The 72,089-nt window shown below is 42.2% G+C and overlaps 1 protein-coding gene across 2 annotated transcripts; it reads right to left on the minus strand.

Moving 5' to 3' along the window:
- Positions 1 to 18,789: 18,789 nt before the first annotated feature.
- Positions 18,790 to 50,449, minus strand: EPYC (epiphycan). Of its 2 annotated transcripts, none has more exons than XM_006131076.4 (7): positions 50,283 to 50,449; positions 47,981 to 48,161; positions 33,023 to 33,176; positions 26,130 to 26,288; positions 23,681 to 23,883; positions 21,947 to 22,042; positions 18,790 to 19,359 (listed from the first exon to the last, which is right to left on the minus strand). In XM_006131076.4, exons 2-7 carry the CDS (start codon positions 48,146 to 48,148, stop codon positions 19,189 to 19,191), a joined length of 951 nt encoding a protein of 316 aa, XP_006131138.1. In that variant the 5' UTR covers positions 48,149 to 48,161; positions 50,283 to 50,449; the 3' UTR covers positions 18,790 to 19,188. The 2 variants fall into 2 exon arrangements, with proteins under 2 accessions (XP_006131138.1, XP_075789130.1); XM_075933015.1 differs by lacking the exon at positions 50,283 to 50,449 and adding an exon at positions 48,279 to 48,383.
- Positions 50,450 to 72,089: the final 21,640 nt, after the last annotated feature.

Raw genomic sequence — 72,089 nt, forward strand, 5'->3', positions numbered from 1 at the left:
GTTTCTAGGAGCATTACTAGGAAATGGTCTTTATTTCAATCCCATTTTACCTGTATTCTGCCCCCTTTTGGTGTCCCCTCACTTATTGAAAACTACTGACATCAGAAATAATAATAATTAAAATAAAGAAACATAAGGTTATTTACACTAAAGGAATACATTTCACATCATATTAATGTTCCTGCATGAATAATTGTTTTTTGTTCCTATTTTGGGTCTATGGCACTAACGGTGGCTAACATTTAGGTCTTGGCAAGTTGAAAAATAAGTCTAGAGAAAATCATGGAGATTTCAGATCCAATGAGATATAAGATTTAATTTTCCCACTTGCTGTATCATACTCAATCATTATGGGTATGTCTACACTACATGGCTCCATCGACGGAGCCATGTGGATGAGTTTTGTAGACATAGCAAAATGAAGCGGCGATTTAAATAATTGCCACTTCGTTTACATCAAAATGGCTGTTGCACTGTGCTGATCAGCTGTTTGGCGGCACAGCGCGGTAGTCTGGACACTCGGCGGTCAACATCAAAAGACTTTGTCGACCGCCCCATTATGCTTCATGGGATGAGGTTTACCAGTGCGGTCGATAAACTTTTGATGTCGACCGCCGAGCATCCAGACTACTGCATTGTGCCACCAAACAGCTGATCGGCTCAGCGCGGCAGCCATTTTGATGTAAATGAAGCAGCGATGATTTAAATCACCGCTTCATTTTGCTATGTCTACAAAGCTCATCTACATGGTTCTGTTGATGGAGCCATGTAGTGTAGACATACCCTATATATGAGTATAACCTTCACAAGTTCCTTAGTGTACAGTAGGAACTCTGACAGAATTGTAATGATACGAGTATCACTTATAACACCACCCAATAGTGCTCATTTTATACAACTGACTTAGTTTATTTAAATGTTAACAATACACTGTCAAAATACTTCTGGATTAGACTTTTAAAAAGTTTTTTTCCCTTTTTCAAATTGCATGTGAATTTATGTCAAGTTCAGACTGACATTGATGTCAGAACACTTCAGATATCTGGTAGACATTTCAATTTATGATATAGTGTTTATCCATATTCAGACAGTGTATGTCTGAATTTATTCATCCCCTAAGAAAAGTTATCTTTATAATTAAATAGAACACATGTCTGTGTAGTTGAAATACCACATTTAAAAAAAATCCACATCTTACCTAAAGATGAATTAGATGCTACTTGTCTAGACCACTAGACACAAGGTAGTTTGTTAAAAAGGAATATTTTATATCAATTCCATAACATCATGAATTGATTTGAAATCCAACATCATACTGACATACTACCAGACCAAATGCCATGTTCAAGTAAAATATTTTGATCTTGATCAAATTTGTAATCAATTTTAATAACATTTTAAATTTTCTTTTGGTTATATTTTATGATTACCTTCCTATCTTCCTATTCTAATGTCCGTGGATAGGCACTCTATAAAAGATCTTCATCACAATTTTTTAAATGCTGTATCACTGTTAAAACAGTTTTAGGGATTTCATGCTTCTTTGAACCCTGGTCACTTCCTTTCCTCTGGTACAATAGTACCACACCAGGACATTCTAAATGCTACTCCCATGAGATAAAATGACATACAGTGCTATTCTTTTCTAAAATTAATCAACTCTTATCACAAGGGACAAACTATGGAAGATGCAATGAACTTTGATTTTGCAGTCTTAAAACGCTTCTCAGAAACAATGCTTAACCCACGTCCCTTTGGATTATGTTTTAGTAATACAGCAGAATGCTTCCCCTCAACTATATCTAGAGGAAAAAAATAGAATAAGCCACATCATTATAATCCAGAATCTTGGGTTTAACATCTGTTTCACTGTAACATTACAAGAACTTCAGGAAGATTAAAGTGTACACTTAAACCCAAACAAATAAGTAAACAAAAATTGCTCTGAAGAAAAAAGATAAATATTGTAAATATCTTCATATTTAGCATTTTATACTAGATATCTCCTGCTTGGCAAGAACTGAACAATATACTACACTGATTTTCCATCTTTGTTACTCTGCTGAAGATAACACAAAACTTGCAGATAAATTGTGAATAGTGTCCCAGGGGAAATATCCCATGATTTATTCAAGCCAATTAAAAAGTATAGACATATAAAAGGAATTTGAATCAACTGTACTGCATCCCATTCTCAGCAATTCGTCTCATAGCAGAACAAACAAAATTAATAGGCAATTCCATTCAGACTGGTCATTAAAATATCGAAGGCCTAAAAACATATTCATAAACAAGCAAAAATTGATTCTTCAGATCTTAAACTCATTATGAATACACATATTGTTGTAGGAATGCTTCACTTCCATGAATGTCACAGTTCCATTGCTATACTATTGACTCCTTTTGTTGAATTGTACTCCAGTTGTGCATTAGTATGCTTGGCCTTGATTTAAAAATGGCAATAAGAAGAAGAAGCACATTTCTGCTATCACTCTTATGATTAGGAAGACAAATTTGTGAATGGTACTTGAATGTAAATTGAACCTGGAGACTGCCAACACTTGTAGCTTTGAGAGAAGTGTGAACTGCCTCATTTATTTCAATGGACTGTCAATACCGAAACCTAGGAATGGTAAATTAAAAAATTGACACTGCTGGCTCACTGCAGGTATTATTTACAGAAATATCTGTTAATATGCTTCTGAATAGGCTCCCACATGACAAACAAAGGTTATCAATTCCCCAACACCACCACTAGAACTTCAGTTTTACTCCCCTGACAATTCCTGGTACAAATATCTTCAGCACATTAGAGCAGAGAAAGTTGAATGTCTATCACATCAAAATGAGCAACACCAACACACTGATTGTATTATTTATTTTCATGTTTAATTCAACAAAAGGCTCAGTTTTTCCAATATAACTAGAACTGTTACAGAATTTCCAAGACTGACACAGAGAATTACTTGGAACTGGATTTAGCTGCCTAAATCTAAAACTTAAATTTTCAAAACCTCAACTTAGTTGTTGCCTAATCTTGTAGATGCCTAATTTCCTTAGCTGTCTAAATCTCCATCAGTGGCTATGTGCAAAGCTGCCTTCTAAGTCCTCACTGTGCTGAGGTACTCCAGACCTAATCCCTATGGGATCCTAAAATTTAGTGCTCCTCTGCCTGTCTCATTTCCAGGGTGCAATTTGATAGGTGTTCTCAGATGCTCCCTACTGGATTGGGATCCAAAAAAATAACAGATGAGAAAAAATACCTACCAGACCAGTGATTACAGTACTCACATAGGATGAATGAGATTGAGATTCATTTTCCTTCTCTGCTTGATCTGAAGCAGGAAGTTTAATCTAGGTCATCTAGCTGCATGCCATAACCACTAGACTGTAGGATTTTCCAGGCAAGGTGCTCTCAGTTCCTTCTGTTGAATCTGTTCTGTTGAGGGTCATTAATTAATCAGGCATTAAAGCAGGGACTAGACTTTAAGGCCACATCTATACTTACCATACCAGAGAGTTAACTTCTGGCATTTGATTTAGTGGGTCTAGTAAAGACCCGCTAAATCAAAAGCTGAGAGTGCTCCCAGTTGATGCTGCTACTCCTTGATTTGTGAGGAGTAAGGGAAGTTGATAGGACCATTTGCTCATATCTACTTTCCACTGTTGAAATGGCGCCAAGTTCGGGTTAAGGTATTTTGACTCCAGATATGTTATGTACATAGTTGCTGGGGGTACGTCTTCACTTGCTCCCTATCTCAAGATAGGGATGCAAATGTAGCCAACCAAAATTGCAAATGAAGTGAGTATTTAAATATCCTGTGCTTCATTAGTATAATCTCACCCATGCACTATTCCAATTGCCAGCTGATTTGAACCAGGAAGTGCGCTCTGGGCCATGTTAGTTCGAATCAAACCCCTTGGAGTAACGCTAGTTCGAACCAAGGGGTTTGATTTGAACTAATGCAGCCTGGAGCGCACTTCCTGGTTCGAATCAGCTGGTGATTGGAATAGCGTGCGGGCAATATTATGCTAATGAAGTGCGGGATATTTAAATCCCCGCTTCATTAGCAATTTCGATCGGCTACATTTGCATCCCTATCTCGAGATAGGGAGCAAGTGTAGACATACCCTGGTTATGTAAATATGTAAATAGTCAGTTACATATTTCAAACTGACCTTCAGGGTGTGGTATAGAGCTGGCCTAAGTCCCCCAGCTGAGTGCCTTAGCCAGAGAGTGACAGAACCATTCTCATTCTCTCTGACTGATACAGAGATAGGATTTGAAATTGAGACTCCCACTTTGAAGATAAATGTTCTAACTATCAAGCTATTGAATATAAGGATAGCATGGCCACCATGTCCTTGTTTTTTGTGAAAAAGAGCTGATCTGATGTAAGCGCCTAACTCCGGGACTGGATTTGTAAATCCAAAACAGAGAAAGCTGCTTCCATCTGGCTCAGTTATCCACCTAATTTCCTTTAAGAAGTGGGACTTAAGCCTTTCCCCTCTCCCCAGCATTTCCTATTAGTGAGTTTAGGTGGCTAACCACCCCCAGATTTCTGGTTTCTATGAATTACATTCTTAGACGCCTTTTTCTCCCCATACATCATTCTATAGAGACCCTGGATCCTAGCTCAGGACTATCGATTCCATAAGGCATCGGGACACCTAAACTTTATGCATTGCAACAGTAAATCTAAGTTCCCTTTCTAGCTCTAACCCTTCATCTCTCGTGCCCTAAAACTTATGGAATTCACTTCTGCAAGGGATCAAAATGATAACTAAGCTAATTTAGAACTGAAAGCTAAGCTCTTTTTTCAGCCTAGCCTTTTCCATGACAAGCTACTTCTCACACACAGAACTACAAACAAATAAAGATATTTCTCCTAGGGACTGGGAAGGGGAAAAAAACTACAGAGAAATTGCTACTATTACTTGAAATTGCTACTGTTACTTCTTCTACTAAATACTTAGAAGTTACTCAGAAACTGTGTTGATGTGTGCCATATAAGTTTGATTGTCTTTTTTCCAAGCTGCCACATTGCTCATACATAAAACAAAATTTTTAAGTATCAAACTGAGAAGTGCAAGCAAAGAAAATGGTTATATAGTAAAATGTTCTGGCTCAGTCTTTTAAGATCAGAATTTAAGTGTTTGAGTCAGTATTGCATAATTCCACTGAAGTTCACCTTTTAATATTCTTTGACTCTACTGGTTCTATTAACATAGAAATCCCTTCAAAGTCAGGGATATACAGAAGAGAGGTGGGAATAATAAAGCTACAAATCTTTCATTTGTTTAAATTATTTTATAACAAATAGAGATTTTAAAGTTATTTTAGCAGCATAGAAAGAATTGAAAATTAAACATATTTGTATGGGTATGTCTACACTAGCCCCCTAGTTCGAACTAGGGAGGCTAATGTAGGCATTCGAAATTGCAAATGAAGCCCGGGATTTAAATATCCCGGGCTTTATTTGCATGTTCCTGTCCAGGAGGAGTAACAGTAAATTCGAACTAAGGACTTAGTTCGAATTACCATTTCACTGCCGCCTCTAGCCACAGGCAGTTACTCTGGGCTAGTGGAATTTCAAAATGGCGACCGGACGGGAACATGCAAATAAAGCCTGGGATATTTAAATGTAGGAATCAAGTGAGCCAAACCCATGCAATTAACTCCACTCCCCATCCTCCAGCAGTGTTGATGCATCATCATTCACCAACGACTGGCCTTTGAGGGGAAACAACTGCCACAGTGAAATATCCACACAAAGACCCCACAAGTAGGTAGCAAATTCCAATTTACCTGCAAAAGCATCCTCTCAACTTCACAAACCATCTGAACGCTACAGAAGAAACAAGTCCCAACCCAAGTATGTAAAAAGAACCCAATTCCTTATTTTGTCCTAGTCCAATAAGACACTCACTTGAACAGGAAAATACCAAGAGGAATATGGACTATCAAGCAGAAGCCCTGCCTGCTTCAAACTCAACAACACAAATGACAGTTCCTTGCTTCTCAGTCCCAACCCACAATTCAGTTTTAAACAATGAAGCTCCTGGACCAGCCTGAAGGTCAATGAAGACAAGACAGAAAGGATTCTGCCTGGGAGGTGGGAACAAAGAACTGGGAGATGTGGCTAGGATTATATGTGCCCTTTCAACTGATAGTATATGGCTATCACTTGTGACTCCAATTCTTAATCTGGGATCCTGTTGGCTCCCCAGATGGGGTTAGATAATTATATAGGAGCAGTGACCAAGAAGAGTTGTTGTTTTCTTCTGTTGCTGTCTGTCCTAGAGATAGCAATGATTTCTCTCTGTAGGGGACTATGCATTTATTGTCCTTGTCTCTCACCTAGAGATCAAATTACTGAACCTTACACTGAGGTATCTGGAGCAACACTTTCATCAGCTAACAGACTGAAGCTAAGCCACATTTCAAAGCCTGTCTCTTTTCATAGGCCTTTTATGAGTAGAAGGTGAGCTGAGGGTCAGGATATATCCATTGACAGTCGTGTTCTATGGCTGGAGTGTGATGATTTTTTTTTTTTGCTGATTTAGGGAATCAGCTGTATTTATTTTTATCATATGAATGGCTTTTTAGTATATGACCCTGAAGTCACTCAAGGCCCTGAGTAAGCACATTTTAATGTTTGTATAGAACTAAGAAACTAAATAGTATCCTCCCAGTTAATGTCCTAACTCAGGCTCCAGTTCAGGAAAGTTCTTACACACATAAGCAGGTCCATCTGTATTCAGGAAAATGCATATGCTTATGCTTAACTTTAATCATGTCCATAAATCCTATTGACTACACACATGCTTAAGTGCTTTTCTAAATAGGGATGCTTTCCTGAATAGGCTGTATGTGCCAAAGAGGGACTTGTATAGTCCTTTGAGAAACCTATCAGAGCTAAAGACTATAACCTTTGGGACTCCGGTGTGACTACCTGAGAATATGCAAAATTAGCCCACCCACTTCTCTAGCTTTTATTATCCTGGTCCTCTCTATGAGGGTGTGAATCATTAGGCAGAAGTCAGCATTGTTAGGAGTGCAGATATATATTTATTTAGGGACCTGAATGTCAAGAGCAGGACTGCTCTTAATAGCTGATGATTCTACAAGTCAGACACTTTCCTTCCGCTGCCCATCACTCTATTTTATATCTCACAATAGATAAAAAGATAGGACCCCAGGTCCTGACAGCAGGGGTCAAGTTGGCTTTGTTGTCATTTCTTCTCCTTCCCCTCCCCATCAGAGATGCACCTCTCTGGGCTCATGGCAGAGAAGGTGACCATGTGGGAGAGATTTTCTGCCACCAGATTGCAGATATTATTTCCTTTGTGGTGCTGCATAACTGGCTTCTCCCCAAGTATAGTGGGCACTGCTACTCCCTTGTTTGCTGCTGCTTCCTTCTCCTGTCGCCGCATGTCCTGATATACCTGGTGCATGATGAACTGGGTTGTGTTCCTTGGTGCACGCATCCCTGGTGCACGCCAGCCACACAGGTTCATAGGTCGTAGCAGTGCAGCTACTGCTGCACGCATGCTTGCTGGCACACGGCACTTGGGGACCCAGCGGCGCTGTGCTATGCTCCAATGCTTTGCTTGCTTCTTCTTCCAGGATCCCTTCCTATTGCCTCCCTCCATCCACCAACACTGCCTCCTTCTGGGGAGTCTGCAGTGGTGCCATCTAGAAAAGGTGTGGGCAGCCCTTGGCTGCCTATGCACAGTGCCATAGGGCCAGAGAGAAAACTCTCCCAGGCTCCTTCTCTCCCACATCAGGGTCCTGCCTGCTGTTGCAGGCCACTGATGTTGTTGACCCTTCATAGAAAGCTGCTGCCACCCATGTTGGCTCCTCCACTGGCTAGTCAGGTATATATAAGGATTCTGTTCCACCAAATACTTCTTGTTTTGCACCACCAGCTGCTTCCTTGGCTCCATCTCCTCCTGTAGCTGCCAGTTCCCTCTGTACTGTTGATTCCTTCTGCTACTGCCAGCTCCTCCTGGCCTCAACCAGCTGGTCTCCTGCAGCTGCTGTCCCTGTCTGCTGCTGTTCCTTCCAGCTCCTCCTGCCTTGGGGCCATTCCCAACTCCAATTGCGGCTCGTAACATGATGAGCCCCCGGTGCGAGATGCCGCTTGGTCCCTTGTCCCTGCACAGACTCAACAGGCCGCGGGGTGTAGTGCCACCGGGGATGGCGGCCTCCTTTCACCTCAGGAGTCCTGTCCACACTGAACATAGCATCCCAGTTACCGGGGGCAACAGGCAGCCAATCACAAAGCAATGGGAGGGGCTGTGACTGAACATTCCACAGGTGCTTTTGCCCAGAGAGTGGGGGTGGGGACTCAGATTGTTTTTCTTACCTACGGGGCTTAAGGAAAGTCAAATTTCATGCCTGCTGCCTGAAGTTTGGGGACAACTGCACCATATTCAGCCCCTTCCCTCCCCCCCACCCCACACACACACACACACACACACACACACACACACACACACACACACACACACACACACACACCTGCCATGCTTTGTGCATGGGTTTTAACTAGAAATAGGTTTGAGACAAGATGCCAGATATAAACACCCCAAACTCTGGAATAGGTAAGACCTAGTGTAGCAATTACCCCCGAAGTCAGAGGATGCTGGCCCCTGTCATGAGACAAGGGTATAAATCTTTGTGACTTTGATCCAGGTCAAGTGGCTGGGGTGAAGAAATACATTTGTGTGTCACCCCTTTATTATATCCAGGCCCTGCCCCTATTCCTAACATTAATTCCAGTCTACATTTTACTACCAATACTGAGATTTCAATCTGAGGCTCTCAAAGCACCTCACGCAGGCAAGTGATTGTTATTGTTTCATTATACAGGTAAGATGTTTGAGACACTGAGGGTATGTCTACACTACAGCGCTAATTCGAACTAACTTAGTTCGAATTAGTTAATTCGAACTAAGCTAATTCGAACTAGTGCAGCTAGACCTAAAAACTAGTTCGAATTAGCGTTTTGCTAATTCGAACGAGCGCGTCCACACTGATTGGACGCAGGAGTGCATTTAAGGGCACCTGAAACCAGTTCTGGCAGGGCATCAGGTCAGTAGCTGCGTTGTGTGGCTGCTGTCTGAGGCTATCTGAGGCTCGTGCTTAAAGGGACCCCCCTGGACAGCCGGTTCTCAGCTTTTCCGCTTGCTTGCCAACCTCACCGAGGGACAGCAAAGCGTTGGTCTCTGTGCCCGTCTGTGTCGGTGCTTCCCTTCAGGGACGCCGCCGCAGGTGGCAACATGGAGCCAGAGCTCGCCCTGCACCTTCTGGTGCACTTTCTGGACTTGCTGCTGCAAGCCTGCCAGCAATGGCTCGAGACTGCTTGGCACCACCTGGTGCATGTCAGCCCCCTGCCTCTCCACCTGGCCGCCCTGGGGGCCGTGGAGGAGCTGCGGCGGTGCCCGGATGCCGGCGTGCCCCGCCGCATCTGGCGTCTGGACACCAGCAGCGACTGGTGGGACCGCATCGTCCTGGACAGCTGGGAAGACCGACAGTGGACCCAGAATTTCAGGATGAGGAGGGACACCTTCCTGGAGCTCTGCGAGTGGCTCGCCCCTGCCCTGCGCAGAAGGGACACTCGCATGAGGCCCGCCATCCCCCTCCAGAAGCGGTACTTCTCCGTGATCCCGCAGGCCGTGTGTGACCACCGGAGACAGTTCACGGACATTAATGTGGGTTGGTCCGGCAAGGCACACGACGCACAGGTGTACCGCAACTCCTCCATGTGCCAGCAGCTGCAGGATGGGACCTTCTTCCCCGACCACCACATCAGGGTCGGGGACGTGGACATGCCCGTCTGCCTGGTGGAGGATGCCGCCTACCCCCTACAGCCATGGCTGATGAAGCCCTACACGGGGCACCTAAATCCCTCCTGCCAGGCCTTCAATGCCAGGCTCAGCAGGGCCCGCATCGTGGTGGAGGGGGGTCTTCAGGCAACTGAAAGCCCGCTTTCGATGCCTCCTCACCCGTCTGGACCTCGCCGAGCACAATATACCTCCTGTAGTGGCAGCATGTTCTGTGCTTCACAATTTGTGCGAGAGAAAGGGGGAGGCTTTCCTGCCAGCCTGGATGGCTGAGGCTGACTGCATGGCTGGCCACTATGCTCAGCCCCACACCGCCGCTGTCCGGGAAGCCCACCGGGGGGCTGTCCGGATCCGGGAAGCCCTGTGGGAGAGCTTTCTGGTGGAGGAGAAGGAGGACTGAACTCTCCCTGCATGCCCCACTGGGGCCTTCTTCCACCCTCCCCACCTTCCCCTTTCCCCTTCCTAACCACCCTTCCTAATGTCAAATAAAGACACCTGTTTTGGCAAACAACATCTCTTTTTATTTAACATAAGTGGGGTAGGGGGACGGAGAAGTGAAGGTGGGAGAGGGGAGGGGGAAACATGGGACAAGGGAGCTGGAAGGGGGTGGAAGGGAGGAAGGGAAAGGAAAGCTCAGGGGTGGGGGGTCTGGCTGCCTCTCCCATCTTGCAACACTGTGGGTGAGGGGGCGTCGGGGGGGAATGGGTGTGGGGGTGTGGAGGACGGGGGCTGTGGAGGAAGCAGGAGCAGGGGAAGCAGGGGGAGCAGGAGCAGGAGCAGGAGGAAGCGGGAACCGGTCGAGGAGGCTCTGGAGGTGGCCTCTGAGGGCACGACCCTGCTCCTCCAGCTCCTCCAAGCTCCGCTGGCGCAGCCGAAGGTCCTCCTGGACCCAATGGTCCTGGATGTGGAGCTGGTGATCCAGGAAGCGGAAGTACCGCCGCTGGTATTCCTCCTGGTTCCTAGCTCTCCTGCTGGCCCGGGCGCGGGCAGCTGCTGCAGGCAGGTTGGTGCGCCCTGCAGGCCCAGGTGCTGCGGCTGTGGTGAAACAAGAGCAGCGGTCAATTCTCCCTGGGGCCCAGGTGGGTGAAACCCAGCCCCCCCCGCAAGGCCAGGGTCCCTGCATGACACCCAGCTGCTGCTCCATGCTGGGCAAGGGCCAGGCGCACGGTCCCTGGTCTCCCTCTCCCTCCAGCCCCCCGTACACCTAAGGGGAGCATGATGGTACTCACATGTGGAGGCCTCCCCGGCCTCTGACAACACAGGCGATCGGCTCTGTGGGGTTCCGCGGGGGTCCTGGGTCCTGGGCAGGCTGCCGGTAGGCTCCTGGCTCTTGGTGTCCTCCGGCTCCTCCTCCTCGGTGTCACTGAGTGGTCCCTCCGCCCCAGGGTCGATGACCACCCTGAGGGCAGGGATGGCGTGAGCCCCCAGGATGCGGTCTAGAGCCAGAAAGTGGGGGCAGGCCTCCGGGTCGGCCCCTGGCAGGCAGGCCCGGGAGTAGGACTGCCGCAGGTCCTTTATTTTGCAGCGGACCTGCTCCCTGCTGTGGTGGTGGCCTCTGGCGGCCAGGCTGGCAGCCATGAGGCCATAGACGGCCGCGTTCCTGTGGCTAGTGTGGAGATCGTGGACATTGGTGGCTTCCCCCCAAACCTGGATGAGGTCCACGATCTCCATACTAGACCACGCGGGCGCCCTCCTCTTGTGGCCCTGGGCAGGCTCCTGGGAGCCGCCAGGCTGGTCCCGGGAAGAGAGGGAGGGGTGGGGGGCATCGGGTGGCTGGTTCATGGAGTGTCAGGTGCAGGGTGTGCTGGCACGGGTGCTGGCAGCCTTGCAACTGGCACAAACAGTGTAGCCAGCCCGTGGTCCTTTAAGGGCTCCGGGGTCGGGAGGGGGGCAGTAGAGTTTGCCTGGTGTTGGCCAGAGTGGCCAGCAGGGCAAGCTGGGAAGGGCTAGCCTCCCACTAGTTCGAACTAAAGGGCTACACAGCCCTTAGTTCGAACTAGTAAGTTCGAACTAGGCATTAGTCCTTGTGAAATGAGGTTACCTAGTTCAAACTGAGCGCTCCGCTAGTTCGAATTAAGTTCGAACTAGTGGAGCGCTAGTGTAGCACCTATCAAAGTTAATTCGAACTAACGTCCATTAGTTTGAATTAACTTTGTAGTGTAGACATACCCTGAGAGATTAAATGTCTTCTCCGTAGTCACATGGAGCATGTATTTGGGACAGGAATTCATCCCAGCTCTCCTGCCTCTATATCCCAAACCCACTTGCTGGAGCATGCTGCCTTACATACTCTGCCTTACAGGACTTGAGAAAATAAAACCTAATGTAATGTAGTTCTGCAGTCTGTCTCCTTTTCAAAGTGGAGGCTTTTGGAGACCACAAGTTAGAGAATATCCTTTCCTTCTAGCTATCTAATATCTCTCTGTGGCCCTCATCACTGTAGCAACTTTCAAGTATTTAAAAATAGCAAACAATTACAACCTCCTTCTTTCTTCTTTCAGAATAGCTTGATTAGTTTGGGTGCATGTAAAAAAGAAAGAGGAGACTTCTGTCTTGCTCCATCTACTCAGAAAATTCTGTTTCTTTTGACCATGAGTGTCTTCCTGTCCGTCACTAGTTCCTTGGTACTGCAGGATGAAGCTCTTTAATCCAGCACTCTGATTCAGCAACATCCATGGTCTGGAATGATTTTAGTTTGCCAGATGTCCACTTATCATGGGTGTGGTCAAGTTTCCTGCAGTCCCATAAAGTTTGTTTCCAGCCATCAGTCTTGGCTCTCAGTGTTCTGTGCTGTAGTTTAGCTTTAATTTACCCCCTACATGTCTGCTAAGAGCCTAGTAAGCAGTGGAAGTGTTGGTAATTCTTCTAGAAAATATTGACTTCCCATGGTTTGGCATCAGTCAGGTCCCAAGGGTGCCTATAGTGTAATTGTAGTTGTCATATATGGTTATTATCACAGAGGGAGCTGTAATCTGTGTGAAAACTAGGACAATACTCATTGAGGGTATGTCTACACTACCCCGCTAGTTCGAACTAGCGGGGTAATGTATGCATACCGCACTTGCTAATGAAGCCCGGGATTTGAATTTCCCGGGCTTCATTAGCATAAGCGGGGAGCCGCCATTTTTAAATCCCCGCTGCTTCGAACCCCGTGTAGCGCGGCTACACGGGGCTCGAACTAGGTAGTTCGGACTAGGGTGCCTATTCCGAACTACCGGTACACCTCGTTTCACGAGGAGTACCGGTAGTTCGGAATAGGACCCTAGTCCGAACTACCTAGTTCGAGCCCCGTGTAGCCGCGCTACACGGGGTTCGAAGCAGCGGGGATTTAAAAATGGCGGCTCCCCGCTTATGCTAATGAAGCCCGGGAAATTCAAATCCCGGGCTTCATTAGCAAGTGCGGTATGCATACATTACCCCGCTAGTTCGAACTAGCGGGGTAGTGTAGACATACCCTGAGAGCTTTTGAATGCCAGGCCTCAGTATTATCTTAACTTGAGAAAGATGTCATTGCTATAGAGTTGAAATCACTTTCCAAACTAGAATAGTTCTGGCAGGTTTTTTTCATTATTTAAATACTAATCAGGAAAAAAACAATTAAGAATGGAAAATGTTTAAAATGCAATACTTTTGAAGGCTGTGTCTAGACTGGTCAGTTTTTCTGGAAAATCAGCCGCTTTTCCAGAAAAACTTGCCATCTGTCTACACTGGCCACTTGAATTTCCGCAAAAGCACTGACTTCCTACTGTAAGAAATCAGTGCTTCTTGCGGAAATACTATTCTGCTCCCGTTCAGGCAAAAGTCCCTTTTGCGCAAAGCTTTTGTGCAAAAGGGCCAGTGTAGACAGCTCAGATCTGTTTTCCGCAAAAAAGCCCCGATCGCAAAAATGGCAATCGGGGCTTTTTTGTGGAAAAGTGCTTCTAGATTGGCACGGACGCTTTTCCACAAAAAGTGCTTTTGCGGAAAAGCGTCCATGCCAATCTAGACACACTGTTCCAAAAATGCTTTTAACGGAAAACTTTTCCGTTAAAAGCATTTCCAGAAAATCATGCCAATCTAAACACAGCCTTGCTGTTTCTGAAGCACAGTAAAGCAAAAGAAATAACAGTTATTTTTTTCTCTTATAAAAAAATCATAGTCTGTCACTTTGCTTTACTTTTAAGTCAGTTCCATGTTTTTCACCAGCACTCAGTATGGAGGCCATAGTGAAAATTCTTTCAGCCTGATATACTGGGACTACAATGGGAAAAATGCTCACCATGGTGAGACTAGCAAACTTGAACAAAGCACAATATAATATGGTATAATGCAAAGTTATATCAATCATGAACACATGATGGCAGTAGTAGTCTGTGTACAATGGTTAACTGAAAATGTCTGGGCATTAGAGAGACAAGATTGGCAAGATAATATCTTTTATTGGACCAATTTCTGTTGGTTAGAAAGACATGCTTTCAAACTTACCAGGGCTCTCCTTCAACCTACTTCATCTGCCTTGTCTGTCTAATATCCTGGGACCAACAAGTCTACAACACCACTGCACACAACATATGCACCAAACTGCTTTTGTTTTTAGGTATTATGAAGATTACCACAACAAAAGCTTCCATAGCCCAACAATTACTGGGATGAGTTGCAAATAGGGTGAAAGTCTGGGAGAGATATTATGTTTTGTTTAATACAGTTGAGCAAAATTGTGGTAAAGTCAATTACAAACATGGTCTCTGATCTAGACTCCATTGTGTAATGAACTTGTGCCTAAAGAGGCTCTGTCATCTATTCAGATATCTGTGGCATATCACATTAATTATAGCAGATTTCTCTATTCCTTCTTTATTTATCAAAGCATTTAAGGGTATAATCCAAAGCCTATTGATGTTAGTGGAGTCTTTCTCATGGGCTTTGGATCAGGGACTAACAAAGTTGTCAGCCAGCCAACCTTGGAAGGCTTCTTTATTCACAGAACAGACGCATGATTTCCTAAACTATATTGCTAACACACCTTAATTCTGTTGAGAGTAATTCAGTAATTCATGATTATCTATAAAGATGACAACTGTATTTGCTATTTACTTAAGTGCTAACATTTTTGATGTCTTTACAAAGTGTGCTAAAAAGGGTGGCATCTTTGCTAATTGCCTGTTTGCTAAGAAGAACACTTCCACCACTTATCCCATTCCATGTAAGTAACCCAACACTGTAAAGTGGTAGATTTTTATGTCCCTGTTGAGCTGCATCATTTTGAAGCTTTGACAGTGATAAAAGACTGTTTCCCTTTAGCAGTTGTCGTACAAGAATCCCCTTATCCTTTCATTCTGACTAGACTTTCCAGACACCCTGCCACAATGGTATACATTTCCAGATATTAACAGTTTCAGCAACATTTTTTTTCACTGTTCAGGAATTTGGGTTTGGTATATAAAGGGTATGTTTATTTATCAATGTGATATGGAGAAGTCTGATATGTCATTTTGCTCATTGTATACTGACAGCTGTACACTTCCCCCCACTTGCCACTGTTGAAAAAGACAATCTGATCATTGGGATCTTTATGTTTCTGTCTGATACATCTATTCTTGTTATACATTTATCCAATAGATTGGAGATCCCTTCTCACCATGGCTCACTGTTTGACAGTTAAAGAATTTGGGGCCCTTTGTGCACTACAGGAAGTGGGGGGCCTTCTTCAAAGAACTTGCCACCTATACTTAGCCCACCTAAGATCCCCTCCATAGAATCCTGAGTGCTTCTCCCACCCCACATGTACCCCAATAACCCTCCACCATTGCCATCTTATCCTGACAGCCCTGCCCCTCTACATCCCAGCATTCTGGACACATCCCACGTATCACAGCCCCCACCAACCTCAGCTTGCTCCCAACCTTCCCTGCTTGAGTAATCTGACCTTTACTATTAGTGTTGTGGGATGAAAGTAACTTACGTTTCTTATGGGAACTGCTGTATTGTAATCCCTCCCCCCTTGGGAGGGGCTCAGGAAAGGCAGTTGGTGGGAGGGGGGTTGCGATATGACAGCACCTATAAGAAATTTAAGTGTGGAGTGCAGAGGGCTCAGGCCAGGGGGCTGCGGAGGGTGCAGGAGTTTGGGTTGCAGGTTTGAGGAGGGGCTCAGGACAGGAGGTGAGGATGTGGGTGTGTGCAGGAGTTAGAGAAGGAAGTTAGTGAGGAGGTGTGGTCAGGGCTAGGCGAGTCCCAGTTGCTGATGCATGGATCCCTGCCCATGCTGCTCCTGTTTCTGTACTGCCTGGCATCTAGACAGTATGGCAAGAGAGGGCCAGAGCAACACAGGCTGGGATGTGAATGCCCCACCAGGAGCGTAGCTGGGACTGTACACTCCTCCTACAGTGCACTCCCGGCCCCAGCTGGCCCTTTCACTTGCCTGGCTACCTGCTGCAGAGCCCGGAGAGCTGGCGGGAGCCCAGCTGGGAGTGCACTGCATACTATAACTCCTTCTGCAGCAGAGCACCCCAGCACCAGCTTGCTCCTTCTTACCAGAATGGTGGTGCCCTGAGGCTCGCCACCTTATTTTCCCCTCTGGTTTAGTAGCGGAAACCTTAATTGTTTCTGTGAAGCAAATAAAAATAATGTTAAATGGTCATTTTCCTAATAATACTTCTCATTTGACTTCCAAAATTTTGCATTTAGCTTATGCCACTGTTCGGGGCCACTTCACCTGTATTCCTGCTCTCTGGTCCACAAAAGGTACCCACTTTCTGGGTTCAGACTTCCCAGCTGTCACTTCTCTTTTGTGGAGATACGTGTCCCCCTCCTGATCACTTTTTTCCCAGTCTGCACAGTTCCCTCCCTACACTGTGAATTCCCCAGCAAGTCAGAATGCCCAAACAGTCTTGCTCAATGCTCTATGCAACATAATAGACCATATGTGTAAATTACCATACAATCTTTCTAAATAAGCACAGTTGTTCTTAAAATGAAAGCCTCAACAGAGGGAACATACTAAAATAATACAAATATACTGAGTTTATCAGCTATCATCCCAGCTCCAACAAGAGCTCTAGTAGATATTCAAATCCCACCAAAGTTTTTTTCTGTGTTTATAAGCATCTTGGCTCAGAACAAACACCCCATGAATATGTCATGTCCTACCAACCCTTTCCATGAAGGATTAGACCCTTCTGTAGGCAGAAGATCCTGTCTGTTTGCTAAAGCAGAAAGCAGACTGAGTCAGTGTAAATTCAGGCTATTTATCCAAAAGTCCTTTCTTTGTCTGCTTGTCTCTAGAGAATCCAATCTGAATCAACAGATGCAAGCCTCTTCAGGTAGTGGTACTTTCCTGGAGGTATTTGTCTAATCACACCCACCACTATTCTTATTTCCTGGAGGGCTATGATCCCCCTTCTCCATGGAATTATATAAAATGTCTATCCCACATTTATGCCATCTAATTTAAAACAGTGAGCTTGCCCAAATACATTTGAGGAAATTGTCATATCTGCCACAGATTGAATAACACAGGACAAGATGGGTAAAATGAGTTGTGGGGATTAGACAAAATGGCAACAGAGCAAACCTGTGTGTTGTCCTTATCTTGTAAAATTCAATGCACATCTGTTTGTGACTCTTGGACTGCCAAACACAAAGCAGCAGATTAAGATTTTTGCATCGGCAGAAGGGGTAGATTTTGAAACTGTTGGCCCACCAGTTGTTTTCTGAGACAGACGGGCCCTGTCAGGACAAAAGGAAGCTTCACCACAGGAAAGGCTGATGCTATAGTACATTTAAGACAACCCACCCCCTTAATTTCCAACATTCCAATATTCCCTGTTACACAAGAATTTGGGAAATTCTGAAAAATTTAAGCCTGAGCAGAAGCATCAACTGAGAACAGAGGCTGCAGTCCTGAAGAACTTCAATCTTTCCTATCTAGCTTGCAAAAAAAATACTGTCAAACTTGGTGGGGGAGCAGTGGATGTAGCCTGCTAAGACTGCCCAGCATTGATTTGGGTCCTTCTGAATTCATGACATACACAAACAAACCTACTCCCCATGTTCCCAGTTGCCTACTTCCACATTGTGGTTCATAGGAACGGAAGATGCAGTGTCCTTAAGTACAGATGTTCCATTGCCTAGCTCAGCAGAAGTGTACCGTTTCTGCTGCACTTGACACATACGTGGTGAATGTACTAAATTAAACTCAGGGAAACTAGGATACCAAATATATTTGTTTTGTAGTTGGGAAGATATTTTTTTCATGATTGGTTGTCACCAAGTTATTTTCAGAAATATTTCAAAAGATTTTCACTGTGTCACTTTTTTCTCTTTACTGTTATGAGGGACCAGCATCTTCGAATCTGTCAGGTTATTTCTGAGCATCATATTTCAAAGTGGAAGGTATGAAACATACAGTAGAAAACAGATTTCTTAAAAATTGCCAGGGTGAGAGAATTTCCAGATCCGAATTGTTGAGACTTCAGGAGAAATGAAGAACTCAAATAAATGGCTAGCAATATTCGGAGACTTAGATCACGTGCCAGAACTGAACTTACTCAACTACAGTGTTCTGTATAACTATCAAGGTACTCCAGGTAAAGTTCTTCAGCTTCTTTAACAGATACAGGTTAATGTTCAATATTTTCCAAACAGGCCATTTAACATGAGAATTTTATTATTGCTCTAAAAGAACTAGCTAGCTTAGCAAAGGTATAGAAAACAAGGCTGTAAAGCCCAATTATTGCTACAAAAGCACTGATATGCACTTTATGTACATTTATGTACTCCTAGATGTTTATTCTCCATATTTTAGTGCTGATGCAAGATAAGGTTCAAGATTTTCCAAATATTTTGGAATACTATCAGTATTTCTCCAAAACAATCTGGTGCAGTAGAAAACAAGTAGAAAGCAAAGATTTGTACTTTACTGAGAGCAAGAAGCCAATTAAAATGAAAATGTCATTGATATAGATCTTATGTACATGTATTTTGTGTTATTCATTTATTGTGTTACAATTAAGTTTATATAAAATTATTAAATTTTAGCACACAAACATTAAATCAGAGAGCATCAAAGTTACACAGTTTCAGCTGTTCTGATCCCTCTTTTCTATATATTCAATGTAGTTGTTGTATTGAACGTATTGACATTTATTGCATTGCATAGTTTATATTTCAGTAGATAATGGATTAATCTTTTAGCATTTCACATTATCATTTGTGTTTTTTGTTACTTTTCTTACTGATTAAAAACCTTTCAAATAAATGAGCTTTGAAAATAATCTGCATTTTTTTTACACAGCAATGCCTTGTTCATTTGTCATAGACACTATCATGTCAAACGACATTGCTGGCTGCTGTCGAAACTTAGATGAGGCTACCAATTGGCAAACGGGGTAGACACATATAAGCAGAAGGAGTCTTGCTCAAATTGATGGGATTGCCATCCAGTCTGATGTCTTCTAGAGATCTACGGGCATAAGAAACATCTTTCATTTTGCAGAAAGTGTCTTCATGCATCTGCTGAATGTTGTTGTTCTAAAAAGAAAAACAAAGTTATCCATAAGAGCACAAACATATGTTTGATGATAATTGTCTTTAAAAGCCAATTTTTGATACATTTTCTGTGCTGTAAAAAGAAAGTAACATAACCTCAGGGACTTTGCACTGCCCACAGTTCAAGAGAGACAGATTCTAGATGAAGATAGCCAGCTTACAATTCTCCCTGTCAAGGGAACTCTCAACCAGTAGAGAACTGCTGCCTAGAACAAACAAAAGGCCAAGAAGGCAGAGTGGAGTCAGGCAGGAAGGTGAGAGACCAGTAAAACTCTCAGCTAAAGGCTCATGCCCAGCAGAGGTCAGCCTAAAGAAGCATAGAGCTGTAACCAGCCTCTTGACATCCTCAGACCTCACAGCTTGCCAGCCTACAGATGTGGAATACCGTGTTGTGCCAAAGGCCCTAAATAGAGAGTTTATGTAGCCCATACACCTACTGGGTGTGGTTCACTGACCTATGGAGTGGCATTTAAACCACTTACAGAGAAAGCCAGAATGTGTGTGCTCTACAGCCTTAGCTGAGAGCCACCTGGCTTTATAGTGCAAGCTGTAGCACAGAGGTCCATGTTCTGTTCTGCCTGTCAGCTTGTCCAGGATTTCAACTGGGTCTCTGAAGTTTGTGACTTGCTTCCTCTGCTAGGGGAAGTATGCAACCCACACCTCTGCTAGGTATGGTTCACTATCACAGGGAATGACACTGAAACCACTTACAGAGAGATAAGAATGAGTTTCCTCTACAGCAGTGTTTCTCAAAGTGGTCTGCAGACCCGCACTGAGAATGGTGCTACCAGGCTGCTTTCTGGCTTGTTTATTTACTGACTATGGAGCATCATGGCTCCCATTGGCTCCAATTCATCATTTGCAGCCAAGAGGAGCCACAGGAAGCAGCGGCCTGGGTCACATCACTTGGCAGCAAATGGCGAATTGGATCCAATGGGAGCCACAAGGCTCCGTGGCTGCGGAACTGGTAAGTAAACAAATTGGAGCAGCCTGGTAGCAGCTGTCTCAGAGAGGGTCCGTGGTCTTCAGCATTAGGCAGGTGACTTCATAGCTCAATCTGTAGAAGCTCATACACTAAACTCTAGGGATTCCAGGTTCAATTTCACCTGTCAGCATTGCACTTAGATCCACAAACAAATTGTACATGAAGCTTAAAATACTACAGGAATTATTTGCTGAGTGTAAATTACTCTTCCTGTAATCTCAGTTTTGTGCTTCTTTTCCCAAGGTAAATAATTTTCAACAACAAAAATGATAGGATACCGTATTTGTGTGGGACTTTGGTTATTTTAGAACTGAAATGACATGTCTCAAAAGGAGAGCCCCTCCTACACTTTCATGTCAGTCAGAGATTGGACTGCCAGGAGATAATCCATGTCCTTGCCTGTCTGTATCATTATTCAAATATGCAGTGGTGTGTGTAGCACTATCTTAGCAATATGAAACCAAGAGAATGGATTGCCATTGCTAGACTACATTTATTCAGTTCAGGTCTTTATGTATTAAAAGGTGGGAATGAAATTATGAATGTGTGTTGGGATATTCACCCCCACACCAGCCCAGAAGTGATCAATGATGCTGAGGAGAGGCCAGTTTATCTAATAGGCTGCACCTGGGATAAGCCAGGACTTGGTGGGCCAACTGAAGATGGAGCTCAGCTGGGGAGGAACAGGAGACAGTGGCATACAGCAAATAAAACTGGCATGAGACAGGCAGGGGTGTTTGAGGCTATGGAATTCAGTAGTCTGCAGTTACTGTCTATGGGGAGGGAGTTTATGCTGGTACATCCAGAGAGGGAGGAGGAGCCAGAAGCTGTAGGAGGAAATAGAGGGAAAGACCAAGAGTCTGAGGGAAAGCAGATCACAACTGTCAGGTACAGAGTTCCTGCACTGGCACCTGGAGTAGTAGGTGGGCCCTTATGAGCCACTGGGGAAGCTGAGTGCAGGTTGCCTGTGACGGGTGTCCAGTAGGAAGGGAAGACTAGAATGACCTGGTTGGAGGCTAAGCATGAAGACCGAACACCCTGAATCACAATGAATAAGAAAAAGTGATGAAATGATATACAGCAATAGGGATGAGTAACCTGTAAAGAGCTAATACCCAGAGCACCCTTGAGAAGGAGTTACATAATGCTGAATAAAGCATCCCATGACAGAAGGATAAAATGGCTTTGCCAGATTTATGTTCTGGTTGTGGACCAGCTCCTTCTCTGGTGTAAATCAAAATGGCTACAGTGCCTAAACTAAATCTTACCAATGGAGAATCTGGCCTTTTGTTTGAAAATATTTACATTGCACATGAAAGTTTTAATAATTCATATCCAGATACACTGGACTGTGGATTATTCAAATTTTTTTTTGTCACCTGACTCTGAAAAGTGTAGAGTAAGTGAATTTCATATAATAAATACCCTGAGTAGCCTAAGGTTACAGATGGCCCAATTAGATAATGGGAGTTTACCTGAAATTTCAGAATAAAAAAAATCCACTTAGCAGTAATATTAGTTTGTCCTCCCAGCTATGTCTGTTATTCAGCATTGCTATAAAAAGCAATTGGTTTTGTAATCTACCTGAAGATGAAGAGCTTGGAGGCTTTCAGGCAGTGGTAGTGGGATGTGATCCAGGTTATTGTCAGTGATGTAAAGATGATGCAGATCAACCATATCCTGAAAAAAAAGGAAGGGGAAATTTTCCTTAACTGGAATTTGTAAATATCTCCAGGAAATGCATAATAAGTTTTACATCCACCATTGCAATGAGAAACTTAATGCACGAGTTCCTTTAAATCAACAGGACTCTCAGTTAAAAGCTCTACGTTAAGCTTAAAAAAATAATGAAATACTGATAGGAGCTTTCTTTTGCATTGGCCAAGCTCAGTTAACATTAAAGATCAGCTGCCTTCCTAAAGCAACTGAGAATGGCAAATACATATTTAAGCAGTCTCCAGCTTGACATTGTTTTCAAGTGCTAATGTGGCCTGTCCAAACTTCTGCAGAAAGACCTTGCTGGTTTTTTTTTCTCCTCAAGGAATCACCCAGTTTATTGTTTAGCACAGGGGCAGGAACCTCAAGCCAGGGGCCTGGATGTGGCTCCTGACTTGCCTGCATCTGACCCCCAAGGCTCAGGGGCCTTTCCCCCAGTATTAGCAAGCCTGGCACGCCAGCCCTTCACTGCCCTACTGTGGGTCTGGAGCACACAAAATCTACTAGGCTGGGCCCCCTAGGTTCCGGTGTATGAAGGGAATGTGAGGAGTGTCTTTCTTCTTCTCAGTCAGATGCCACATCAGTGGGTTTTGGGTTTTTTTTTTTTTTGCTTCTCGCTTGTGTGTGGCCCCCAACTGATTTTTCTGTGATCAGAAGCCCCTAACCAAAAAAAGTTTCCCCACACCTGGTTTATCAGAATCATTTTTGTTCATGCAAAATGTTTCTGAATAATATTCTTGACACATACCTCTCCCCAACAGTAAGATCAACTCCTGCATAGCAATAGCAGCAAGGGAGTGAAGTCTAGAGGAGAAGCCGTATATTCTAACTACACTAAGGGATAGAAGTTCAGGGCTTCTGAGTTCTTGTCTCTCACTCTCATCTTGGGGACATCTGTAAACCTCTCTGTCTCAATATACCCATCTGTAAAACAGGCATAAGTCTACTATTTATTTCACTGGCTCTTGTGGATTCATGAACATTTGCCAAGCTCTTTGAGATGCTAGGATGTCAGGAGTGTGAGTGTGAAATAATTGTGGGGCATATTTTCTCCCATGTCTGAAATGTACTTGAGAGTATGAGTGAGAGGCCATTGGGGAGCCTGAAGGCTGAGTTATGCCTTCCTAAAAAGCTCACCCTAGGTGTGAGGCTGAGAGGGAGCAGCTGGTGAAGGAGCTGATTCTGCAAGCTTTGATATACTGGCTGAGCCATCTTCCCATGAAGGAATTCATAGCTGATCAAGTACAGCTAGAATCTAGCTCCTTTGGGGCACCTGGACAGTGTATAAAAGTCAGATAAATCATGAAAAACTGGTCCATTATTTAGATATATAAACAGAGGCATAGATGGTGAGATAGTGATATGCCTGGGGGAAGAGGCAGCACATGGTAGCTTTTCCACCAAGAGGGAAGGTGTCACTCAGGGAGCTGCAGTCTACCTGCTGCTCCAGAGAAAGAGTAAATATATGTGGTTTGTAATATGGGTGTAGCTACACTGCTCAACACATTGGAAGGGAGCCAAAGCTTTACCCACACATACAGGTGGACAAAACACTACTGTGATATGGTGTAGGTGTGATTTTTCTGTCAATACCAAACTCACTTTAAATGCTTCTTCCTTTATTCCTTTGCGGCCAAGCCTGTTGTTACTAACATCAATAAATGTCAGGGTAGGTGGTAATTCGGGGAGCTGTCTTATCTTGTTATCCCGGAGCACTAGCTCCTGAAGCTGGGGCAGCTGCCTGAAGGCATCTTCATCGATCTCGGATATAAAATTTGACGTCAGATCGATCCTTTTTAAATCGTCTGGCAGAGAAAATAACAAAATAGTTAGAGCACTTCAGAGCTTATTTCTGACTGTCTTAAAACTTTTTTTAGAAAAAGCAACTGTATTTTAAATACATTTGAACATCCCCTATACAGTACTTCATTACATGCTTGTACTTATTTGGTAGAAATAATGCAGAAAAGTAGCCAATTTGAGGACTGAAGCAGTTTTCCTCTTCTGAAAAGGGCTGGCTTCCATTAATAATGAGCACAATTGCAGTTTATGGGAACTTCAAGAACACAACGTTCTTTCAGGAGGTCCAGTAAGCTCCTTTAGTGGAGGGTGCTCCATTGAGAGCAAAATTACACAATTGGAACAAATCTTATTTTGATAGAATTTGAGGAGAAGTGGTAAATCATGACTATTTCATGAAAGAAATTGAATATAAAGAATCTCTTTTTGTTTGCAATTTTCCATAATTGAAAAATTTCAGTATGAAATGTTGCCAAATTCTCTTATTTATCTGATTTAAAAAAAAATTTTCAGAGAAAAATAGTACCCCTTATATTTCACACTGGGAAAAGGGGGAGGTTAAAAAGTAAGCATTTCCATACAAACTCCTTTTTTTCCTACCTTTTTTTCAATAGAAAAGAGTAAAACTTTAGAATGGGTTTTTATTTTTGTTGTTTCAACCACAAATGAAATAATTTTTCAATAAAAAAAAAATGTAAAAGGAAAGAGTATTTTTTCTTTTGATCAAAATGTGTTTTCAATTAAAAGTTTATCGGGGATGAGGAGGGGCTTGGTGGAATGGAGAATTCACACACCAAAAAAAGTGGATTCTTTTTGAGCCTTGTAGTGCTCTCTGGATATTGTAAACATGTCTGAGGTGAGCTTCCTTACTCAATCACTTCCAATATGAATAAATTTGGTTTTTTTTAGAACAGTTATATAGTCAAATAAGGCATTTTCAAATTAATATATTACATGATTAATTTTAAGTGCACCACTGTAACAGTTTGGTATTGGTGTTATATTTTGTAAACCAAACCAATCAAAAAGATTTTCAAAATTGCATGGAAGAAGTTGGGCTACCAAAAAGTGGCTTGATTTCAAAATTGTCCAGTATCCAAAGACTTCCACTGAAATCAATTGCACGGACTCTGTAATTTTTTGAAAACCAGGCCTCTTAAGTTGCTCACATAAAAAGGGAGGGATGCAAAATCATGAGTAGAATTTGACAATTTAGGCCTCAAAGAACCTAACTTTAGCACATTTGAAAATAGAGGTTTAGATTTTCCTTTTCCATAAGGTTTTCCTGCTCAAATCTCAGTAAAACCATAAATATCTTTAAATGAGGGAAACTTCTTTAAACATTTACAAAGATTCCCTTCTTACTCTTGCTAATTACTGAATGTAATGCCTAAATGAAAACTGCTTTCCCTAAAGAAGAGAACTAATCACTGTATTTTACATTCTCTATGGGGGTTTTCTCCTTTAAAGTTAATTAGAAATGCCAGCAAGTGCATAGGTAAATGTGTTCAATTATTTGTACTGTATTATTTGCATTAATTTAGGATTGAATTTTAGTGAATCTGTAATCAAGCTACTTAAGGCTTAGGCCTCAAAGCATAACAACGACCAAACTGGGTCAAAGGTCCATCTAGCCCAGTATCCTGTCTTCCGACAGTGGCCAATACCAAGTGCTCCCAGAAGGTATGAACAGATCAAGTAATCATCAAGTGATCCCTCCCCTGTCATCTATTCCCAGCTATTAGCTAGGATGGGTTATGAATGGTGTCCCTAGCCTCTGTTAGAGGCTGGGAATGGGTGATAGGAGAAGTATTACTTGAGGATTCCCTGTTCTGTTCACCCTCTGGGACATCTAGCTTTGGCCACTGTCAGAAGACAAGATACTGAGCTAGATGGACCTTTGGTCTGACCCTGTATGGTCATTCTTATATTCTTATGCCTATGACAAACAGAGGCTAGGGACACCATTCCTACCCATCATGACTAATAGCCATTGATGGACCTATTCTCCATGAATTTATCTAGCTCTTTAAAGAAATCCTGGCCTTCACAACATCCTCTGGTAAGGAGTTTCACAGGTTGACTGTATGTTACATGAAAAGCACTTAAAGCAGCAAAGCACTTAAGCATGTTACCCATTGACATCAATAAATTTGACAAGCTCATGTAAGACAGTTTGCCACTTAAAATGGCACATAGAAAAAAGGAAAGAAGAAAGGGAAACCGATTGCATCAGTACTATCACACATACTTTGATTAGCAAAGTCGTTTTTGTTGATCTTTTTTATTCTGTTATAGCGAGAGTAGAAATGGGTGGTTTCCTTGGGCAGTGGAGGGACAGCATCCAGTTCATGATCATCGCAGTAGACTGTGGTCCCCAGACATGTACACAGAAGGCAAGTCGGAAGGCCTATGAAAATATTAAAGGAAACCAATTATGTGAAGAAAAACGTGGAGTGAGAATACTCAGATTGGGACAGTTTTATAAAGCTGTACTATCTAAGAGTTAGGTATTACCATTAAGAAAGTAGCAGTGTTAAATTGTGCTTAGCAGGGTTGAGCCCTGGCGCTCTAGTCTTGGCAATTCGTAGCCTCAGCACCTCTGGGCTTGCTGGATCAGTTATAAAAGTGAAAAAAGGGATTGAGCTCCTACACCCCTTTCATTGCAAATTAAGCGCTGGAAAACAGTACATCCAAAGTTGAAGGTTTTCAAAATTGTTCATTACAGCCTGTTTGACTTACTAATAATGGAGATAGAAATTAAAGAAAGGTAGCTGTAAATATACACGTGTTTCTCAGAATATTAAAATGAGTCAAACAGTCCATTGTTCTTCAGTGCTTTTAAAAAGTACAAGGGATCCTAGTGACAAAAAGATGAGATTCCTCCATGGTGTACAGGGCTGGCGGCAGTGTCTCTACAGTACTTACACCTCACATATGGGATGTGCAGGGAGACAGGGGAGTGGACACAGTGGGGAGTGGGTGCCAGAGCACGTCTACACACAGAGCAAAGGTTCTTCTCCACTGACACATTTGTGAGTGGGTCTGCTAAGAAAGAGATGAAAGGGGCAGGCTAGGACCCAGCTATTGGTATAGTTGTTATGCAGATCCAGTGGCTTCAACATCCTGGGCACCCAGCACAAATGGGGAGTGTCTGCTCCTCCAACCCAGAAGCTGGGAGAGCAGTAATAAGAATGGGAGGGATCCATCTCCATCCTCTGGCTCTGCTCTCTGCTAGCAGAGCCCTACTTTCCAAGATGCAGTAATGGTGTGTACAATCAAGTGTGTGCCTAGGGAGTGGTTTGTCGCTTCACTGGTTAGGATTGTTAATGCCTCCAGAAGGGAGAACAAGAGAGGCTAGCTTTCCTGAACTTCCTCATTTGGGAAAAGCAACAAAGAGAGTTTTGGTGAAGCAGTTCTGATGCCAGCTGGAATCCCTGAGTTTCCTGTCTATCTGCCCACTAGTGGCAAAAAATAAAAACCAAACCCCCTCACAATGTATTCATCGATGGAAGTGACTTCCTCTCTCAGGAAAGACAGTTAAATACCTGTGTTGCTTCCTTAATTTCAGCAGCAGCTTTCAGTGCCATTGGCTAGCTGTTACACTTTGCTGGACTGGATGTGATCTCCTTCCTCTGTGATCTCTGAGGGCTCTGATAGTCCTGCTCCTCATGAGGAGTAAGGGACATCAACAGGAGTGTGTGCTCCCATCGACCTCCTGCTCCGTCCAAGGTGCCAAAATACAATTTAAGATACTTTGACTCCAGCTATATAATTAATGTAGCTGGAGTTGCATAGTTTAAGTCGATTTTCCCTCGTTAGTAAAGGCCAGGCCTGAGATGGTTGGGATGGGGAATCAATTGCTTATCCCTTCTAAGAATTCTTTTACATAAAGTCCTGTTCTGTCACCCCCTCCAATGCCGCATGTTTGGAGGGCGGCTGCAGAGGGTTGTGAGAGTGGGTATTTATTACCACAAGTTTGTGGATGATACTCAGCTTTCCTTTTTTACTGGAGCTAAATGGTGTAGTCCCTCCGCTTCCCAAATGTCTGACTGTAAGCAGGGCATGGATGGGATTAGCAGGTAAAGGGGAACCATGTGGATGGTATGGCAAAGATGTTAGGTGGGTGGGCAGGGTTGTGTATGTGAGGCTCTCTATACGTGGGTGATCCTGGATCCCTTACCAATAATTGATTTCCCAGTTATAGTAGTAGCTAAAATGCTTTTTTTCATCCATTTTTTTTTAATTTAAAAGGTGGTGGATACAATCCTCTCTGAGGGCCTAGTCACGGTGACATAACTTTGATCTCCAGATTAAATTATGACCAGGTGTTTGATGAGGCTAACCTCTAAGGCCATTTTACTTTTGACGCAAGCACAGAATAAGGCTGTTTGTTTAATGTTCTAGCTATAGGATGCATATTATATCACCCCCAAATATCTCACCAGATTCTCATTTGCTTTGAGGTGCAATAGAAGGTATTGCCATTGATCTAGAAACCTCTGCATTGTTTGGAAGCTCATTCCTTCTCTCCCTCTTAGGTTATAACAGTTGAAATTGTTTGGAGGCATTTGACTCAATTCCTAGTTTGATGCCCTGCTATCTTGTGTCCACTACACTCTTCTGTACTTACCCATCCCTTTCCCCACCACGGGTAAAATGCCACCGATCACAACAACAAAGTAGAAAACCAGGCCCAAGAATTCTTTTTAATCCTTCAAATTTACCTGCAAGGCTGGTTGCCTCTATTCTTAGGGCTAGATTGCAAGCCACAAGTGTTCAGTAGGGGGCGGTATAGAGCCATGCAGGTTTCTGCATGCTCTGGAGCAGTACTGGGGGGATGAGAGATCATGTAGGCATGAACTCCCCTGAGGCTACAGACTGGGTGCAGAATGTTCCTCTTGGTGACCAAGACCCTTTTGGGGCCCAAAATTGTACTCTGATCCTCCTGCCTACCATTTGCTCTCCCAAGAAGCACGAGCGTAGGGACTACTATTTTGACAAATAGGTACCTACATGCTTCCCTTCTGCCATGAGTAGCCATGCCGAGGGTGTAAGCTGCTTGCCCATCGTTGCATGATTATGCTCATTCCACTCACTAGCTTTGGCCTTAGACTTTTGCATAAAGGAGTTAAAGTATGGAATCTAATAAGGTGCAGTTTGAGATGGAGGTCTACCTATATTGACATTTGTCAGCATGCTAGAGATATGCTCCCACAGATTGTAGGACCCAAACATTTTAAATAGGATTTACATAACTATATGGGGAAACTAAATCTTGAATTCTTATACATCCCAGACATCCTCCACTTCTGTGGTAACTCCAGAAGAGCAGAAAGTTTAAAACTTCAATTTAATCGATAAGTTTCTTTAGTTGTCGGATTTCTATGAATCAACTATATCGTGTGCAAATTCCATTCTTGCTATAATTTTGATTACAGAGATTAGATACATGAACTGCAACTCATCATCTCACTTATTTGTATTGTTTGTCACTGGACAATCTTCTTGGGGTCTCTGATGGCTAATTCCTTTCTTGGATTGTTCATTCCAATTTAACAGTGGTCCAAGACATGATATAGCCAGTCAAAACTTAGTGTTTCAAAGTTCAATGTAATGAAATCCATTGAACATGAACTGAATTCACAATAATATAAAATATCTAAGTTCCTGATAGATTCATTTAGGGTATGTCTACACTACCACTCTAGTTCGAACTAGGGTGGTAATGTAGGCAACCGGAGTTGCAAATGAAGCCCGGGATTTGAATTTCCTGGGCTTCATTTGCATCTCGCTGGGCGCCATTTTAAAATGTCCGCTAGTGCGGACTCCATGCTGTAAAACGAGGAGTAACGGTAGTTTGGAATAGGAAGCCTAGTCCGTGCGGCGTGTAGCCGCGTGGCACGGAGTCCGCACTAGCGGACATTTAAAAATGGCAGCGCCCGGCGAGATGCAAATGAAGCCCGGGAAATTCAAATCCCGGGCTTCATTTGCAACTCCGGTTGCCTACATTACCACCCTAGTTCGAACTAGGGTGGTAGTGTAGACATACCCTTGGTGATTAAAAACTGGGGTAACAGTAGTCACAACTGCAATTCAGTTTTCTAAGAGTATCACATGAGAAACAGAGTTAATTTGACATTTCCTTCTTATTAGAGTTATGAGATTATAGTCACATTGAACCCCTCTGATTCCATGCTATGCGAAAGATTCAAATGTGGTGGCTTTGAAACTTATTAAAGTTACTTAAGTTTAGTTCTGTGAACAGTATGTTTTGGATGATTCTTGAGGAAATGAGTTTTTTCGGAGAGTTATGGAGACTAGATATCAATTTCCTTCCCATTGTTTTTAATTAACATTTCTGATTCTGATCTTAACATCAGGAAAGAGTTCTCATCCCTTGAGCTAAAACTGCTTGAAAGATGTGCATTTCAAAGAAAATATTTACACAAAGAGGAGCATTAAATAGAGCCATTTCACCTCATTCACAAAAGGTTTATTGCATATGAATGACAAACACCAGCTACTCAGAGCTGCAAGTGGCCATGCCCGCAGATGCTCAGGTAAACAAACTGTCTGGTGTCCCCGCCAGCAGCTTACCCCTACAAACCATGTGTGGCTGGCATGCAGGAGATTCCCTACATCCTGCTCTAGCAGATCTGTTTCTCATCATAGAACCCACTGTGCACTTTGTGCTGGATAGTTTTATTTGTGAAATTTATTTGGACTGTTTCACTAATTAGGACAGTTAGCAGTGTAGTTAGCAAAAGTAAGTGGCATTTACAATTTAAAAGTTCTTATTGAATTGGCTTTTAGGTTGGTTGTTTTGGAGTTGCCTGTTTTGGCCCTCTTGGCCAATTATGATTAGTCTTGTTTCTGAAAAAAGGCTAATTGTTGAAGACCAGAATCATAGAATCATAAAATATTAGAACTGGAAGGGACATCGAGAGGTGATTGAATCCAGTCCCCGGCCCTCACAGCAGGACCAAGCACTGTCTAGATCATCCCTGATAGATGTCTATCTAACCTGCTCTTAAGTATCTCCAGAGATGGAGATTCCACAGCCTCCCTAGGCAATGGATTCCAGTGTTTAACCACCCTGACAGTTAGGAAGTTTTTCTTAATGTCCAATCTAAAGCTCCCTTGCTGCAATTTAAATGATAAATACAATCAGTACTTAGCTGAGGGACACCTTGCCATGGGCACGCTTGGTCTGCATCCTGCACTCTTCAGGCAAACAGAGAGAGAAGCCACAGACTAAAGTCCTCCTTTCCTCTGGAAGCTCTGTATACAGTGCCCAGGCACCCAGGAGAAACATTTCAGAGTCGTGCCCCCTTGCCTTCCCTTCCACTGGGTGATTAGAGGTAGCTTCAAAGAGCAAGGCTTACACAGGGAGGAGTAAGTTACACCTCTCAAACCAGTTGTAGTGAATCTGGACCTAAGTGTGTTTAGAGTAAAGTTATTTGATTTTTTTTTTTTACAAAACTTTTCTGGCAGAAAATACCATTCTGTGAAAACAGGTTCCTTGGAAATATATCTGTTTCAACTAAAATGGTTTCTCAGCTCTAGGTAGCAGATATAGCCACACATTTTAGAGTGATCAATAGTTTGGTGATCAGAGCACTCACCTGGGCAGTTGAAGACCAGATTCTAGACCTCATTGCAGGTGAGTGCCATCATCACCGGGTTGTAGAGTCAGTCTCTGTCTCGCTGCTCCCATGGAGCATAGTGGAACAACTTCAACAGGAGAAAATGAGAGAGAGAGAGAGAGACTGAGACTGCCTCTATAGCCTCCAACTCACCTGGCTGATGGGAGAGCCACGTTCAAGTTCCTGTTCTGCCTCATGCAGAGTATTAACACGAACCTTGATCTCTCACATCCCAGGTGAATACCCTTCTCATTGGGCTGTTGGGTACTCTGGAGTGAGACACTCACTTTGTTTTGTGAAAAAATATCAAAAAGACTTGGTTTCATTCCCTCATTGGAGTGAAAACAAATATTAGACCCTTTAAACTTTTCATAAAATGGAGGTGTTATTTCCCAGACCGACAGTTAGAGTCTTAGATGGCCACCATAGACAGGATTTTGCAGCTGAAACAGTGACGGACTTTCTCTTCTCCCTTCCAGCCCTATCACATTTTCAAAAGAAAGAGATTTCTGCTAAATTCCCCCTGGATACCTTGAAGGGGGCAGATTCATAATACATAACACAGGGGAGTATGTAAAACCTCTTTTGAAAGGTTTGAAAATCTAAAATAGAGAATATTGTATTGTCTATTTCAGAATTGTCCAGAAAGCCTTCCTCCCCCATTTTTGTTTTACATCAGTACAGATTCTTTATTCTGGTGGAATCTAACTGATGGAATTTTTAAAAAACAGATCTGGGAGTGATTGCATTCCACACACAAAAATGTGCACATTTGGATATAGGAACTTTTCTTTTTGTCTCCCTAGATCCTCAGATAACATATTGATGAGCAGGTACAAAACAAAATCTCTAGTCTATACCCTGGCTGCATCTCTATCACAGCATAACTTTTAGATCTGTCATGGCAGCCCCCAAACTGGTGAACTACTACTCTGACTTCCATATACTGGAGCCTAGAGCAATTACTGCTCTGTGGTATAGAGCTGGTTTGTGGTTTAGTGGGTTTCATTTTCTTATATAAATGTTTACAGGAATTTTTTTAGTGGCTTGTCAAAGATTCCTATCTAACTAGCAATTATCAGACATAGGAAAGGCCCATGTTTCCATTTTACAAGTTCCAACTGGAACTGTGTCTGTCTTTTCCCAGAGATGCCATAATGTTTTAATCAACATTTTAAATGGAAAGGCTTACTGAAATTATTAGAAATCATAGAATATACGTTCAAATCGGTATTGAACTTGATATTGATACAAATTTCAATTGTCATAGTTTCACCACAAAATGGAAAATGTTGATGACTTTTTCATGAAAAGTTTTGGTTTTGAACATGCATTTCAGATAAAAATTATTTTTCAGGGGAAAAATGTCACTAACATTATAGACAGTATCCCCAAATAGATAAATTCTTAATAAAAAGTACAAACTCACCACCAAACTCAGTGCATCATGGAAATCAACCCAATGCAATGGTGTGGCATTTTTTAAAAAACTAACCATCATGTGTTTGGGGCCCAAGAACCCCTGGCTCATGTGGTGAAGAACCGTCAATTAGTTTTGGTGTTGATGCTTCTTCCTCAGCTTCTTCTGGAAGTGGTGGCGGGGAATAAATCTCTTTAGTTACAGAAGGTAACACGGTGCCAATCTCTATCTGGGGAGAAACACAGTTATATTATAAGGAGGTATATTACATATTTCACTCAATGGCTGGTGATGTTCTAATAGATTCTACCATTAGAGGTCAGACATGCTCTGAAGCTCAGTGGTACATCTGCGTTTTATACTGCAGCTACCAGATGACTTTGGCTTGGTCTGCAATTGTAGAGCTTATAAAACTTACACATATTTATTCACTTTACACCTCAGATATTTTCATTGTTAGGGAAGATATTATACTAATTCTGCATTAATAGGAACTTCTGTTAACCAAGATCTTTTTCTCACCCTTATTCAACAATAGATTTAATGAACTGATTGTGTCATACAGCTTGTGATGTTCTATCTGACAGATTAAAAGTTACTAAGAAGCTCCAAAGAAAAATGCTAATCATCTGAATTTAGAATGCCAACGCGTGCCAGAATAAATCCACAAAACATACCCGCATATGTACATCACATTTGAACTGTGATATGTTTAAAAACTCTCCATTTTAAAACAGAAAAGGCAGTCAGTACTTGTCATAATAAACTAGTTTTAATGTTTGTCAACTTTTTTTCACTCTCTGAATGCTTGACAGCACCGTACAGCTTTATTCATCAACAGTCACAGAGGATACAAAAAGGGAGAGTTGAAGATAAAAAGCATCTAAATGAACACTAAGTCCTTCATTCAAGAAAATCCTATAGTTTGGTAAACCCTGGCCCAACACTAGGAAACATTTTCTCCTTCCATGAGTCTTGCCACCTTCTAAGTTGGAAGAACCAATTTTTGTTACTATACAACTATAAAGCTATAGTCTCTCAAAGTTGCTCCAAAACAACTTCAGGATACAAATGAATATGTCTAGTTTAGCATGGGTGTTGGAGCAAACTTTTTAGTGGGGATACTGAAGGCTATTGAGCCAAACAGTAAACTCTTTATATAATGGAAACCACTTCAAGCTGGGGGTGAGGCAGCACCAAGGTTCCCTCTGATCTTTTCCATCAATGTGCAGATTTTTTTCTATATTCATGCAAAATAATTTTATGTGCACTGAAGCATGTGCATATGTACATCACCAACAGAAACATAAAACCTAGCTGTGGACACTCTGCTAATCAGCTGGATGGTGTTTGATTCTCTGAGCAGTCACATAAGTGCACCGTTTACAAGTTTACAAGCTCAGTTCCCATTGCCTTACAAAGGTCTACGGCTGTGGGCCTCGTGTTTGTGCACTGAAAATTTCCCTCAAGGACTCGGGCTAGAACTAATTCTTCCTCTAAAGTGTTTAATAAATTGTCATATGTTGCTCCATATTAAGGTGTAGGGAGGCCTCTTTTAGTGTTTGGACCCAACTGAAATGCACCATTTGGTACCCCAAGTCGATAAATCATTACTTTGGCGTTTAAGGAATATATTTTTTGGGAGGAGTGGGACAATAAAGAATTTTAGTTCAAGAGAGTAAAGTCTTCTCCATGAGGCCTGACACCCCTCTCACCAGCTCAGCATTCTGTTTAAAGAATGCTTTTTAGAATGCAATATCACTGCCTATCCTTGCATCAACCCAGAAAATTGAACAAACATCACATGCTCGTGTGCTGCCCATAATGGACTCCCTAGTTAAGCCACTTTGATTTATTCATTTTCAAACTAGAGAAGCTGAACTGAAAAACTGTCCAGATTCATGATTCTGAAGTGTTATGAAAATTAGAAACCAAACCACAGGCATCTGTGGGCTGCATGTAATTATTAATGGGCAGCCTGCATCTAGTGCTAGAACTCTCTTCTGCTAGTAAATGGTTTTTTTGCAATTCGGATGGAGGCTATCAAGATAACTTGCATACTTAACCTGCCTTCCTGCAAGTGCAGGTTGGTGCAATTCACACCCCATCCTCTGTGTCCATATGTGACCAGTGGTGGAGGGGGCATTCATACCACCATAACTTTCTGCTGGGGGAGGCTGCTTTACCGACTAGATGGGGCTTTATACAAGTCCCACCAGGTGACTTGGGAGAGATGCGGAATCTCCACGACTCCCAGATGATTTGGCACTGCCCCTTCCCAGGCCAAGCTCATCTGTTCTTGTCGCCTCGACTCCAGTGAGTGTGGTTTGTGGTATATCCTGAGCTACTGTCCATAAATCCTAGCTACCTACATTTTAATGAGGACTTTTTCTGCTAGGATATTTTTAAATCATCCTTTCCATGAAGGCCAAATAAGTTAACAAACACACATGACACTTGCTCTATATCCTAAATATGAACAAAGCTGTGCAAAAACACTATTGTAATTCCCATGCAAGTACTTAGCTCGATTATATCTTCAGTAAGTGCAGTTTATTTTGGAAAGACCAATTCCAGGAATATTGTCCTGTAATTTTGTATCAGTGCTTATAATGTGAGAAACTGTGATGCTGAATGGAAGAGATTCTGGAAACCATCTAAACTGTTCTTATTGAATAGAAATAGTTTGTTGTGAACTTAGAGGGTGATTACACGACCCACATGCTGAGGAGAGCTGAAGAGAGGTAATGTTTTATTTTTTTCCCCAATCTGGGTAAATCAAAATTTCCAAATATCTCCTATCCCAAAATTGAGACAAAAGTCAATCTTGAAAACTTTCATGAATTGACAAAATGCAAAGAAAATTGGTACAGGCCAATTGAAACATTTGGTTTTGATGATATTCTCTGTTTTGGTTTTTGACTTTTCCCTCTTACTAGAATTAGCTCAAGTTTCCAGTCATTTTGAACTAGGAAACAAGCATTTTTGAAGTGAAAAATTCCAAACAGAATGTTTCAAGATTTTTGAAACTTTTTTCAATTTAAGTTAAAAAAAAAGTCAGAACCGATGCTTTCCTGCAAACAGTTTCAGTTTTGTTGACTGAACATTTTTCTATGGGAAAACAGACAATGTGCCTGACCAGCTTTAGTGATGAGTTGCATTGAAATCAGTGAATAGTGGAGCAGTTTAGAATCTCATAGGTGTTTCATACCACACAGAATCAAGTCTCATGTTTTTAATTTGTCCTAATGATCTGTGTACAGAAAGCAGCAATATTTGTTATGACTGAAACGTTCCACAGATACTGTCCTTTCAATATAGTTAAAAGGGAAGCATGTGATGGAATTAGGAAGAACTAATGTTTCTAAATGTGGAAGGGAAAATAGCAAATGGGGTAAGGAAAAAAATTAACCCCTTCACAAGACAGCAAATGAGTTATTGCTAACTTGGCATAACAGCAAGTAAGAATTATCTTGTCTATCAAAAACACATAGGCTATGTCTACACTGGCGGGTTCTTGCACCAGAAATATGCGAATGAGGCTAAGCATGGAATATCGCTGAGCCTCATTTGCATATCTAATGAGCCGCCATTTTGTGGAAGAGGCTTTTGCACCAGAAGGAGAATCTATACTGCCCCTTCTTGCGCAAGAAAAAACCTCTTGTGCAATGCCACTACACTGATTATTTTCAGGAATAACGGCATTGTGCAAGAGGGTTCTTCTTGCGCAAGAAGGAGCAGTGTAGACGCTCCTTCTGGCGCAAGAGCCTCTTCTGCAAAAATGGCAGCTCATTAGATATGCAAATGAGGCTCAGCAATATTCCACGCTTAGCCTCATTTGCATATTTCTGGTGCAAGAACCCGCCAGTGTAGACATAGCAATACTGTTCAAATCTGTGGGGCTGAGAGTGGGACAACTTTAACAGGAATGGACATGGGGACAAATGAAAAGAAGACCAAAGAGAACACAGGAAATGAGGGCAGATGTTCTCTGAATGGAGACAGCCTAGAGGGAGAGATACATTCCAAACTTATTGACCCTGTCCTGGTATTATGCAAAAGTGGTTGCATATGTCTGTTTACGGAAGTCAGTCAACTTCCTTTGTTTTGTGGACATCTGTAAAGTTGTGTGTTTTATAAGTGCAAATTTGGAAATGTTTTTTAACATTCCCAAAATGTGTTTCCAAACTCCGTAATAGCACATTTTTGTTCAAGTAAGATATGAAAACTGTACTGCAAAGAAAGTTTTGGGAAAGAAAATCATGGAGGTTCAGAGATACTAGTTACTGACATATCCAATAATTCCTTGTAAACTTGGTCTATGTTATATGATAAGGATCAGATCATCAAGGTAGTTCTCCTACTAGCATTCATGTTTACCACTATTAGTACACCCTATAAGCCATATTTTTAGGCACATCACTAGAACACTGTTTATAGTATGTAGTTTTTCTACTAAGATATTCTGTCAGAGAATCTTAAAATATTTCACTGACATAAATTAAGTTCCAACACACAACCCCTTTGAAATAAGTATTTTCCCTTGTTTTTGAGTTAGGAAATTGAAGAAAGTGTGCTTGTGAAAGATACTGGACTGAAACTTTCTTTCAAACAGAGTAGTTATAGAGCAGTTAGAGTATGGCTGTGGCAGTGAAAACTTCCTTAAACATGTCCTGGCAATGGATTTAAATAGTGATCTGGAGAGGCTATTATAAACCTAGATGCTTAGACATTCTTCACGATCATTCAATTCGTAGCACCTCTTCTGAATTTGTAAAGGAAAATACCAGTTTAAGTGGTGAGTTTTTATTTTGACACCTCCCCACTAGAATATGGATAGAAACCATTGATACATATTGCAAACATGTCTCAAAAAATAAACACTTCTTGGCCATTACACAGGGGCTGGATTTGAACCAGTGACCTAGAGGTAAAAGTCTGTTTATTATCAAGCTTGTGATTCCTGCAGGCCTCCCTATTTTACAGATCACGCAAAATTTTCATAAGAGAAAAATATTTCCTAGACTATATGCTGTCAAAAATGGTCCTTTGTCTTCCAGATGTCTATTTTGACAAGATTGGCCTCATTAGATATTTTGATATTTCAGACAAAAACAATTCTAGCTGATTTAGTAGTTTTTTCCCCTCTGTAGTTCTCTTCACTTATTTTAAGAAAGGGAAGGATTTTATAAAGAAATTTGCAGAGGACCAAAGTATATGGGGTTTTTGTTTCTCTTTGTTAAATATCATGATTCTTTAAATCATTTCAAACTACTGTGTCTTGCCTACATGCACCGCAACATAAGCAAACTGTTAAAATATCCTTTTTGTGTACACACAGAGAAAACACTGTATCCTCAAAGGTAAATAATGGTCAACTCTAAGGTTGCACAGATAACCTTAACTCCTCCTTCGTGCATATACATACTCATGTTTGAAAATTGAATCACATGGTCAGACTATTTCTTGATTTAATATAACACCATAACACCCTTTAAGCTTAAATACCCCCATAGCATTTTGTAATTTTTCCTTTTGTGTATTTTCACAGTATGTACTAAATTTTCATAAGTGACCATTTAAATTGCATGCTCAACTTGGTATGCCTAAAAGGGTAATTTTTTTTTAAAGTGTTGAGCGCCCAACTTCTGAAAATCAGTCTTTTTTTCAAGCACTTAAAATCACTAGTCACCTTTGAAATTGTAAGCCTATATCTTAAATAACTTAAGATCTGGTTTTCAAAACTGACTTTTGTTTGAATTTTAGGTGCTCAATACTTCTTAAAATTACTTTCTAATTACAGTACTGTAGATCTTTTTATACAACTCTTCATCTCTGGTATAAATTTACTAATGTTCGACCTGATCCAAAGTCAATTAAAATTAATTAGATTATTTACATTGAAATCAACTGGCTTTAAATCAGCCCCATTGTCAGAACCAATGTTCTATAGACTCTTCTACCAGCTTTACATATTTATTTAGATGCTATCAATAGAATGAGGCACTTTTTCATATGCACAATATAGCATTTTGTAGGCAGAAAGTAAAATGGTGGGAGTTTTTCATAACACAATTTAATAGATTAGCTTTTTGCTGTTTTATTTCAATTAATTTTGTGATGGAGAGGCACATGGAGAAAGCAAATAACCCTGAACAGAAATTAATGATGAAACACTAACTGAAAGCAAATGAGTTTTGGGAAAGGCATTTGAAGGAAGAGAGGGAGGTTGCATGCCTCAGAAAATGGAAACTACTATATGAGAAAATGCCTAGCAATTGAAGATGCCTATCCCAGCAGTAGCTTCAGCATAGTTTCTTATTTTTCTCTCTTTATATTAAAATCAATAACACAGGGGAACAGCAGCAAATTGCATGTTAATGTAACATTTATGTAGATGGCAAGTTGTTCAGGGCAGGTATACTATCATGTACATAGTTCTGTGAACACAAAATTGATTGTATCATGATTTTTCCGAAGTTAATATCTTTGTCAGCTGTCCATGGAAACTTAGGAAAGTTCATGGGTTCTTCCACTGAATCTCTTATAGGAGGTTGGAATATTTCATCCAATCATCTTTGGCCACAGAATCTTTTCAAACAGGTATCCTGAAGCTTCTCTTTCCAAAGGTGAGAGTCTGGATTGCATTCATGCACTCAGACATATGGGTGTAAATCCTGAGGTAACTTCTGATTCTATTGGTTTAACTAAGGCTTTCCTTACTGCTTCTGTTGTAATTGTCCCATAATACAGAATGGGCCAGTGATTTAAAAGGAAAGACTCCAGGTTTACATTGATGACAATGAAATCAAATTATGACTCTGATCCTTCATCCTGATGACTAGTTTCACATGCAGTTTCATGTGCCCTAGTTCCTTGTCCTGATGTATTCTATTTAGAAGTGCATTAGGTGGATGAAATAAGTCAGCCTGCAGCAATTCTTCTGGTCAGTGTCTTCCTCAAATAGATTCACCACTGATGGATAGACTTCTGTCTCTCTAGGGATTGGTAGAAGAGCCTGACCTTCAAAAGTCCCTTCACTGCAGGTTGATCAGATCAGTATCATCAGGCCTCAGGTAGCAGAAGTCACTGCTTCCCTTTTTAAGTTCTTCCTCCAGCCTGTGAAGGTTTTCTAGATAGGATAAGGCTGGTCACCAGGGACCAGAGCATATCCTAAATGATTTCTTCTCAGGATGGGATTTGCTCACCTATACCACATTTTTGTTACATAAGTATTTTAATAGAAACCAGGAGATTTTCACCAGCCATCCTCTGTTTAGCCTCAAGATGAAGGACCAATGTTATCTTACAAAAGCTTTACATGCTTTGCTGATTTGAGGATTCCCCAGCTCCATGTTAGACTTTCCATTAGATGAAGTTTAAAAATGCAGCTAATGCCTATGAAAGGTGTTGGATTGTCATCCTGAAGTCATCTATCTAGCCCAAGAAAATACAGCATAGGTAATAGCAGCAGTACAAGCTTCCTCATGTTACCTTGACAATGCACCTCAGATCTGGAGGCATAAATCACTTGTAGTGAGTTTGTAGCTTAATCTACACATCTATTCAGTCTTCATCGCAAATAAGCTTGCCAATAAGTGTGGCAATTATTGGGTGGATTTTAAATCATGTGTGCCTGTACATTATGAATTGGACTGAGACCACCAATTTGTTTGGACTGGAGAGCTGAGCAATAATTTTAACTTATTCTTAGGTTTAAACTTGGATTATGGGATAAAATAACGTGCAGACAATTACCAGTTTGAGCCATCCTCTGTTTAGCCTCTTGTTCCCCTTTGATTAACACACCCCTTAAAATTCAGTACAAGGGAAATTACTTAGAAATTACTTTTATTTTAATGATTTGCAAGTCTAAGGTTGAGTGAAAAAGTCTGAAAACCTAGGTTTAAGAAAGATAAACCAAATGCTGACATTTTGGGACTGTTATATTTTACCACCTATATGATAATAAACACATGCTGACTAATGATACTGAAATATAAAGAAGAATTGCTGAATGCTCAGATTAAGAATTCTGTTAGTTATACTTTCATGATATAGAATTATGGATAGTGAATTAGTTTGCTTAATATTTAAGCCAAGGTTTTGCCTGACATGATTGCTGTTATTCCATTTCTTCTTTCACAGAGAATTGCTGATGTCACTGATGACAGAGCAAAGATAACATGTGCTGGAAGCTTTTAGTTAAAATCCATAAACCTGTAACAATAAGTCTGCTTTTACTGGGAAATCCCCAGAGCAGAGAGATATAGAAGTAGAATGATATGGAAATTGTGTAAATAGCAAAAGTTATGTGCAAGCTTCAACGTAGATGCATATTACCTAAAGCAAATGATTCACGTGCTCCATGCTGATTGGATAAAGGCAAAGTAATGCATAAAGAGGAAATTAGAAGACCCAAGTGAACAAGGCCCAAACTGGGCAAACATCAGATCAAAAACTGAGGGAGCAGGACTGACACAACGACTTCCATCATGAAAGTACAGGAGAATTTCCCAGGGCCAAGGAATGTGATAACTTGGCCTCTACCAACTCCATCTATCTGTTTGCCATTAACATATGGGAAGAAAATGTAGCAACAAATCTGTCTGATTTTTTATAAATAAAGGGGAAAACTGATTAAGCTTAAATTGGGTGGACTTCTGACACAGTTTCCCACCTTGCTCTCCCCATATCATTTGCTGGATATTGTTTTGTTTCAACCCTTTTCCTGTCTTAAATATCTCCTGGCCTCATGTCTGTTCCTTCTCTTAAACTTGTTACTTTTTCCTCTAGCATAGCCTCCTTGTAGCTCTTTGCCTCACTGATTTTCCCCATCTCATTTCAAATCTCAATTGAAAACATTTTATTCACATACTTAGACTATCTAGACATATTCACGCTGATTCCCATTAAGTTAGCACATGTGCAACTGGGACAGGGGAGTAACAGTGACGTGACCTAGCTTTGCCAAGTATATAATCATCTGAATTGCATAGGTATGTACCTGGCATGACTTAGTCATACTGCTGCCCATCCTGTCACAGCTACACTACTATTTATGATTATCCTCACTCTCAAGCTAGTGCTAGTCTTAAAAAAGGTGAAAATCACACCCTTTGTTCATAGTGTAGATGTAGTCTTATTTTCTCCTTCCTACTTTCTGTGGGGAGGGGGGGAGGAGGGGACAGCCATGTTTAAATATACCCTATAATCAAACCGTGCTAGGGCTTTCTTTGAATTTACTTGCTGAAACATGCACATATCAATCTTCAGTTCTCAATATTGTCTGACATGCTCTCCAAATCAAGTTTTTATTTAAAAGCTTCCATGAGAGCTCCCTTTGAACGAAAGCCTCTGAATCCCTGAAGTAGTCATTGTTAAAGGCACTATTCGTGTGAGTAAAACATCTGGTTTGGGGAAGAAACCATGTCTTTGTATATGTTTTTTATAGAGCCTAGCACAAGGAAGCCCCGCTATTAATTATGACCCTTTGGTTGCTAATGTAATATAAATATTCATTAATAAAATCATCTGTGAGGAAAAGATGTGGTATTACAATTTGTATATAAATGAAGATATTCAGAAGGTAAACCCGACTAAAAAGTGTTAAACCTCTTCTTCCTAGTCTAATTATTTAATGATGTATCAGCATTTCTTTCTGTTTCTTAAGTTCATTTTGTTTTTCCTGCTGTCTGTGAGTTGGCACTGGTCTGTTTACAAACACCACATACATTTCTACTTGAGTCACCTCTCTTTTAATTAAGACTGACAATATATTTCCTTCAGCTACAAGCCTTAGTATGAGTTAGAGGTCTCAGGGTAATGGTTCTTAGAATTTTAGGTTTCATAGCCAAAATTTGGCCTTAGCTATTATACTGTTGCCCAACACTGGTGCAGGATTGAGCCCATTTCCCATAAGTAATACAAAACCTCAGCTATCTTGCCTGTCTAATATTCATATACTGTTTCCCACACACACTGATCATACCAGATGAACATACTGAAGGAGCTGAAGCTAGGTCTGAGATCTACATTGTCAGAAGAAACCTTGGGGACTCACTGACAGCATCCCTGCAACCTGTTAATTCTACAAACCATAATGTTGCACTAACAAATAAATCAAGCAACACTCTGAGACCTCACAGGGGTAACAAAGAGCCACCAGCAAGGGGATACTAGTCGCAGAAAATAGTCCACAAAGTCCATAGATTGTACAAAAATACCAGTATACATTTATTTTCACTGGAATAAAATAATTTCTCAAGGAAAGATTTTCTAAACAGAAAACACAGAAATGACTCCTGGCCCTAGATACCAAGCAAAAAACATAAAGGAAATATACTCTTCTCACCATCAGAGGAAACAAGAAGATCTTTAAGGCCCTCTTTCTCATGAGCAGGTTTAAATTACCCAATCAGACCTCTTCTCCGAATTTCCTTATTTAAAATAAGGACATCTGTCAACAAAGGCAATTTTAAAGTATTCCTTCCATGACCTTTTCCACTTATTATAGCTCCTGTTTTCCTCAATTACCTCCCAAATGGTTTGCTTCTGTCAAACCTTTCTGCAGATACTTCTCTTCAGGTGCACATCTCCCCCATACACCCTACCATCAAACCCTAAAGAGGGTGGGGGTTGGTAAAGAGTTAGCAACTAAGCTTCCCAAACATTCAGTTCTGAGAACACTCATATGACTTCACATATTTGCAAAATCAACTGCCTTATGTGCCTTCCAGTGACTTCATACCAATGGACCCCTACAAATCTAGGGGTATGTCTATACTAGCCCCCAGTTCGAACGAGGGAGGCTAATGAGGGCAACCAAAATTGCTAATGAAACATGGGATTTAAACATCCTGTGCTTGATTAGCATATTCCTGGCCGGTCGCCATTTTGGAAACTGACTAGCCTGAAGAAACTTCCTGCGTCTATATGCGGCAGAGAAGTGGGATTCCGAGATAAACCCCTTAGTTCGAAATAACTGTTAAACCTCATTCCACGAGGAATAACAGTCAATTCGAACTAAGGGGTTTATCTCGGAATCCCGCTTCTCTGCCATGTGTAGACGCGGGCAGTTACTTCGGGCTAGTCAGTTTCCAAATTGGCGACCGGCCGGGAACATGCTAATCAAGCGCAGGATATTTAAATCACGCACTTCATTAGCAATTTTGGTTGCCCTCATTATCCTCCCTTGTTCGAACTAGGGGGCTAGAGTAGACGTACTCTAGAAAAAAGCAACTAAGTCATGATCAAGATAAATGTATAAGGGTAAATTAAGAGATAATTTTCCGATCTATTAATTCTGTGCTATTAATTCACCTCACAGACAACACAATCTCCAGCATGGACTTTCATAAAAGAATAATATCAAGTACTCTCTTTTTAAATAAAATGGACCTAATTCTTCTTTCACCCACTTTTTACCTCCCCTCCCCCACATTTTGCAAAGATCTAACTGAATTTCATGCTTACACATTTGAATACCTGTTGGGTACAATTCTGAACAGCCCCTAGGTCCCATTGACATTTGATGGGATGCTGTTACATAAGTTGGGCACTTTGAAAAAATGAACCTCCATCTATATGACAAATAGGATGTTTGAAGACAATTAATCCAAGTTTTCAGCTAACATGACTTTTAAGTCCTCAATTCAAGAGGTAGAATAATATTCTACAGCATCTTAAGGATCTAAGGTTTGATCTAAAGTCCATTCATTTGAAAGAAAGTATGTCAGGACCCTGACGTGCAGCCATGTATAAATGGGATAGACTGGTATTCTATAGCTAGCCTGAGTTTTAGTACTATCACTCATTATTTGATGTGCATATCTACATTCTGTGCCCTTGCATGGATAATTTTCATTAAACAGAGCCCTTTGTGTAGCTTGGATCTATAAATAAAATGGGATTCCATGTCAGCAGTGACAGAATGAATAGATAAACTTTGCAAGAAACAATTAAAATATAATTTATCACAATTTTAAATGTGTCCCCAGGGACCTAAATCCATATCTAGACACCTATTTTAACATGGCTTGATTTGTAAAGATGCTGAGTATTAAGAACTGTCATTGAGTTTCAAGGACTATGAGTGTTGTGACTTTTGGGGGGATAGGGTGTGGAAGGAGTAATGTGATTGAACTAAGCAAAGAAAATTTTTGGCTAGATATCTGGCAAACGTTCTTACTGGGAGGTCTATTAAACTGCAAAAGTTTCCAACTGCTGTGATGGATTATGCCTCACTTGAGGAATATAAAGTAAGACTGAATGATCTTAGCTCAGTAATAGGAGACACTGCAACCTTGGGAAAGAGATGGATCCATCAATAGGACTCCTCCATTTCTAATTTCTTTTCTATTGAGGGACTCTCATTCCTCCCATTTATTGCTTTCATAGTGAAGTGGAAGGAAACTGATATGGCGAGAAAGTTTTCTTTGGTTGGCGGGAGCAAAGATTGGGCTGAGAACCTAGCCAGGGCTTAACATGTATGAAAAAAGTGCCAAGAGTCAGTCCTTTCAAGCCCCAGAACAATTAAGCACAGCTTGGGCAGCTGGAGAGTGGTGGTTGCTAGTTGAGAGCCCAGCTCTGAAGGCAGTGCTGCAGCCAGAAGTAAGGCAGAAGTAGGGTTAGCTTGACATGGTGCATTGCCACTCGTATTTCAGCACAGCTGCCTTCAGAGCTGGGCATCTGGAGACCAGCAGCTGCTGTCTGGGAGCCCAGAGGTACTGAATCTATGAACTACCAAACCTAGAGATGCTGAGACTCTGCCCAGGCAAATCAGGGCACAAATTAAGCTCTGAACCCTGCACATCTATTTAGCAGAAAGTGAGTCACAAGAAGCCCTCTTTCAATCCTTATTTGTTGGAATTTGGTAAAGAGCCACCCCATGTCTTGGTGAGATGGGAGCTTATGGGGTGACTCACTAAGGGTACGTCCACACTGTGGTACTATTTTGAGATACTGAAAGTATCCCAAAATAGTTATTCCACGTCTATTGAAGCAGCCCATTATTTTGAAATAACAAGTGGCTTATTCTGATGCCCCGGTAACCCTCATTCTATGATGGTTAAGGGGCATTTCGGAATAGCAAGTTATTTCAAAATTTGGCACACAAGCTAGCCTTGTATAGACAGCACCAAATTATGAAATAAGCTATTTTGAAATACATGTGAAATAAGCTACACAATTTGTGCAGCGCAAATTGTGTAGCTTATTTCAAACTAAGGGTGCTGCGTAGATGCACCCAAAGAGAACAGAGTACATGAGATTCACATCTAACATTTGGTGACCTAATATATTTATTGTTTTAAATGAGATATCACAAAGGCAGGGTAGCAGGTGCAAAACTGTCTCTCTTAAACATGAGAAGCCTTACAGTAGTAGTGTATATTCCTTTTTTTTCAGATAGAAGCAAGGCAAAGGTATCACATATTAATCAACATCCAGTATACTCAGCTGATAGACAGCTGGGGCTTCCAGTGAATAGGGGTAAATTTTTCCAAAGAAGACCTGCTAGAAACATGAATGTGGGGAGAGCTAGATGTCAGCAAGTGAGGGCTATGCAGAGAGGAAGTGGATTAAGGGAAGCCATCTCTGTAAGGGAAAGTAAGCCACCTTTTCTCAATGACTGTACTGCCTCTGGAGCTGAGAAGGAAGATGGTTATTAGCAGGCTATTTGCAAACATCTCCTAGGGCAACCAGCTTATTGTGGACCATATATTTTGGGAACATTTTAAACCCATTTCAAGTATTTATGTGTCAAGGCTGATCTTTGGCATAGTGAAATCTTCCTCTGTTTTAAAAGGAACAGTACAGCTCCCCTGAACGACATCGGTGAGTTCATGAATGTATTTATGATCTTAGGACAGATTCTCTGCTAGTAGTCATCATTGATTTCAATGGACTTATGCTAATTTATACCATCTGACTCCGGCCAACTCAATCGTGGAACATTAAAGCAATAACGCCTATAATTCTGTTAGGTAATGAGCACCAAATGTGTGTGGGCTGGGGCCAACACTCTGATGCAAACTTACATTCCAATGACCCTGAGAACTGTGCAGGTAGGAGCTTTGACTCCTTGTGGGGCCATCCAAACTGAGCATGTCAAAGGGTAGGGACCGTACAAAAAGCAGGTCACTGATGCTCCAGATTAAGGGCTAAATGAGAGGCCATTAACCTGTCCTCATAAAGAAGTTATAGAAACACAAGCTAGCCTTTCTGGCAAACAGCATGATAGATAGGGATGGCAGAGCTTTGTTTGTGCCCTAATCAATATCTGATGGCACAGAAAGGGTTCAGATTCAGAACTCCCAACATATCATAATTCATGCAAGTCTTGCTGTTATTATTTTAATCCAAAATTAGTTAACATTCTTTTATTTTTAATATTTTCTTGGCACTCCATCTTGAATCAGGCAAACCCCCATTGCTTCTTTGGGAGTTTGCCTAAGTCCTTACATCAGGAGTGGATTGTAATCAATTTAATATTTTTTTTAAGTCTTTTCTCCTTAATTATCTTTCTTACATTCTCTCTTATCTCCCCTTTCATCTCTATTCCTACAGTTGTCGAAAGAGCTTGCGGGATGAAATACCTGTATCCTGCATATTCCTTGTTCCATAATGCAGCCTCAGGAAACAGTTTCCTTCTGTCCTACTTTTTGGGGAGCTTATGATGTTTGTCTTATCATAACCTTCTCTATTTCTCAGTTTTGTCCCACCAACTTGATGTCACTACCACAATAGGCTTCAACATGTCGGGAAAACTGAGGGAAACAGAGGCTACCATCTACAATCTAAAAGATTAGCTCTAAAAACCCTCAGGGGCACTTTCTGGACCATATGTAAAGATGGGGAGAAATCACGTGTTAAGTATGGCATATTAAATTACATAGAACACAGCTGAGTCAACCGTAGCTACACACAAACCGACCTGTCTCAGGGACGAATCATTTTAAAAAAATCCTAAGCTACCTTGGCATTTATGCATTGCACTTTCTGGGAAAGCAAAATAAATGAAAATCAGATTACCTCTGCGTGATCAACATGGATATTTTCATCATAGTCATAAAGATTATCCAAGTCTTCCAATGCTACATCATAGGTTTCAGAGTCATAAGTTAAGGTATGTATTGTAGGAGCAGCCAAAATGGCCTCAAATATAAAAAGTCCCAGAAAAATATTTGTAAATGTCTTCATTGTTCAATTCTTTCTAAAGGGAGAACCAAAACATAATATGCGTAAATACATACTTGGAAATAACCTGTGACATTTCAATCTTACACAAGCAGAATATTCAATTTTACCAAGAGTTCTGAAAGCTAAAGACCTTTGTTAATTCCAGCAGCATTAACTGAAAATATTACTTGCTAGCTATGTTAATATGAATATCCCTTAACATTTGAATCTGGATCATTCAGTTACATCCACTTCGGGTATATATTAGCATCGCTCTGCAAAAAATTGATTGAATGTGTGCTTATTTACACCAGGAGCTGGCCCACTAATTTTCATGTGCTTCAAGAGAGTAATAACAAAAGATTTCTTGACAAAACTTGCCCCTATGAGAATAGCTACACAGTGCCAAATTTCCAAATAATGTGCTATTTTGAGACATCCCTTAACCCTTGTGGAACAAGGTTACAGGAATGCCAGAATAGCGTGCCTGTTATTTCAAATAATATTTCAAAATAATGCGTGCATTTAAAAGACATGGGGTAGCTATTTCAGAATACCTCTGGTATCCCAAAATAGCCCTGCTGTCTAGATTAACCCTAACAAAAAAAAAAATAGAATCAACATGTCCCTACTAATACTTAAAGTTATGCTATGCTCCATTTTCTTAACCACTTGCTCCATTTGTAAACTGGCTCCAGTAAGAAATGATGGTGTGATATAATCACCTCTTCTCCCTGAATGTGTTAAAATATGAAACATTAAATCAGTAATACAGGATTGAATATTAACATGCCTCCTCTCTCATGCTTAAGTGATCCATTCATTATCTAAAATTTCCACAAGTAGGATTCTATTCAAAAATATTTATCCCCTCTTATACCTTTAGATTTCAACAAGAGTATTGACAGTAATAATGAGTGTTGAGTAGATCTAAGAAACCGTACTCTGTGTGATACCATAATGCAAGTGAGGACTATACACAGTATTTTATTATTTCATTTATAAATTCTAGCAGCTTAAAAATGTACATAGTGTATAAGAGATAAGAAATTCATGAGTTCCTTTCCTTTTGAGGTTGCATACTTTGAGTAACAGACTGAACTTCAGCTACTTGAAAGAAGGTCTTTATGAAGCAGGTTTAGGCATGAGGATACGAAATTCCAGAGGGGATGATGGAGAGCACAAGGCACTCATTTTTCCTTCCAATGCTTTTTTCCACACAATTTTTTTAGCTGCTGCTTGGAAAACCTAGAGACAGTTTAGCTAGTCTCTGAGCAAGTCTGAATTGAATGGCAAGTTCTTAATTATTAAAGGGTTGGTTGTGGGTTTTTTCCAATAATTATATTACAGATCCTTCAAGTATACGAATGCATTCACTATGGCCCTCATTCTGTTTTTGTAATCCCAATTTTTAAATTGTTGGTGATGGTATAATAGCCAAAGAAAACATGAAATAGTTTGTTTGGTTTTCCTTGCCTTTATTTTCTGTTCTTTTCATCAGGATTGTTATTGGCCTCATTATATGGTTGGCTTGATTCTAGCATTCATCCCCAAAGGTCCAATAATAAAGTGTACTGTATATTTCCCCTAACTTTTCACACTAACATATCAGGCATAGGTTTCTTTTTGCCTTGTGTAAATTTGTCTGAGCAGTTGCTGTATATGTAATTAATCATTTAAGAATTGCCTACATTTTCTTTATGTTCAAAACATTTTAAAACCAGTTTTACATTTCCTAGATAGGAAAGTGTAAATGTATGTTTTTAAATACTTTATCTTACTTAAGAAGATCAGCAACAAAATAAGTAATCAATTAATGGAGTAATCACCTCCACTAAACTGTATCTCCATAACTGTGACTGTACTACCTAGACCTGATTGCAAAGCATGTGTGTCTTTTTACTTTTTTATGCAACAGATATTGGAACACACTGTAATTTTATTGGCATCTACTGTAGCTGTCAGTTCAAATATTTTCTTGAAGATCATGTACTCCTCTCACAGGAAGGAACTAAGAAATATTTAAAGAAATAAAGTAAATAGCATCTACCATATTTGAATTAGTATTTTCCATGATAGTATAAAACAAATATAAAAAAAATTCCATCTTTAAGAATCCAATTTACCAGTTGAGAAAAGAAGTAATAAAACTTACCTTTGGCTTCTACTTTCTCAAATGGCACAGAGTAACTCAGAATGCAGAGCTGGTGGTATTTGACCCTGACCAATGGCAGTGGGATTTTGGACTTGTGGGAGGGTGATACAATTCCTTCCCTCAAGTAGAGACCTCACTCTGAATAGGCTTTTGGTCTTCAAACACCTTGATATTAATTTTTCTGAAACAAATCAAAGTCAAGTCAAACAAAGCTAGTATTGTAAGAAAGTAAAGTTTACTTCAGAAGTTATATCTCAGGAGTAGAGAGAGAAGATGACTCTTTTAATTTTAGAGTTCATTCATTATAAGTCTTGCAATAAAGGAAAGAAGTAAAACACTTGCATTCTATGTATTACCACTATGCAAGGATGTACTGGAGGCTTTAATTCAGTGAAACGAAATCAAAGACTTACACCAACAAGGCTTTTACATTTCGAAGGATTTCTCTTTATAAATATTTAATATTCACATATAAAATAAAATATACCAAATTTAAAGAAAAAGTAATTTAAATGTAACAAATTCCATGATAACATCTAAATACCCTATAAAAGGTATCTGTATTGTTTTTAACCTTGGTGCAAATTATGATCTAAGTTACACCATTCTAAGTTTTGACTTCAATAGAATTATTCCAGATTCAGTTGAGTTACTCTAGATTTACAATGGTATTACTGAGAGTTGACTATTGCCCTTTATTACCAAGTGGAAAACATGTTTTGGGTAAGCCATTTAAAACATCCAAAAACTAACATCAATTGCTCAATATTTTTTTACATTTCATGGAGCAGTCTTTCAGCAATATCCTTAGAAAGTGCCTCATCCAGTCTTTTCCCAGTCTCTGGTAAATAATGATGATATCGCCCTCTCTTCACTTGTTCTTTTGTTTGTAAGGAACATTCAGGCTATGTCTACACTCGTGGCTTCTTGCGTGAGAACTATGCAAATGAGGCTAAGTGTGGAATATCGCCGAGCCTCATTTGCATACCTAATGAGCCACCATTTTTGCAGAAGAGGCTCTTGCACTAGAAGGAGCCATCTACACTGCCCCTTCTTCTGCAAGAAAAACCCTCTTGCACAATGCCGTTATTCCTGAAAATAATCAGCATAGTGGCATTGCACAAGAGGGATTTTCTTGAGCAAGAAGGGGCAGTGTAGACAGCTCCTTCTGGTTCAAGAGCCTCTTCTGCAAAATGGCGGCTCATTAGGTATGCAAATGAGGCTCGGCGATATTCCATGCTTAGCCTCATTTGCATATTTCTCACGCAAGAAGCCGTGAGTGTAGACATAGCCCCAGTGGCCTCTTCTGCTGTCTGATAGGTCTTAAAAGAACAAGGGTATTTGTCATTTCCGTTTTCCCTTGGTCTCTTCCCATCATATCAATGGTTTCCTCCATTAGAGAACTGAGATAGTAAATGTTAAAGAAGGCCCTCTCTACAACATGCTGTTTCTACAAATAATTCCATCTCTTTGCTCCTGGATCCAGCAACACTAGCCTCAAGCCTATGGGATCATACTTGGGCTCTAAGAGGAGTGAGCTGATTGCATTGTGACCTTTTACCACTTGGCCTCAGAGCAAGCCGTTGGGCCTTCCACGCACTGTGCAGCAAAATGAGTAAGAGCCATCCTGAGCAATGTTGTTCTGATTTGCTACCTCTGTTGATTATACAAGTGTTTACCACCAGCTCATAAAGCGCAGGTCTCCCTTATATTAAAAATTATTAAGTGTTTTACTCATTCATGTGTTTATGATTTTGAAGGATTTTCTCTACTTCACTTTTTCTTTTACAGTATTATTTTTTACAGGCAGGCACGCTGAGCATGTCTAAGGAAGGTAACTGTCTAAGGCAGTGTTTCTCAAAGTGGTCCATGAAACCACTTTGAGGAACCTATTAACTGGTTACACTGGTTTGTTTATTTACTGGCACCATGGCCATGGAGCCTCACGGATCCCATTCACTCTGGTTGACAGTTTGTAGCCAAGGGGAGCCGCAAGAAGCGGCAGCCCATCCCACGCTACTTCCTGTGGCTCTCCCTGGCTGAAAACGGCAAAATGGAGCCACAAGAGACTATAGTTGTGGCCCCAATAAATGAACAAAGTGGGGTGGCCAGTTAACAGGTTTCTCAAAGTGGTTTTGCGGACCACTTTGAGAGACACTGGTCTAAGCTAAGCTAAGCTCATCAAAAAGGAAGGTCCATGTTTCTAATACAGGTTGAACCTCTCTTGTCAAACACTCTCTGGTCTGACAACATCCAAGGTTGAGCATGATTTTAGTTAGCTGGATGTTCGCTTACCATAGGTGCGGCCAAGTTTCTCACAGACCCATAAAGTTTGTTTCCTTGTTCTCTCACCACCAGTTCTGGCTCTGTGTTCTGTGCTGTTATGTACCTCTAATTTACCCCTAAATGTCTTCTAAGAGCCCAGTAAGCAAAGGAAGTGTTGGTAATTCTGCTTGACAATATTATCCTCCTGTGGTTCGGCAAATTCCAGTTCTGAGCGCCACATTTCAAGAAAGATATGAAGAAATTGGAGAAGGTCCACAGAAGTGCAACAAAAATTATGACAGGTCTAAAACTATGAGCTATGAGGGAAGGCTGAAGGGACTGGGCTTGTTTAGTTTGGAAAAGAGAAGACATGATAGCAGTTTTCAGGTATCTAAAAGGGTGTCACAGGGAGAAGGGGGAAAATTGTTCTCCTTGGCCTTCTGATGATAGGACAAGAAGCAATGGGCTTAAACTGCAGCAAGGGAGGTTTAGGTTGGACATTAGGAAACACTCCCTAACTGTCAGGGTGGTTAAACACTGGAATAAATTACCTAGGGAGGTTGTGGAATCTCTATCATTGGAGATATTTAAGAGCAGGTTAGACAGACACCTGTCAGGGATGATCTAGGTGATGCTTGGTCCTGCCCGTGAAGGCAGGGGACTGGACTGGATGATCTCTAGAGGTCCATTCCAGTTCTAGTGTTCCATGATTTGGCATCAGCCAGGTTCCAAGGGTCTCAGACCAGAGAAATTCAGCCTGTACTCCTAATATAATTAGGTTGATTTAGTGTACTGACCTAACCCCTGTGACTTGTTATACCTGTAGATCTTGAAGAGCAGTGCTTTAGTGATTTGCAGCTATCAGGGTCTTGTGGGGCAAGCCCATCCATCCCACTTCAGGGATGGACATCGGGCCTCTGAGGCTGTGTACCAGTTTGTAGGGGGCTATGCTTCCCCTCCCAACTATACCCATAACTCATGTCAGGCCATATGTTCTGGTGGCTCAAGTCAATATCAACACCCCCCCTCCACAGGGAAGTGTGGCTCAAAAGCCAGAATCAATAACACCACCCTCTTCCCAATCAAAGGGCAGTGTGGGCCACAAATTCACTAACACCACCCTTTTCTTGCAGGGCAGCATGGCCTAATGGCCAGAGTCAATAGCAATGACTGCTTCTCCCTAAGGCAATGTGAGCTAGCAGCTAGAGTCAATGGCACTGGAGTATAGATCTCCACATGAGGTTGGTGAGGATGATGTGGGGGAACCCAGGCCCAGATCTCCACCAGATTTCAGCCCAGGGCCCTGTCAGAGGTGGAGTGGTCCACCACTAGCTCAGCAGAGAAACTCATCAAAATACACCAAGCTCCCTGGTGTCCTTCCTACTCATCTCTCCAGTACAATCTTGTCCAGCTCTTCCCTCCACACTGAAGCTTCTGCTGCAGTTCCCTGCTAAGTGGTAGCAGCCTCTGGGTATGCCTGTGCTCCCTCTTCAGGAGCTCATGTAGTACCTTCTTCCTCATTAGCAGTCAGCCTACACTCAGCTGCTCAATAGGCCTTTATACCTGGCCTCCAGCTGAAGCATGCCCAGAAGAGTAGTGGGGACTGGGATACCTCAGCCAGGTGAACAGGGTTAACCCTTGCAGCCCTAGTGGGGGATTAGTACACCACATAACAAAGGGCAAACAAACTTTACATCCCATTGGCTGTGGGCCTCAGCTGAATTCCTTTTGGTTGATTTCTGGACTCCTCTCAGATGACAATATGCTTTCTCGACTACACAGCAATACTTTCACTCTCAAACATTATATTATCATTATTTTAGTAGCCTCTGGAGGGCCCAGCTGTGATTAGAGCCCCGTTGTGCAAACTCATGGCAAAAGACATTCTTTGGCCCTCGGAAATGCTTACAGACTAAACAGACAGAGAAAGGAAACATTGTTAGTCTCTTTTTACGGATGAGGAACCAAGGTGTGCAGAGATTAAACGATGTACTCAAAAGCACACAGGAAGTCTGTAGATGAGCCAGAAATTGACCCTGATTTCTAGCTCCCTTGCTGACACTTAGTGTAGCAGCCTGCTATCACAGAGGATCATGAAATAGAATACTAGCTAACACACACTTTTAATCTATTTTCCCATATACCATATTTAATGAACAGGGCTTTCTTATGTTAAAACACCACATGTTTCTTTGCTTTATAAATGTTGCCAATCACTTGCAAACCTTGCTCTCCCCTGTACTAACTTGGGGCCTGATTCAGAGCCCATTTGAAGTCAATGTAGGGATTTTTATTAGATGCAACTACATGCAGCTGTAGCCTATTTCCTAACATTACCATCCAGCATACGTTCCTGATATCTAATAGCTGACAAAAGTTAAATGAGTTAATGATTTTGTTTTCAAGAAGCTTTTCTTTGCATTTCAGCTTTATGGGAGGTGGAAAGACCTCTAACTGAGAATTTGGAGTCAGTCCCAAAGCTTCAACATCATCTTGATCTTGCTCTTCCACAAGCTGCCATGTAAAATACTCAGTATGTGTTTCCAGCTGCTGGCATCCGCTTGATTAGGTTTTGTTTTGTTTTATTTTGTTTTTCCACTCTATTTTCTTTTGACATCATAGACGTCAAATCTAAACACTTGGCAATAAGAAACGAAGTATTATTATACAGTCAAATCTGAAAATTAGGTCAGTCTCTATTTTGTCTCTCCGATTAACAGGAGCCAGATCCTACAGTCCTTTAGGGTCCGAGTCTGCAACCCTTTCTTATATGGAGTAAGTAAGTATTCACCTTGGCTACGTCTACACTGGCCCCTCTTCCGGAAGGGGCATGTAAATTTCAGCAGTCGTCGTAGGGAAATCCGCGGGGGATTTAAATATCCCCCGCGGCATTTAAATAAAAATGTCCGCCGCTTTTTTCCGGCTTTTAAAAAAGCCGGAAAAGAGCGTCTAGACTGGCCCCGATCCTCCGGAAAAAGTGCCCTTTTCCGGAGGCTCTTATTCTTACTTTGAAGTAAGAATAAGAGCCTCCGGAAAAGGGCACTTTTTCCGGAGGATCGGGGCCAGTCTAGACGCTCTTTTCCGGCTTTTTTAAAAGCCGGAAAAAAGCGGCGGACATTTTTATTTAAATGCCGCGGGGGATATTTAAATCCCCCGCGGATTTCCCTACGACGACTGCTGAAATTTACATGCCCCTTCCGGAAGAGGGGCCAGTGTAGACGTAGCCCTTAAGTAAGGAGGAGAGAGTAGAGCCCCAGATGAGAAGTCTCTTTGATTTCATCAGGGCTCTTTACATGAATAAGGAAGAATTAATTGAGAAAATAAAGGCTGAACAATCTTCCCTTAAATCGTACATCATATAGCACAAGGGTGGGCAATAAGATGGAGGCAGTTCACCTAGGTTAGCCCCTAGCAGGCCACTCCTGCTGTATTTAGCTGCACCTCCGCAGGGCTGGGAACAGCGATCCGCGGCCAATGGGAACTGCAAGTTCACATGCCTGTGGAGGTGCAGGTAAATACAGAGGTGGAGGCCTGCCAGGGGCTAACCCTGGTGAGCTGCATCTGGCTCACAGGCCAGTTATTTCCACTCTTGTTAAAGGAAAAGCAGTAAAAGGATCCATAAAAAATGAGGGGGAAAAAGCTAAAGGCCACATTGTCCCCCTGCAAATAGGAAAACTACTTAGAGGAGAGGAATTCCATTTGTTTTGCCCCCATTGAAAAGGTTAGGGGTTCATGTCCAGTCAGGGGCAGCCCATGAACCTAGACAAACCAGGCAGTTGCCTAGGGCGCCGCTGGCCTGGGCACCCCGTGATTACATCACGGCCATTGATGGCCGTGCAGGCGGGGGCGCTGATCGCGCCTTCCGCCTCGGGCGCCAGCTGCTGCAGCTGGCCTTGAGCCACTCCTGTGTCCAGTTACAATAGGGGCTATGTCTACAGAAGGAAAAAAAGAGCATGGGCTAAGCTCAGGTTCCTGGGGCTTAAATATCACTGTATGGTCACTTGGGTTTGGGCTACAGCCTGAGCCCAACGTCTACACAGCAATTTTATGTCCTGGAGCTCAAGGACCCCGAGTGTCTCAGGTGTCAGAGCGTTGGAACCCTAAGGCTTGTCTACACTAGGAAATAATTTTGAAATAAGTAAATTTGAAATAATAACTCTTGAAATGAGCCTGAATTGCGTTTAAGGCCCCCCAGAAGCACTCTGGATGGGCATCAGGAGAGCTGCTCTCTGAGGCTGTCTGAGGCTTGAGCTTCAAGGGGCTCCCCTTTCCAGCTGTGTCTCAGACCCTTTTCCATTGCCTACCTTCTTGAGGGACAGCAAACTCACACCGTGTGCTCTGGTTGCCCTTGTGGACTCCACAGCACTCACACCAAGGAGCCAGAGCTGCTGCAAAGCAGTGCCAGGCTCACAAGCCTCATGCTACGCCTCATGGCACAGTTCTTTCTAACTGCCGACATATTGCTCTAGCAGGATAACAACCAGCCTAAACTGGAGAAACTCTTCACCCATGTCCTGGTGCTCCTGCTGCTGCAAATACCCCTAAGTTCCCTGGACACTGTTGAATGTTACTTCTGGTGGAAGGAGATCAGTTTGGACTGGTGGGACTGCATTGTCATGCAGTGATGGGATGGCCAGCAGTTGGTCCAGAACTTCTCCATGCAGAAGGCCACTGTGGATGGCTCGCCCCTGCCCTCAGGCAACAGAACTCGTGACTATGACCACTCACCCACCTGCAGAACCACATCTGCAGAACCCACCTGCAGAACCTGTGGAAGCTCGCCACACTGGACAGCTACTGCTTTGTTGGGAACCAATTTGGCGTGGAGAAATCCACAGTTGGGGCCATGTTTTCCTAGGAAACCATGGCCATCAACAACGTGCTGCTATGGAGGGTTATCACTCTGGGCAACACCATTGTGGATGGCTTTGCTGCCACAAGCTTCCCCAACTGTGGAAGGACCATAGACAGCCCCTGACCACCATGCCTTGGACTATATAAACAGGAAGAGATAGTTCTCAGTGGTGCTGCAGGCACTCATAGACCACAAGGGAGGCTTCACCAACATCATTGTCAGCTGGTTAGGGAAGGCACATGACACCCACATCATCTGGAGGAAGAAAGACACACACGGGGAAGGCAGGGGTCCATTGTGGACAGGCAGAGAGGACAGGGATCCGCATTGGCTCTTATGGAGGAATCTCTGGGCTAGGGCTGATGAGCTAGGAACATTCCTAGGACAAGCTAAAAAAATCCTTGGGGAAGAGAAGCAGTGAGGGAAAGCCTGCTTAGATCAGCGGAGAAAGGAGAAGCTGGGAGGATATAAGGAAATAACAGAGTCCTGAGAACCAATGGCAAGGTGGGTTAAAGCTGAGGGGAAGAAGCAAAAAAGTGCTTGGAGATAATAGCATACTTGTAAAAGCAGATATAACTGCTTGATTCAGGGTCCTTAAGCTAAACCCAGAATAGAGGGCATCTCTCCTAGCACAGGAGTAGCTTTTCTGCCTCTCTTCTGCACCTTCTCTGGTTTTCCAAGAGCCTTTTAAAAATGTGGGCATAAGATCTGTATGCAGTATCCCAATATCAGTCCCTCCAGAACCATAAGAAGAGGTAAAATCACCTCCTCACTCTTACTCAGTTGACATCAATATCATTTAAGCACATACATGTTTCATTGAACTTAAACCTCAGAGAATAATGTTAAGATTTCTCATTATCCCCTTTGCACTGACAGGATAAAAATTATACTTGTGGAGGACTTCTGTAAGGACATAGTGTCACTCAACAAGGAGCAGCTGACACAGGCTTGGGATCCAGCCATAAACTGGAAAAAAACATAGCAACAGAACACATACACAAATAAAGAATAAAACAAGTCTCTCAGTAACTATGGCAGTAGTCCATCTAACTTCCTTTACATCAACCAGTCACAAGGTCCCATGGGTGGTAGCCCCATAGCTGCTGTTTATCCCACCTATTTATCTACCAAACCTTACTCATGCTGGGGATCAGTAAGAAGTAGCAGTAGTCTGTGTGTGTCTCTGAAGATCTGGCTATAGTTCCAAGGTGTAAGAGAGAGAGACAGAGCTTGGAGCACTGGGCCTGGTATAAGATCTGAGGCTTGAATCATAATTAGTAAAGTTAGACAATGTCACGAACCAAAGTCAAGCCATGAAGTAAAACAGATGCTTACAAAAGTACTTCCCAATAAATGATCTTGGCAAAGGTTTTGCTTGTGTTGCTAGAACATAGGTGCTCCTAAAAAGCAGCAAGTATTAGTTATGTGTATGAAGTTACTCACTCCACAAGACACAGATATAGCCTGACCTAATACAGGATAAGAGGGTTTGACAGATGTGAGGACGTTTTGCGCAAGACACCTGCCACAAGATATAAGTGGAGGTAACAAGCAGATTCGTGAAACATAGAAGGTGGTTTGTAAATCATTTGTCTGTCTATAAATGTCAGGGTACCTTGTCTTAACCCTTTGTGTGGCCTAGGGGATCCTGCTGTTCACTGAGATACTTTTTGCCATTAGCACTCATGTGTTGCTGCACCTATAACCATATAGCCAGCACATCCAGGGTGCCTGAGGGTAATAAAACTGATTGACTTCCTTTGTCACTGAACAATACCTCTGGTCTTTCTGTGTAGTGCCATCTGTTGAATCAACAATCTGTGCAGGGCTGGGACAGCGTATGGAGAGAACACCCCCCAACACACCAACTCACAACACACAGAATCTGTTTGCCATGTCCGACAGAAGACTGCCACCACTGGATGCAGCTTAATGATCCAGCTTTATTAAGTCTCTGGAAGATAAAGAATCAGCAGAATCAACTCAGTTCTGCTGCTGACTTGCGTATTGTCTCTTGCCACAAAGTCCTCTGTGTATAAAAGCTCTTGCAATGAAATTCCATAAAGGAGGGAAGCCAAGAGTGCTTAAAATCTTTGAACAGAGTCTTGATTGCTTGAAAGTACACATACAGTTATGGTGATTTCCCAAATGTCACTAGAGGAAATGAGGCTAGGTAGCCTATGCAAATGAGGTTATCTATTATATCACTTTTGCCTTTTAACATAAGTAGCAAGAGATCTTTTGCCTCTTGAACTTATGGAAGAAGCAGGATTTAGCAGGAAGCCTTAGAATTTGAAAGCCTATAAATTTGGTTCTGCCACTGCCTTACTGTGTGACCTTGGGCAAGTCATTTACCTTTTCTTAAGCTCAGTTTCCTTAGTTACAATATGAGAACAATAATAGACCTTTTGGGAAATGCTTTGGGTGTTCTATCATATATATAGTAGCCCACTGTCTGTGAGTCTGTAACGCTGACGTACATGGCCACGCCCCCATGCCATGTACATCAGCGCCCCGCCCCTCTTCCCCTCCCTCCATGGTGGTTCGGCCCAGTGCTGCGCTGCTCAGCTGGGCCCTGGCGGGGGAGCAAGCGGCGGCAAGCCCGGGCCCAGCTGAGTGGCGCTCCCGCCGGGCCCAGCTGAGCTCCCGCTGGGGAGCACGGACCCCAAAGGTCTGCTTGCCTCCGCTTGCTCCCCCGCCGGGGCCCAGCTGAGCACCGCTCAGCTGGGCCCAGCAGGAGTGCCACTCAGCTGGGCCCAGGGCTGCTTGTCGCCGCTTTCTCCCCCAGCGGGGCCTGGTGGGAGCGCCACTCAGCTGGGCCCAGCTGAGCGGTGCAGCGCGCCACGGAGGGAAGGGAAGGGGGGTGGAGTGCTGGTGGGGGCATGTGGCCGTGGGGCTGTGGGGCTGGCCGGCAGGAAGAGGGGGTGGGAAGCAGAGCTGGGGGGCTGATCAGGGGCTGTGGGGCTGGACAGGAGGAGGGGGGCGGGAAGCAGACCTGGCGGGGGGGGGTGTAGCCACTGGCCGCAGCCGGAGTCCTTGTGTACGTCACCGCCCCCCCCCTTTCTCCTCCCGCCGTTGCGCTGAGTGGTGCGCCCCTCAGCCGGGCCGCCATGGGAGAGAGGAAGGGGGGGCAGTGACGTAGACAGCCCTGCCCCCTGGCCGTGTACGTCACCGCCCCACCCCTCCTTCCCTACGGCGGCCCGGCTGAGCGCACAACACTCAGCCAAGCCGCCATGGAGGGAGGGGAAGGGGGTGAGGCGGTGACGTACACGGCCAGGAGGCGGGGCCATCTATGTCACCTCCACCCTTCCCCTTCCACTGTGGCACTCAGCTGAGTGCTGCTCCCCTCAGTCAAGCCACCGGGAGAGCCAGCAGTGCAAGGGGCCATTTGGGCTCCCCCGGGTTGGGAGGGGAAGGAAGGGCGGTGAAGTACACAGCCCCGCCCCCTGTCCGTGTACCTTACTGTCCCGCCCCCCCTCCCTCGCGGCAGCCCGGCTGAGCAGGCAGCATTCAGCCAAGCGCCACGGCGGGAGGGAAGGGAAAGGGATAGGGGAGTGGGGAGAGACGAAGGGGAGAGAGAGGCAGGAGGAGGAGGAGAAGAGAAAGGGAGAGTGAGAGGCAGGATGGGGAGAAGAGAAAGAAAGAGAGGAGAGAGAGGCAGGAGGCAGAGGAGAGCGGTGAGAGAGGGGGAGGCAGTAGGAGGAGAGAGAGAGAGAGGGAGACAGAGGGAGAGAGCTCAGGAGAGAAGATTTGAAAATCCCGTCTTATGACGGGCTAATTGGCTACTACTGTATATGTAATAATACCTTGTGTGTGTATGCATGTGTATATATATTTTAGGTGTTCTCAGTATTATTATAATTATTCAGTAATTGTGAGAACTTAAAATATCTTTAAAAACACTGGCTCATCAGGGTAGGCAGGCTGGTCTACAAAGGTTTCTGGAATTTAATATATTCCAGAATGAAGAAATGCATAATAAATGTTTGCATGCACTAAACCCAGGACTGGTGATGCTGCTAGCCTCAGTTCTCAGGATTGCATTCAGCTTATCTGAAAATTCTTAAAACTCATAATCAAGCTTTGTTAAAAATAAATTGTCAAGCATCATGAATAATTAAAAAAAATCAAATAGTGGCATGTGCGCAGGCATGCACTCTCTCTCTCTCTCTCTCTCAAATACATAAAATTTGATTTTGTTCTTTCATGTTGCTTTTCATATTTTATTTATAGGGGAGAGGGTGGGAGAGAGGACGAGGTGGAAGGAAATGGATATCTCCCAGATTCTACATTGTAGGGATGCTGCAGTATCCAAAAAATCTACATAAACAATCTCCAATCCTTGCTAGACATGGTGGGTCTGATATATAACCCATTGATCTCAGTGGGATCAGTCCTATTGGCATGGAAGCTCTGCAGAATTAAAGAGATCCTCTTTAAGCCTCTTCAAACTTTAAGTTCTTTTAAAGTTTGCACAAGTAACCAGTAAGTAAAATCCTTCAATCTGTGGTTGTAAAATCCCTCAATCTGTGGTTCTTGCTCTTCTTTTTTTATGCTGTGCAAGTCCAAGCAAATGAAAAACGAAGCCAGATTGTCAATGAATTAATGATGGGCAAACCATATGGAAATTTAGTTGTTAGTCGTGATTAAACATATATAATTTTATGGGGTATGAATTCAAACTACCCAGATCTTTAGTATCTGCTAAAACTGTTCTGAAAAAATCTCTCAGTGATAGCTGTTTTCTTCCTTGCATTTGTTGCTATAAGTTTTCCTGAGAACACCCTTTTCTTTGAGACTTTGTCATCTCTAGAGCTGGCCTGTGTCTGAATCTGGGAATGCAAAGGTAGATAAAAAAAATTAAAAGAGGAGAAGAAAAGCACTGTTTGAAACCTCAAAAATAAAGATTAGTTCTTGCTTTGGCACAGGTTGGAGTGGTAGTTAATTTTTATCAGAACTTCTTCAGAAATGCTTAATATATATCTGGGGAGGAGGGACATAGAAATCTGCTAGGATCAAATCCTTAAATCCTTAAGCAGACAGAAATCCCATAAAGGTCAATGTCCTGAGTAATAGATGCTTGATGTGACTCTTCTTAGCTCATATTTCATTCACTTTACAGACTGCATTGTTTAAAAGCCAAATTGACAATTTACATTTGAAAAGGTATCATTTGCTACAGTTTTGAGAGAGAGGAAAGGAATATATGATCTTTCTTCAATCTTAGATGAATATAAGGTAGCTCTGCTGAGCATGCAAACATGTGGTATGGCAGAATGTTTCTTTATTAATGTTCAGAGTTATGGCCTGTAGTTCCTGCCCAGCTTCTGGATTGGTGTTGGACCCTCTTAGGAAAATGCAGCTTTTGGCCACAGAGACGGAAAATTTTAGTTTAGAATTTTCTTGCTTAACTGAATTTTCTTGCTTAACACAGTTCAGATGTGAATTACAGCATTCTTTATGAAAAGAATTGTAGTGCTTCAACTGGGATGCAGCCGTAAAGCAGAAGCAAGATTCAATAATGTGAGAATCTGAAATTGTCCATTGTCCATTGCAGTTTGTCCTATCCACTTTCCATGTTGATACATACACATATTCAATGCCATGTATTATATTGTAGTTACTGAATATAGACCCTGTAATTCTTTAATAAAGCCCAAGGATATTTATGCCAACCACCATCCAGAGCAACTTTTGACATTTGGAAAAGAAAGTTTAAATGTGGCGCTTTACGCATTATCATTTCCATAAATTGTGTGGAGCCCCTATTTCCTATATATAATTTTTAGTAGGAAATTATGACTATTTTTAATTTGGAAATGTACATTTAATATCTCCACAGAGCCTAATATCCTCACTACAAAGTGAAAACCAAAAGTGAAAATACTTAGTTTTATCTAATTTCTAAAATTCAAACCTAATGACCATCTGTTTTCATACCATTTATTGCAAAATCAGGTGAATATCATTGAGAAAAAACTTCAAGGGGTAGCCGAATTAGTCTGTATTAGGAAAAACTTAAAAACCAACAAATAGTCTAGCAGCACCTTAAAGACTAACAAAACACATAGATGGTATCATGAGCTTTCTTGGGCAAAACCCACTTCTTCAGATGACCGGAGTATAATAAGTCCAGATCCAAGAATAAATAAGGGAAAGGGGTGAGGGAGAAGGAAAAAGGGGAGGGGAGGAAAAAAAAAGAGAGACAGTGAGTAGATAGTGCAAATGGAACCCACACACCGAGGCTATGTCTACACTCGCGGCTTCTTGCAGGAATAATATGCACATGAGGCTAAGCATGGAATATCGCTGAGCATCATTTGCATACCTAATGAGCCACCATTTTTTTCAGAAGAGGCTCTTGCGCAAGAAGGAGCGTCTACACTGCCCCTTTTTGTGCAAGAAAAACCCTCTTGAGCAAAGCTGTTACACCTATTACTTGAGAGGAAGAACGGCATTGCACAAGACGGTTTTTCTTGCACGAGAAGGGGCAGTGTAGCCTCTCCTTCTTGCACAAGAGCCTCTTCTGAAAAAAAATGGTGGCTCATTAGGTATGCAAATGAGGCTTGGAGATATTCCACGCTTAGCCTCATTTGCATATTACTCGTGCAAGAAGATGCGAGTGTAGACATAGCCCTAGTGTGGTTACTGAGTACTGCAAGTGGCAACAGTTAAGATCAAGAGACCTCTACAGCATGGGCTGAGAACCAGCTGGCTTTTAGCTCAGTGGGTAGAGGCCCCCTATAGTCAGCTCCTGAGGTCCCAAGTTCAAATCTGCCTTGCTAGTGGTTACACAAATAGTTACAAGGGGCTATTAAGGACCACCTCCATCATAAACATCCAGGAATCAGCCCCGGTGCCAGCTCTGCCCACATATCTACACAATTTTATCACTGGACCCAATGATATCAGCCACCAAATCAAAGGCTCATTTAACTGCACATCCACTAATGCAATCTATGCCATCAAATGCCAGCAATGCCCTACTGCTAAGTATATTGGCCAAACTGGACAATCTCTGCGAGAAAGAATTAATGGACACAAATCAGATATCCAAAATATAATACACAAAAACCTGCCGGAGAGCACTTTAATCTTCCTGGACACTCATTAATGGATCTCCAAGTTGCCGTTTTAAATTCTTATCCTAATGTTCTGAACTGGGATAGAGGATGGCTCACATTCTATCTTCCACCTTTTAATGTCTTAAACGATCAACCAAACAATGGAGGGGCTAATGGTTCTTAACAGCCCCTTGTAACTATTTGAACTATCTACTTGCTGTCTCTTGTTTTCTTCCTCCCCTTCCCTCCCCCCATTTATTCTTGGATCTGTACTTATTATACTTCAGTCATCTGAAGAAGTGGATTTTTCCCACAAAGTCTCATGACATCATCTACGTGTTTTGTTAGTCTTCAAGGTGCTACTAGACTAGTTGTTGTTTTTTAAGGTTTTTTTTAATCAATGAGAAAGTAATGCACAGATATGTGAGCATTGGAGTGACAGTGTAACTCGCTGACTATGTGTTTTAGGGCCTCATCTGTGTTCCTCTACAGATGATATGAGTAGTTACAGCATTTAGCTATGAAACTTGGGCTTTTCAGCTCAATCTGTTAACAGCTCATGTTTTTTAGCTCTAGAGGTATGCCATTCTTGTATGTGTCAGACAATATGGCAGCCATCACAACAGTAGTCCAACAATATTTATACATATTGTGCTCTACTGACTCCTTCAATTAGTAGGACTCAATAGAGTGGTGGAAAGTCCGCCTGAAAGGAGGGAGCAGTGACATAAGCACCTGCAACTACTGCTCCATCTGGGAATTCAGGAGACGCAATGATTCAATGCCATTGAATCTTGGGTGCCAAATCATTTTTTATGGCACCATTCTCAACTTAAGATATCTGTCCTTGGTAGACTGTTTGAGCAAAGACAGGCCACAGAAGAAGGGGGACTCCATTAAACACAAATTGTGGGAAAGCAAAAAATGTGTGTAGTGCTGATTTAAAAAATGCAGAAATATTTACATTATTAAAAAAGTCTTTGTGTGTGTTTTTTGACTTCAAGAGAGTTGGATTTTTTTTAAGGTGGAAAACATCTAGAATCAATTTTTTTAAAAAACACCTTATTCCAGCATTTTTATAGAATCTAAGCAAATGCAAACACTTATCCAACTTCAGTTACAGGTTTTTTTAGAACTATACAGGCCTAAAAGGTGGTGCTGGTTGTTTTTATTTATTAATATTTCTTCTTCAACAAGCTGTCAACTGTACCACATGTAAATAATGAGCAAAAAGGGCTCAAAGAAGCAAATGATGGTTGTATATAATTATCTGAAAGAATAATTATAGATAGTTCCACTCACTATCTGAAATTGAGCTGAATTTCAGTAGGGTTATGTGAATGTGTCTGAAGGCAGAAACTGTGCACCCATGGAAAATTTCTTAGCACATGTAGGTACTTTCCTTCGTAATTACTTTTAACACTATGTATATCATGAGGGATATTTTTAACAATAGGCACAGCTTTATAAAAAATATAGGTATCTATACTTTGGGCAGCTCAAACCTATTCTTTACTTTTTGAGTTGTTGCTACCATTGGCCCATAGAGTAACAAATCAGCCTAAATCATCCGTAAAGGAATCAGGGTCATTCTTATGAACTAGCCAATTAGCCCGTCATAAGACGGGATTTTCAGGTGTCTCCTCCATGTCAGTCTTCTCTCCTGAGCCTCTGGTCTCTCGCTCCGTGTCTCTTTCTCTCTCTCCTCCTCCTCCTACTGCCTCCCCCTCTCTCTCTCAGCTCTTCTCCACCTCCTGCCTCTCTCTCTCTGTCTCTCTCTTTCTCTTCTCCCCCTCCTGCCTCTCACTCTCTCCCCGCTCTCCTCTGTCTCCGTCGGGGATGCATGCTTGTCCAGGTCCCGTCCCCTGGCCATGTATGTCACCGCCCCGTCCCCCTTCACCTCCCACCATGGCGCTCGGCTGTCTTCTGCACCTCTTAGCTGGGCCATTGCGGGGAGCAAGCGGCACAAGTGGCTGTTTGGGCCCCGCGCTCCCCATGCAGCACAAGGGTGCTGCATGGGGACTGTGGAACCCAAATGGCTGTTTGCACTGTTTGCTCCCCCGCGGCAGCCCGCCTGAGCGACACAGAAGTCAGCCAAGAGCCACAGCGAGAGGCGAACGACATGACTCAGGCAACAGCGCCGCCCAGAGGGAACAGCCAGGGAGGCAACAGCGCCGCTCAGAGGGAACAGCCAGCATTTCAGTGTTACAGACTCACAGACATTGGGCTACTATATATATGATAGGACAATGGGTTGACCTGAAATCCTACCAACAAGTGATAGTGAACAGGATGGACTTACACGCATTTGCCTTGCCTCCCCTCCATGGCATATGTTGCTTGGTTAGCTGCTTACTCAGGGCTCTCTGGTAAAACTGATCTGGGTTATCTGACCTACATCTGGCAGTCTTTATACTCACGGAAAACTCTGAGAATCCTGTGTTGAGGAGCCTCTGATTCCAGAAATATGGGAAATATACGCTGGCCACTGTCAGAGACATGATACTAGATTACATAGTCCTTCTCTGATTCAGGTACTGCTATATTTCTTCAGCAGAGGCTGTAACCATGCTCTGTAGCTGCCTAAATTTAATCTGTATGCTGCCCTATAAATGCAATCTGAAGGTCTTTTCCTTCCCTACTGCCACATATGGCTCTGTGGGGGTAGTGCCTCACTGACAAGCCTGTGTAGAATACTTGAGTGTCCCAGCAAGGCAGATATTGAAAGGTCCTTTGGTAATAGAGCACTCTGAGGAGAGACTCACAAGAGGAATCTGTGGAGAGGGTGTGGCACCTCAGGACTGACTAGGTGGCCACTGAGCTGTTACAAGGGAGTGTCCTATTCATCAAAAAAGATTTGAGTCTTAGGTTGTAAATATAAGCCCCATGGCCTAGAGATTACAGAGGTTCCTGCTGACAGCTGTTGATAAACTTAGAGAATAGTGTTATAGAGCTGCTTCAAAAGTCCAGACACACAGAACGGGAAGAGAGCTTTCTACCCACATCTCTTGGGGGAAAAAGAATGAACAGGCCAACAGTCATTTGCAGGGTGCTAAAACAAATTGCATGGTGGGAGTGCTGAGAGCCATTGAATCAAACTGTAAACCGTGGATATGGTGGCAATCACTTCAAGCCAAGGGGTGCAGCAGCACTTTTTGTTTCAGCACCTATGCACGGTCACATTTCTATTATGGGACAGCTTTTGGCATTTCAGTAAAAGTTAAATTAAGTCTAGGGGGATTGTAAAGTTATTATCCCTGGAGGAAGACTAATGGGCCAGTGAACTGTCCCAGTGTTACCTGGGCTGAGGGGGGGGGGGGGGGGGAGTCACCATGACTATATCCACAATCTGAATTTGTGCCTGGGAGTGATTACTCAGGTCAAGGGGTCTGTTAAAGGTTCTAGATGCCACAGACTTCTCTTTGAGGACTTAGGAGAGCTGAGGGAGTGGATATGTGCTGGCGTAGGCTACTGCTGCTTTGAATAGCTTCAACTCACCTGATGAACGCTAGTGATGACTTACCTACCCATCAAAAACATGTCATTAGTCCAGCTGGGATATATGATAAAGGCCCAAAGCAGACTAGGCAGTACTTCCGTTCTGAGATGGATTTGCCTGAATTTTGGACTCTGCTAACCCTGGACAACAAACAGTGGATGCAGAGTTGGGGAGGAGGAAAGTAGGTAATGCTATAATACATCGCCTCATTAGCTACTTGTAACTGAGAGAAGGACCAAGGTTAAGACTATTAGTAATTGCTGGCTTTCCCAAGTTTATTCCATTTTCTTCTCTTCATTAAAAAAAAAGTTATTAATGTTTGTGAGTGAGGAAGTATTACCTGTCAAGGCCACACAAGGGAGATAATTTAGTTTTCCTAAATTTCTGGATTGGGGCTTTAGCTGGTATGGTTTCAACTTTCAGAAGGAACCTCCTAGAAACTGAACCTGGCTCTCTTTGCTGCCAGAAACACCAAGTTACATTTGAAAATTAGCACTATTTTTTTGGTCAGTGAGAATTTTTAAATTATTTTAAATATTATGTGAGCAACTCAAAGTAAAATAGGGCATTAACCAGGTTTCTAAGCCTAGTTAACAAAATGTTGCTTCTCAGAGAAAATCACTATATGTATCAAAGCAGCAAAGGTGCAGATTTTTAGTTGCACAACACAGGTGAAAGCGAATATTGGCTCAGAAACAAAAAATAAATTTCTGCTACCAGGATGAAGTCACCACCATAAAAACTGCAGATGAAGTCACAGGATAAAATGAGATTACCTAAGAAAAAAGGACTAGAGGGAGAATAGCAGAGGTAAAAAAATCTGACTTCCCAAACAGAGTGAAAGCAGAGTAAGGGTATGTCTACACTAGTTCGAACTAGGGTGGCTAATGTAGTCATTCGAACTTGCAAATGAAGCCCGGGATAAAAATATCCCGGGCTTTATTTGCATATTCCTGGGCACCGCCATTTTAAAATGCCCAGTAGTTCGGACTCCCTGCCCGCGGCTACACTCGGCACAGGCTAGGTAATTCGAACTAAAGCCCCTAATTCGGACTACCGTTACTCCTCATTGCATGGGTAAAGCCAAATTAGGGACCTTAGTTCGAACTACCTAGCCTGTGCCGAGTGTAGCCGCGGGCAGGGAGTCCGAACTACCGGGCATTTAAAAATGGCGGCACCCGAGAACATACAAATAAAGCCCTGGATATTTTAATCCCGGGCTTCATTTGCAAGTTCGAATGACTACATTAGCCACCCTAGTTCAAACTAGGGTGGCTAGTGCAGACATACCCTAAGAGATTTTCTAAGTATGTTTACACAGCAACTAGACACCTGTGGCTGGCTTGTGCCAGTCAACATGGGCTCAGGCTGCAGGGCTGTTTCACTGCTCTGCTGGGTTTGGGCTGGCACCTGGGCTATAGGTCCCTGTGGGGTGGGAAGGTCCCAGAGCCTGGACTTCAGCCTGAACATGGAAGTCTAACACCAATGAAACAGCCCCCACAGCCTGAGGCCTACAGGCCTCCATGGGTTGACACAGGCCAGCTGTGGGTTTCTCCTTTGCTATTTAGCCTGGCTCAGTGGGTGTATGCCTATACTGTGAACTAGGGATACACTTACTCACATTAGCTTTCATTGAGTCAGCATGAGTGTAAATAGCGGCGTATCCATAGTAGAACTGGTAGCAGTAATGCACTGTGCCAAATACATATTCACTGGTTTTAGGCACGTTTGCATACTCTGCACTGCTTGGCTGTGCCTGTACTGCTACTAGCCACACGGTACTATGGCTACACTGGGGGAGTGTCTAGACTACAGGTTATTTTCCAAAAAAGTAGCCTTTTTTTGAAAAAACATTCTCTAGACTGCTGCTCCGTTCTTTCGAAAGTAAATCGAAAGAACGCGGCAGTTTTTTTGACTGCGGAAAACCTTGTTTTACGAGGAAGAATGCCTTTTTTCAAAAGTGCTCTTTCAAAAAAAGGCGCTATGTAATGCAAACAGGGCTTTTTCGAAAGAGAGCATCTAGACCGCCTGGGTGCTTTCTTTCGAAAAAGCAGCTTGCTTTTTTTAAAGTACTGGTTGTAGTCTAGACGCTCTTTTTCGAAAGAGGCTTTTTTGAAAGTATCTTTCGAAAAAGCCTCTTTCAAAATAGTCTTGCAGTCTAGAGGTAGCCTGGTACAGGTTGAACCTCTCTAGTCCAGCTCCCTTGGGACCTGACCAGTTCTGAACCAGAGAATTTTCCGGACCACAGAAAGTCAATATTGTCTAGCTGCATTACCAACACTTCCACTGCTTACTGGACTCTTAGAAGACATTTAGAGGTAAATTAGAGCTAAGTAACAGCACAGAACACCAAGAGGCAGGACTGGTGACTGTAAACAAACTTTATGGGACTTATGGAAACTTGGCCACACCCGTGATAAGTGGACATCTGGCTAACTAAAATCATGCTGGAGCACGGATGTTTCTAGACCAGAGTTCTGGACTAGAGAGGTTCAACCTTTAGTTATACTTGGGCTAACTCTGAGAACTAGTGTGCATGTGTGTACACAAGCAGGGGGCTCACACTCCCAGCTTCAGTTCTGGAAATAGCCTTAAAGAGATATTGCAGGAATGTCAAAAGAGGTAGGAGGAGAACCAGGACTGGATGGAGTTTTGACAGACCAGAGAAGACAAGATGTTGAGTAATTTACCAGCTGCTAAGTACACCATTTACGTATTGATGCAATTTTGCATAAAAAAGCAAAATTAAATCACCATTCATTGCTGTTGTGCACATGCTTGGGTTAAAGCTAAACATGCTAAAGGCCTTGATGCTGCACAGCAGTGGTAAATCATTTCATATTCTGATGCCAGATTTACAAGCAAACTTTCTATACATCTGTTATTAAGGCTCAATTATGTTTTATATTATAGTTATGGGTTTCCTCTGTGTAAAGACTGGGGGTCATATCCTTAGCTGGTGTAAAATATCTCCACTGAGGAGCACGGACCCCAGCTGAGCATCTTACCCTGAAAACTGTGTGTGGCTTAATATTTGCCAGTGTTCTTTGGTGACAGGATGAAACCACTACACTTATTCTGCTTGTGACCTGTGACTCTTTAGAACACTATACACCCCAGCCCTCCACAGCAGAATGCTGAACCACATGCATCCTGGCTCTAAATTGATTCAAGCGATCAGTGAATTTAGTCCCTTGGAGCAAATTTGTTTCTCATCCACACCCACTGAACCCCATTTATTAATGGCAGATTTTGGCCCATAAAAAGCGTTCAATAGATCAAACACATTTGGACTAGTTAAAAAAAAGCCTTTATTTTTCAAAAGTTAAAAATGAATATAGCTGGGACTGGAGGTGGACAGTTCAATTTTATTGTTAATGAATAATGCCAGTAGATATCACCATGTCAGCCACTGGAATGCCTCATTCCTATAGTCATGTGACACCTTAGGCTATGTCTACAATACCAGGTTATTTTGAAATAATAACTCTTGAAATAACTATTTTGAAATAAGCTTATTCTTTTTCACAAGCAGGAGTTACTATTTCGAAATAACAGGTTTGGTAGTGTGGATGTTCACCTTGTTATTTAGAAAAATGGGGAGCTATTTTGAAATAACTCCCCAGTGTAGACATGCCCTTTGGTGCCCACAGGGCAGCTCATTGCTTTTAAAGTTACAGACCAAGATGGCTATCCCTCTGAGATTTCATTCCTACAATATTTGCTGTGATGGTTTGAACTGATTCTGTTTAGAGAACACTGTTTAGGTAATACTGAATGCAAAATACAGAACACTAGATCACTGAATGAAGGGGTGCAAAGGAGAACCCAAAATTTATTATCCAGGGAGGAGAATAACTGAAGGCAATAAAAATGTTCTTTTTGGCAGTCATGCTTTTCCATTCTGACCAAGAAACATGAGCACATTTATTACACAAAACTGAGCTTTTTTATGAACTTTTCCTTTAGGCTTGCCAATGATAGATGATGATTTAATTTTTTCCAGATATGCACTTGGTTTAATATAAATGTATTTCATGTGGAGCAGAATAGGATAAATGGGCATTACTCCAAGAATGTTTATTCCTTTTTACAACTCCTTCAGGCTAAATTTAATAGAA

The sequence above is a fragment of the Pelodiscus sinensis genome, chromosome 1, assembly GCF_049634645.1.
Source record: "Pelodiscus sinensis isolate JC-2024 chromosome 1, ASM4963464v1, whole genome shotgun sequence".
Lineage (NCBI taxonomy): Eukaryota > Metazoa > Chordata > Testudines > Trionychidae > Pelodiscus > Pelodiscus sinensis.

Bases quoted from the DNA above. Each gene is read 5' to 3' on its own strand.
- EPYC (XM_006131076.4), bottom strand. From the start codon at position 48,148: ATGAAGACATTTACAAATATTTTTCTGGGACTTTTTATATTTGAGGCC. The intron at 26,289-33,022 runs GTTAGTTTTTTA...ATATTTTCATAG, and splicing joins TGGGCCCCAAACACATGATG to GCCTTCCGACTTGCCTTCTG. The intron at 23,884-26,129 runs GTATGTGTGATA...TTTCTCTGCCAG, and splicing joins AAACGACTTTGCTAATCAAA to ACGATTTAAAAAGGATCGAT.